At 35.3% G+C, this 62557-nt stretch overlaps 10 protein-coding genes and 1 long non-coding RNA gene across 23 annotated transcripts; 4 read left to right on the forward strand and 7 right to left on the reverse strand.

The window, feature by feature from the left end:
- The first annotated feature begins 4822 nt into the window (after nt 1–4822).
- Nucleotides 4823–5579, forward strand: LOC133691516 (uncharacterized). The gene has a single exon (XM_062112055.1). It carries the CDS (start codon nt 5023–5025, stop codon nt 5410–5412), a length of 390 nt encoding a protein of 129 aa, XP_061968039.1. The 5' UTR covers nt 4823–5022; the 3' UTR covers nt 5413–5579.
- Nucleotides 5580–8108: 2529 nt separating this feature from the next.
- On the reverse strand, nt 8109–11848 carry LOC133691482 (pentatricopeptide repeat-containing protein At4g01570-like). 2 transcript variants are annotated; one of them, XM_062112004.1, is made up of 3 exons: nt 8897–11848; nt 8681–8800; nt 8109–8600 (listed from the first exon to the last, which is right to left on the reverse strand). In XM_062112004.1, exon 1 carries the CDS (start codon nt 11696–11698, stop codon nt 9236–9238), a length of 2463 nt encoding a protein of 820 aa, XP_061967988.1. In that variant the 5' UTR covers nt 11699–11848; the 3' UTR covers nt 8109–8600; nt 8681–8800; nt 8897–9235. The 2 variants fall into 2 exon arrangements, with proteins under 2 accessions (XP_061967988.1, XP_061967987.1); XM_062112003.1 differs by having other exon boundaries at nt 8109–8800.
- A 1233-nt stretch (nt 11849–13081) lies between these two features.
- Nucleotides 13082–17251, reverse strand: LOC133692737 (probable inactive purple acid phosphatase 29). 2 transcript variants are annotated; one of them, XR_009841986.1, is made up of 5 exons: nt 16703–17251; nt 16047–16441; nt 15399–15849; nt 14500–14687; nt 13082–13378 (listed from the first exon to the last, which is right to left on the reverse strand). XR_009841986.1 is itself a non-coding variant. In XM_062113869.1 (4 exons), the coding sequence occupies exons 1-4, from the start codon at nt 16995–16997 to the stop codon at nt 13341–13343; spliced, it is 1179 nt and encodes a 392-aa protein (XP_061969853.1). In that variant the 5' UTR covers nt 16998–17243; the 3' UTR covers nt 13082–13340. The 2 variants fall into 2 exon arrangements, 1 of the variants encoding a protein (XP_061969853.1); XM_062113869.1 differs by lacking the exon at nt 14500–14687 and having other exon boundaries at nt 16703–17243.
- A 917-nt stretch (nt 17252–18168) lies between these two features.
- On the reverse strand, nt 18169–22076 carry LOC133691382 (pentatricopeptide repeat-containing protein At4g01570-like). 2 transcript variants are annotated; one of them, XM_062111860.1, is made up of 3 exons: nt 19110–22076; nt 18894–19013; nt 18169–18812 (listed from the first exon to the last, which is right to left on the reverse strand). In XM_062111860.1, exon 1 carries the CDS (start codon nt 21916–21918, stop codon nt 19456–19458), a length of 2463 nt encoding a protein of 820 aa, XP_061967844.1. In that variant the 5' UTR covers nt 21919–22076; the 3' UTR covers nt 18169–18812; nt 18894–19013; nt 19110–19455. The 2 variants fall into 2 exon arrangements, with proteins under 2 accessions (XP_061967844.1, XP_061967843.1); XM_062111859.1 differs by having other exon boundaries at nt 18169–19013.
- A 1728-nt stretch (nt 22077–23804) lies between these two features.
- LOC133692990 (probable inactive purple acid phosphatase 29) lies at nt 23805–26709 on the reverse strand. 3 transcript variants are annotated; one of them, XM_062114178.1, is made up of 4 exons: nt 26286–26707; nt 25674–26068; nt 25026–25476; nt 23805–23997 (listed from the first exon to the last, which is right to left on the reverse strand). In XM_062114178.1, the coding sequence occupies exons 1-4, from the start codon at nt 26578–26580 to the stop codon at nt 23963–23965; spliced, it is 1176 nt and encodes a 391-aa protein (XP_061970162.1). In that variant the 5' UTR covers nt 26581–26707; the 3' UTR covers nt 23805–23962. The 3 variants fall into 3 exon arrangements, with proteins under 3 accessions (XP_061970162.1, XP_061970161.1, XP_061970160.1); XM_062114177.1 differs by having other exon boundaries at nt 23805–24000; nt 26286–26705; XM_062114176.1 differs by lacking the exon at nt 23805–23997 and adding an exon at nt 24344–24475 and having other exon boundaries at nt 26286–26709.
- A 3113-nt stretch (nt 26710–29822) lies between these two features.
- On the forward strand, nt 29823–31471 carry LOC133692010 (uncharacterized). Its single transcript, XR_009841782.1, has 2 exons — nt 29823–30333; nt 30472–31471. It is a non-coding gene; the product is annotated as an uncharacterized LOC133692010 (long non-coding RNA).
- Nucleotides 31472–34390: 2919 nt separating this feature from the next.
- On the reverse strand, nt 34391–39688 carry LOC133692726 (translocase of chloroplast 33, chloroplastic-like). 3 transcript variants are annotated; one of them, XR_009841985.1, is made up of 9 exons: nt 39493–39688; nt 39233–39364; nt 39019–39126; nt 38793–38917; nt 38380–38644; nt 35774–35842; nt 35528–35689; nt 35305–35426; nt 34391–35023 (listed from the first exon to the last, which is right to left on the reverse strand). XR_009841985.1 is itself a non-coding variant. In XM_062113858.1 (8 exons), the coding sequence occupies exons 2-8, from the start codon at nt 39326–39328 to the stop codon at nt 35358–35360; spliced, it is 894 nt and encodes a 297-aa protein (XP_061969842.1). In that variant the 5' UTR covers nt 39329–39334; nt 39493–39688; the 3' UTR covers nt 35141–35357. The 3 variants fall into 3 exon arrangements, 2 of the variants coding, with proteins under 2 accessions (XP_061969842.1, XP_061969841.1); XM_062113858.1 differs by lacking the exon at nt 34391–35023 and having other exon boundaries at nt 35141–35426; nt 39233–39334; XM_062113857.1 differs by lacking the exon at nt 34391–35023 and having other exon boundaries at nt 35141–35426.
- Nucleotides 39689–40440: 752 nt separating this feature from the next.
- Nucleotides 40441–46306, forward strand: LOC133692501 (uncharacterized). 2 transcript variants are annotated; one of them, XM_062113500.1, is made up of 4 exons: nt 40441–40778; nt 41792–42351; nt 44495–45406; nt 45688–46306. In XM_062113500.1, the coding sequence occupies exons 1-4, from the start codon at nt 40611–40613 to the stop codon at nt 45971–45973; spliced, it is 1926 nt and encodes a 641-aa protein (XP_061969484.1). In that variant the 5' UTR covers nt 40441–40610; the 3' UTR covers nt 45974–46306. The 2 variants fall into 2 exon arrangements, with proteins under 2 accessions (XP_061969484.1, XP_061969485.1); XM_062113501.1 differs by having other exon boundaries at nt 40442–40778; nt 41798–42351.
- Nucleotides 46307–48131: 1825 nt separating this feature from the next.
- LOC133692590 (uncharacterized) lies at nt 48132–50736 on the reverse strand. Of its 2 annotated transcripts, none has more exons than XM_062113657.1 (9): nt 50281–50736; nt 50165–50218; nt 49977–50060; nt 49670–49795; nt 49322–49389; nt 49093–49162; nt 48899–48964; nt 48746–48823; nt 48132–48632 (listed from the first exon to the last, which is right to left on the reverse strand). In XM_062113657.1, exons 1-9 carry the CDS (start codon nt 50566–50568, stop codon nt 48591–48593), a joined length of 876 nt encoding a protein of 291 aa, XP_061969641.1. In that variant the 5' UTR covers nt 50569–50736; the 3' UTR covers nt 48132–48590. The 2 variants fall into 2 exon arrangements, with proteins under 2 accessions (XP_061969641.1, XP_061969640.1); XM_062113656.1 differs by having other exon boundaries at nt 50156–50218.
- Nucleotides 50737–50761: 25 nt separating this feature from the next.
- Nucleotides 50762–54113, forward strand: LOC133692591 (probable plastid-lipid-associated protein 10, chloroplastic). Its single transcript, XM_062113658.1, has 8 exons — nt 50762–51024; nt 51133–51246; nt 51397–51531; nt 51976–52071; nt 52716–52796; nt 52998–53084; nt 53450–53514; nt 53611–54113. The coding sequence occupies exons 1-8, from the start codon at nt 50863–50865 to the stop codon at nt 53726–53728; spliced, it is 858 nt and encodes a 285-aa protein (XP_061969642.1). The 5' UTR covers nt 50762–50862; the 3' UTR covers nt 53729–54113.
- Nucleotides 54114–54804: 691 nt separating this feature from the next.
- On the reverse strand, nt 54805–61851 carry LOC133690825 (uncharacterized). 4 transcript variants are annotated; one of them, XM_062111091.1, is made up of 14 exons: nt 61221–61847; nt 60802–61116; nt 60394–60573; nt 60158–60293; nt 59530–59864; nt 58662–58791; nt 58289–58417; nt 58122–58166; nt 57058–57134; nt 56656–56752; nt 56458–56547; nt 56098–56151; nt 55176–55241; nt 54805–55098 (listed from the first exon to the last, which is right to left on the reverse strand). In XM_062111091.1, the coding sequence occupies exons 1-14, from the start codon at nt 61601–61603 to the stop codon at nt 54943–54945; spliced, it is 2193 nt and encodes a 730-aa protein (XP_061967075.1). In that variant the 5' UTR covers nt 61604–61847; the 3' UTR covers nt 54805–54942. The 4 variants fall into 4 exon arrangements, 3 of the variants coding, with proteins under 3 accessions (XP_061967075.1, XP_061967076.1, XP_061967077.1); XM_062111092.1 differs by lacking the exon at nt 58122–58166 and having other exon boundaries at nt 61221–61848; XM_062111093.1 differs by lacking the exon at nt 54805–55098 and having other exon boundaries at nt 55181–55256; nt 61221–61851.
- Between the last annotated feature and the right edge of the window lie 706 nt (nt 61852–62557).

A 62557-nucleotide genomic window follows, 5' to 3' on the forward strand; every position in this document is an offset into this window, starting at 1 on the left:
TCAATTGCTCCTTAAATAGGTCTTGATCACTCAAAAGCAAACTTTGAGGACCAAACCGGAAAAAAACAACATTTTGCACAATAATAATTATACATTGTACAATAAAAATCCCAAACGTTTTAGTATATAAGTAATAGTTTATCCCTTAGAAACCCTTTGACCCAACAAGCCCATTACTCGCTCATCTCAAAATTATATAACTACAATCCATAAAACAAGTAAGTAACTATTAAAAATAACAGTCACTTGGGCTTACCGCTAGCAGTCACCTTATAATAAATTTGCTCAAAGAAAGGGTCTCCTGCTGGGTATATCTTCTAATAAATTTGTATCAAACTCCATAACCGTCGCGTGCATGGTGGTAAAAGAGTAACACGCCGCCTACTTAGTGCATCAGCCACGTTACTGGCATTGTCAGATTTAGGCAACTTAGTTAACTTCTATTAATCATTGATGTGCTTCAAGATATCATGATTAGTTGATTTTAATGCTTTAATTAATTGCTAAACAATGACACCAAGCTCAAGACAGTTTCTAGTAAAAAAACATATAATGGGGCGGCGCCCTCTTGGCTGAGGACACCTCCAATCCCATACCCTAGGCATCACAATTACATTTACCCTCGAATAATTTATCAAAATCAAGAAAGGCAAGGATTAAATCAGCTTTAATCATCTTCTACTTCGCCAGCTGAAACTGACTGCAACTTTCTCCATCTACCAGAAAGTTTTTTTCTTTTTGAAGCACTCAGTGAAGTATGCGATAAAAAAAATTGAGATGGCGATTGAAATCACCTAGAAAAAGAGGTCAAGTCATGAAAACCCCTCACATTATAAATATTCTTTGGAGTGGGCCACTCCACAATAGCTACCACCTTGCTTGATGAATCTACACCATCAACGTATATCAGAAAAGCAGCCACTATATATATTAGCCAGGCTTCCTTGACTGTGCAGTGTGCATTCCACTTCACCACGGACGTAGCTATATATGTGCTTCCTGCTTTTTTTCTTCCTCTAATTATTCCCCATCCAATATCTCCATGTCTATTATTCATCCACCCAGAATCATATCCTACTGATCTTCCCTCTTAGCAATAAATTAACAGTGAAGGCAATCCCAACAAACAATAATGGATAATCATGTTTACGGAAAGGTTCATGGTTTCGATCAATATTAAGATGTTATATTTAACGGTCTGTGGAAATATGATTACTAGCTAGAATTAATATCCAACAACCTGTATCTGGTGCATTGTGATGATATTGTTGAGTGCAATATCGTCTGCCTTATTGTGATATAGCAGGTTGTATCTTGAGTTAATATATACGTTTGATAATTACACCACAACTACATCTTTGAATCCTGTAATGAACTTCATTGAAATGCAACGAGCATCTTATAATTGGATCTTAAAAACTAGCTAGATAAATTATGCTGCAGCACGACAAAAACAATTAGAATCTGCAGTACTGTATCGATCGATCCCAGACTCATGGAGTTTTTGGATTGTTTCTTAGTCACTGATGTGGGGCGTCTTTTTACGTTTATGATTCAAAACGAAAAGCATCATTGGAGGCTTGGTAATGGAGATCATAACGGAAATTCTGTCACCCTACCCAAACATCTAGTTGAACCACAGTAGTATATATTCAGTCTCTTTTTACCATTTCCAGTCTGGAATAATTAGGAGTATGTCAAAAGCTTCCCTAGAGTGTATTGCGAATGATGCAGGCGGCGACGGTAGGAATGGTGTTGAAATTGAAAAGGTATCAAAAGATTATAATGCCTTTGAGAAGCCACGTCAGTCATGATTCAAGCAACTCTGTCGTGCAAAGATGAAACACAGAAAAGTTCTTACACACAAAGAGCTGTGTTTATATGATTTTGAAGGTTAGTCCTTTTTGTTTTCGAAAATCATAGGTTAGCCCCTTAATTAAAGTTGATTGGAATATATTTTTTTGATATTTCTAAATAACCCTCTTTAAATCCATCTTTAATTTTGTACATAGTAGTTGATATAGTGGAATTTGATTAGAAATGAAGGACGACGTCGTTGTATGAGAGAAATAAAATTGTTACAAAAACACCAATAAAAATATATAAAATTGTTACAAAAAACACCAATAAAAATATATCTATATATACAGGGACTCAGCATTATTCCTTTCGAGCAGCCACGGTAGAAACGCAGTAAGGCTCTCCAGCTATTGTTCAACATGAACAAAATACAAGTATATATACTGCACAAAATTTAAATCATGCATAAAAGATTGGACTATCTTCTCTACCATGTATCCTAAAACATATATTAAAAATATACTTAAAACAAAACCAATAAAATATACTTATTTGTTGATAAATTTAACATGTAACCAATCTAAAGCTTATTGTTGTAATCGTCAACAATCAATATTGTGTTCTTAAGACTTTATTAATTTTTACTTGGTGCATAGAAACTAATTAACCTTAATAATCAATAATTTTTTTTATTTAGATGAATTTTTTAAATAAAATCTAACAAACAAAAAAAATAAATTTAAAAATCTTTTTACAAAGACTGAACTTATACTCTAGATCAAGAGCTAACGAAGAGCAAAATAGGAACTTGAGAATTAATGAAGGAGCTAACTAGAAATTTAGGTGAAAAAGAATGTAAAAAATTCTATAGACCCAAAACACTCTTCTTTACCTTTTTTTTTATAGATGATTTTAACTAAAAAACCGATATAATTCCTTCACTGTCAAGTTTAGGTTTTTGGATTTAAACTAGATGTAGAATTTGAACTTGAAAATTAGACAAAACAATAAGACTTTTTCTTTTAAAAGTTTAGGTATTCTTTGAATCTAAAATAAATAAAATATCAAAAAAATTTGTTTTTTTTGTTAAATAAAGTTTTTTTTAGAGTGTTCACCAAAACATATCAATTAATAGTTATTTAAGATTAGTTTCTTATTTATCTATAATTTATTTAAATTATATTAACATTTATGTTAAAAAGCTTATATTAAAAATTAACTTATAACAAAATTTTAATCTAAAAAAATAAATGAATCTCACTTTTAAATATCTAACCTCAAATATACACATTTACCATTTCTTAAACAAATTTTCCATCATCAACCTCAAAAGAGTTTTGATCTTATTAGAATAGTTACAAGACGCCGCAACTGTCTCGTTGAAGATGACTTCGTCAAAAGACCACATTGCCCTTCTTAGTTACACTACTCGCGTGTAGCTAAGGACTCCATCTTTTTCATGGCATCGCTTGCCCTATAAAAGTATACGTCCATCTCCCCACCATCCAACACCCCACTTCCAGCACTGCTCTCTAAGATAGTTGCATCCTTATGTGTAATGGTCTTTTTTCTTTTTCTTTTTCGATCTTTGCTCGTCAATGGTTCAGCCTCAAGGTTATGGAATGCGCGCAGGTGTGAACACCCTAACCTAGAAAGAATTTCTTGAGATACTAAATATTTGTTTGAGATTCTGATAGCGATTATGATATATTTAGAAATTTATTAAAATAAAATATTTTTTAATTTTTTTTAATTATTTTTGATATCAACATATCAAAACAATCAGAAAACATAAAAAATTTAACAAATAAAATTGAAAACCGCGTTACCAAACACGCTCTAAATACATCCTTTCTAGTTTTTTTTTTGGTATCCCGGGGTGTCCGGGCTAGCTTACGTGCACCACAACTAATCCCCGGACTCACTGAACACCCTGCAAGCCATGTAGGCAGGTAAGACACCGCAGGGGTGACAGACATGCATGCTGAGGCTCGAACTCAGGTGATAGAGGTAAAGAAACCTTGCCTCTGCCACTAGGCTATAAGCCTCGATGTACATTCCCGGATCCATTAAACACCCTACAAGCCAAATAAACAGGTAAGACATCCTTTCTAGTCTTGTTTGTGGGACTGATGGTGTCACCTACACTTATAATTGCAATGACGCTTTCTGTAATGGTGTGGATGTTGTCAAGGAAGGGGAGTGTTATGCCTAAACACTCTGAGTCCATAAAATATTAATGTCTGCCCCATCATCCCCCATCTTCCTTCTAGTTCATAACTAGAAAATAAATATATATTCATAAAATATTTTGTCAATGTAAACACTTTATTTTGTTGGTATAAAATTTATTGATGGATTTATTAATAAAAACTTATTGTTAACAAGTATCTCGTTAATAATATTATATTTGCTAGTAATTTTATTAATTATTTTTATACTATGGATGGACCAACAAATTATTACTGTTGGTAACAAAAATAAGCGTGGACCATTCGTCTAGACAAGTCTAGACGACCAATTTTTTTAACCATCATTTTTTTTGTATAAAGAAAATTATTATTCTACTTGCGGTGAAGCGCGTATAAGTCTAGGATATTTTTAAGAAATTGTTTGGCAACGCGGTGCAAACCGTGTTTTTAAAAAATTTAATTTTTTTGGCTAAAATTTAATATGGTTTGTATGTTTTGGATCGTTTTGATGTGTTTATATCAAAAATAATTTTTAAAAAATAAAAAAAATATCATTAACATGCATTTCAACATAAAAAATTATTTGAAAAGAAACACTACCACACTATGAAACATTCTCTAAACACCATCCATGCCTAGCGACCTTAACCTCCGTTATTGCTTTCGTACGTGTGAAGATTTGGAGGCAAATATTAATAAATGTGAATAAGAAGACTAGACCTTAAGTACACTCAACCTGGATCCTCTACGGCCCACGAATCGGAGTGAGATGGGCCTGAGCTTCAATACAATTTACCCACTACGCTTGCGTATTTGCTTTCTCCCATTGCTTTACACCTTGGCCTTGTGCTGTTTCACCAATCGAATCGCGTCGCCCGATCCCCTCCCTTCCACGACGAATTTTCTCTGCATTCAAAATTCAATTATCGAAAACAAGAACCGTTTTCCCCTTGCCTCCGTCTCAATATTTTCCCAATTTTAGAGTTAGGTTAGATCCACTGATCCTAAACCCTAAACAAAAATTTAATCCATGTCGAAACTCTCAGCAATTTTCACATGCATCACAATTTTCTTATTGAGTAGTCTCTGCTTCCCGATCGCCCTATCGGAAACTGGCGCTGGAATATTGATTCAAGAAGTCACAAGAGAGGATGGTAAGGTTGATGCATGCGCAGGATTAAAAGCACCCGCTTCATGTCCGGTCAATTGTTTCCGTGCGGACCCCGTGTGTGGCGTCGATGGCGTTACTTATTGGTGTGGGTGCGCTGACGCTTTGTGCAGTGGCACTCGTGTTGATAAATTAGGGGCTTGTGAGGCTGGGAGTGGAGGGAGCTCTTCTCTTCCTGGTCAGGCACTTCTTTTGATTCATATTGTCTGGCTTATCTTGCTTGGGTTTTCTCTCTTGTTTGGGTTTTTTTAATCTGACAGATTTACAATTTGACTTTGATTCTATGATTATTTTCCCTGTATATATTATCTGTGTTGTTGTGCTGGGGTTGAGATGATTAGGGTTTGTGCGAGATTTTGTGTGCGTGTAAAAATATTCCTTTGAGTTAATATCATTATTGTTCCATTCTTTTTTACCGATATTAATTTCTATGGTTCTATGTGGCTTGGTCATCTTGGTGCATGTGGGCATCGTATTCGAGGAACAGAAACCTCTGGTTTTTTTTTTTTAACATAAGTTTCATTGTAATTTACGTTTTGGATGGTCTCTTTTGTTCTTTCCAGAGAGGTTGTCTTCTGTTAGTATGTAAGAACCTATTTTATTTGCTGTGCTCGTTGATCTTTACAAGGAACAATATCATTTAGAGTTCAGTTGGTATGTACACGAATATCGAAAATTAGGCTCATATAGAGAAACATGTAAGGTCCTTGCGGAGGTATTTCAGTGGGGGAGGGATGGCACCACTCTCTCCACATTTTAAATGGAAAAGGATAGTCTAGAATTGTCTTTGATGCATTAGAATTTCTTCAAAGGTGTTTTCAGAAATTTGTGTAATGTGCCCACGTTCATTTCAAATTTACATTTATCTGATTTATCGACTATCATGCTAGCTCTCTTTTTGTATAGAAAGATCGACTTACAATAAAAATTGCTAGCTACTCCAATTCCAAATACTACTGCTAGTTTATGGGTGTTTTTTTTTTTAAAAAAAAAATCTTTGATCATTCTCACAGTATTAACTGGAGCTACATCTCGATGGTCTCTGCATTTACTGTTTCATGCGTTGAAAAGGATCAGAAAATTTGAAGAGCAAACTTCAATATGAAGTAGCTTCACTATAAATCTTAAGCTCACGGATTTTTGCACAACACCATTTTTTATTGTGTGCCCCGTTTTTTAGTTTTCCACACCATTCCCTTCTTTCCATTGCAATTATTTCGGAGTAGGTATATTCATAAAATAGTTGGCTTCTAAGAAGTGTTTCAGAATAAACGACAATAGAACCAGACCAAGCATTGCCAGTTACACGCACACACTACATAAGGATATCCTAGTTTTTGTCAAACAAACATCAGGGTGCAAGATGTTCCATTTAAATATGTAGAAATCAGACAAAAAAACGACATCACTAAAATTTACAAGTTAGCACAATTGATAATTGCTTCTCCGAAGCATAGTTATTAAACTTAACAGAAGCATAGTTATTAAACTTAACATGGGTTTGACCCTGCCAAGTGGTAAAGTTCCAAGTTGATGATCCAAGTTATTCTGAAAAAATAAAATAAAAATTATGTTTGAAGTTTTAATATTTCACATGAATTTTTTTTTAAAATAATATATGTGGATGTAAGCTATAAAAAAGTGTGAGGAATGAAGTATAGTATAATTATTCAATATCAAAAAGTTATGACAATTCATGTGGATTTCTACTATAAAAAAAATATAGTATAGTTATCTCATATTGAAATGAAAAGTTAAATAATTCATATGAATATAGGATATATATAGTTATCTTGTACCGAAAAGTTAAGAAACAACTCATGTTGATTTTAAAAAGTTAAGAAACATTTTATATGGATAGAGGTTATATATATAGGTTATATATAGTTATTTTATATTGTAAAGTTAAGAGAATTTATGTGGACGTAAGCTATTAAAAAAAAATATGAGACATGAAATGTAATAATATAATATAATTATCCAACATAGAAAAGTTAAGAAATAATTCATGTGAATATAAGTTATATATAGTTATCTCATATAAAAAAATGAAGAACCAATTTAATATATGTATGCATAAAAAAAATGTGAGGCTATGTATTTATAAATTAGTTTTTTTATTTTATTTTTAGGGTTTATTAAAAATATAAAAAAATTGGATTTCACTTGAGTTATGTTGGGTCACTAGGGTTTTGAGTTAATTCAGTGGGTCGTCTAAATAATTCATGTGAATGTAAGCTATATATAGTTATCTCACATCCAAAAATTAAGAACTAATCTAGTGTATGTATGCTATAAAAAAATATGAGGCTATATATTTATAAATTAGTTTTTTATTTTTAGGGTTTAATAAAAAAATATATAAAAAAAGTTGGATTTCACTCAAGTTATGTTGGGTTACTGGGATTTTGAGTTAATTCAGTGAGTCATTCAAGATCAACTGGGCCAATTACATCATCAAGTTTTTATGATTTGAAACCTAACTAACACTAACTAAGACTACAGGTTATTTATATCCTGGATTAACCCAGTTTCATAACTATGCTCCAAAGCACGCCTAAGCATTTTGGTTTTTTCCTTCTCATTTATTCCAGACCTATTTTTATTTGTGGTGAGAAGTATAAAAGCATGCCTATCAGTCTTAACCTTCGCAACTTAGGAAATGCAAGTTGCCCTTTGCACTTTTAAGAAATACTGTTAGCCTGTGATTAGGCCATCTTGTGCCACAGATAGTCAGTCATGTTTCCCAATAGCCACACAACATCCCAAAGGTTGATATTGCCACAGTACCAATGCTTTCATGGTGCGAGCAGTCTTCACATCCACTTCTGAAAGGATGGATAAGCAAAGTATATTTCATAGTCACCTCTAATTAATCATCATCAATAATTTACCAGCAAGTTTTCCATGCCTCCCAAAGGACATTGTCGATTATAGTAACACCCCACTTGCAAGAAGAATATCAAAACTTCATTACAAACTATCAGAAGCTTGAGGAAACAATTTGACAAAAAAAAGTTGAATGTGTAAAACAGATCTTGGGTGTACAACAATCTGTTGTTACCATCACATCGGTCTTATCAATTGTGATTTGAGGGGGCAATTCAAAAAACTCCCAATTCTTTCACTCTCCAGCATAAACAATAGTAAACTCATATCTACCAAATGAAGCATGCAAAAATGTCAGTTCTGCTATTTTGATCCCAAACAAAACGACAACAAGGATCAGCGACAGTTAATTACAGAGAAACATATTGCCCTCTGGTGCCCAGGACATTAAAGGGATAAATCAAGATCAATACGATCCAATATTGCTCAATGCTTGGTACATTACCCGCTGGCTTCACCATTCAGAGTCGGAGATTTAGGATGTATGCTGCCGGTCCATGCTTCATAGACTCTTACCTGATGATTTTTTCGATGACGATATGCAGAGACCACTGAAAGAAGAGAGAGAGCAATAAGTTCCGGGGATCTCCGATCTATTAAGGCTAACTCAACGGATAATCGCGAGTAGTACTCTTATCTAGTAAATCTCTTGAAGGATTGGTCAATTTTCCATATGTGTAGGTGTCTGGTATTGGCTCTTCTAGTTTTATTGCTACTTGGATCTTGCTACCGTGCATGGTGGGCAGTCTCTCTGAAAGTTGGCACAAATTAAGAGATCAAGTCACTAAAGTAACCGAGAAACAAGGGGCAATGAAAACCCATGACCCAACTAAATATTTTTAAGTACCTCTGTCTCTTCAGCATTGTAGAGCGACTTGTTCGGTGCATTACATGCTTAATTGGAAGATTTGTCAGTGCGATTTTCGTTGTACAGATGGCTATTAATTCCAATCTGGCGTTCCAGTCTGTTCCATTCTGCATGCTGCTGGTCAATAACAGCAACAGAGTGGCGAGACATTGACTTGAACAACTAGTTTATGGCTCTAGATGGAGCCTGATTCAACCCAGGTATGACACAAATGCTCACTTCAAGATTATATGGAAGGGGTTCTTGAGAGAATTATTCACTTGCCAGCACAACTAATTCTTGTGATCCTTGAACAATTCTCGTGAGGAAAAATTTGTTTCAAGGAGAATCATCTTTTTGGCGCATAATTGATGCCTTTTGGTACCTTAGTTTTTCAATCTCTTTTGCTAGAAAGTCCAAAGTCGTGTCTGTGACATGGTTTGGCAAGCAGCCGGCGTCCAACATCATTTTTAAGAATTTATATGCGTCTTTCAACCGACCTGTCTTGCTATGAACTTCAATCATAATATTATAAGTGACCACATCAGGATTTAATCCACTAATCTTCATCTGTTCAAAAAGATTGTTAGCTTCATCAATCCTACCAGCCTTTCCCAGTGCATCAATCAGGGTGTTATACATAACAATGTCAAGGTAACCACCTTGCTTCATTAGCTTATCTAGAACGGAGCTGGCTAGATCTGCTCTCCCCATTTTCCCCAACCCTTGAATCACCAAATTGTATGTTGCGATGTCTGGTGGGCAAACCTTTTCACCCATTTCATTAAAAACATCCCATGCCCTATTGAAATAACCCTTCTTCACAAAAGCACTCATGATAGAATTGTAAGTGTAACTCACAGGGTCCACGCCCATATCAGTGAATATCTCAAACAACTTGCAGGCTAAGCTCAGCTTTCCCTTGGCCAAAAATATAGACAAGAACGTATTCACCATATCAATATCAAAAGAGCCTGCCCCTTTAGCTTGAACTCTCTGGCCCCTAGCCAGCGAAAATAGCTGAGAAGAAAGGTCAGTGGATTTCGCTTGATTGGCCAAATGATCCATGTATGGAGATGATGACCACTGATCAGTGTCAGCAGACGAACTCTTCTCATCCTCAGTCGCACCATCATCTGACCTTGACTTAGGGGAACTTATTGAACTCATAATTTCCTGGAGGCCACCAGTAGATGGAAACATGGGAGTATAATCCTCTCTACTTCTTGGTGGATTTTTCAATGAAGCCTCCATATCTGCCCTCCATTTGAGAACATTTGGTAATAGATTAACATCCCTTATGTGCTTCATCAACCTCTCTGTGCAATCCCACCTACCTTGTTTATGAAATGCAATCAAGAGCGATGTTATAGTGATTAGGTCAACAACAAAGCCTCTTTCCTCCATTTCTTCCACCAAGTGCAGTGCTTCCTCAAGATGACCTTTCCTACAAAGTAGCAACACAACAATGCTGTAGGTAACAGCATCCACAAATTGACCCTTCTTCTTCAAACCACAAAATAAATTGTAACCAGCTTCAGCCCTGCCATTCTTGCACAACCCATCAATCAGAATACTGTACGTCCAACATGAGGCCCTTACTCCATCCTGAACCATCTTCTCGAACAACTGGCATGCTTCCATAACTTTCCTTGCCTTGAACATCCCATCTAAAAGAGAATTGTACACTACGGTATCTGGAAGGAACCCATTGTACTGCATTTCACTAAAAATCTTTGTTGCATCTTCCATTTGATAAGATTTACAGCACCCTTGTATAAGTATTCGATAAGTAAAGGCATCGGGCTCATGACCAGACACCTTTAATTCCTCATACACAATCACTGCGTCCTTCACCTTCCCAGCCAAGCATAGAACATGAATCAGGCTATTATAGGTGCACAAATCAGGATCCAATGACCCAGAAGCCAAACTCTTTTCCTTCATCTCTTTAAAAAGCCTCAAAGAAGTAGTCAGATCACCCCAGCAACCAAATGCATGAATGCAGATGTTATAACCCCATGTATTCAACTCGAACCCCCCTTTTCCCCTCAATTTAGCAAAAACAGTTTTGAATTCTACTTTCATTTCTCCATTTCGAAGCGCAACCAGCAAAGCGTTGCATGCTACGGAGCCCGGAAGTGAAACACCAACAGCATTCTCTTCATTACCATTAGAAGCTTCTAGAAGCTTAAACATTATAGACAATGCTAAACCCACCTGGTTTTTCTTAGCAAGTGCAACGATAATAGAATCATACATATGGGGGTTCGGGTTAGATCCTAATTCCTCCATGTGATCAAGAATGTCAAGTGCAGAGTCAAACTTCCCAGATCGAATAAATGCATCAAGCAACAACTTAAAAGTCTCAGACCCAACAACAACACCATCATTCTTCATTGAATTCAGCAAATCAGGAACTTCTTCAAGGTACCCAGAACGGCACAAAGTGGAAAACATTTGAGAGTATGTGCTCACCGAGTGTTTGTAAATATGCCGGACAGAACACCATTTGAAAAATTCCATTTTCTTAGAGCTGTCAAGAGAGTTCCTCCGTAGGATTTGGAGAACCAGAGATTCTGATAGAGGAATTGAATCTGGGTCCAGACTACGAGTGCCGGACTCGGAGAGGGTCTTGGTTAGATAAGCCACCAGGAGTATGTTTCCCATTTGGTACGATGACGATGAAGATGTTGATAGAGGGGTTCTTGCGTGGTGTAATGTGTTTGGTTTCGGGGTTTCCTTTGGGAATCCAAAACATGAATGTCTTAGTTGTCTGGTTGTTGTTCTGCATCTTGACATTGCTGCCACCTGATTCTTGTTTGAAAGGATTAAAAGGCTGTGAAGTTGAATTGATTCCCAAGTAATAAATTTTATTTGATTTCATTTCATTAAAGAATTCTAATGTTTGGAATGAAATCTTTAGTGATAGAACTAGCCTCGGTGCCTGGTTTTACCGCGAGGCTGCATTATTTAAAAACAAAAAAAAAAATATTCAGGCATTTAAATGGGATAAAATAATGATATAAAAAATTAGTTACGATATTTTGTTAAACACGCTGTACAAATTATATAATTGAAATAACTTAATAAAAATAGAAGGCATTATAATTTTTTAAAAAAATATGTTAATTTTTTAAATATGTGAGTCAATTCATTAGAATTGTCACACTCAATCTAAAATAGTCATAAAATTTAATTTTTAATTAATTAAATATAAAATAATAAAATAAATCATACACAAAATTTAAAAAATAGTAATATAAAATATATTATTCAAAATTATTATTACTATTATTAATAATAAGTAATATAATAATTATTATTATTATCATCATCCTTGTTAACATTATTGTTATTAGTAATAATAGCAGCAATTTTATTGATATTACTATTTTATCATCATCATTATTCTTCTTGTCCTTCCTATTATTATCATTAGCCTACTGGCTACTACTACTATTATTAGCCCTATTTTCGACTTCGCCCCTTTGCGCCATTATTCATGTGAAAACATGAGCTTCATGGCCTGTGGATAGCACTGCGCTTTCCAAAGATTTCAGGAAGTCTTTTGATCATCCCAGCACAGTTCCTTGTCTCATTTTCTTTGTAGAATCAAGAGATAATCGAGCTTCACCCTCATATGATACAGTTGCAGGTTTCACTAAGGTGGCTTCTCAACCGAAGGCATTAGTCCTTCGACACCTTCTCCGCAACAATTTTCACAGAATTCACAGTATTTTCTGCGGCATTTTTAATACATTCCATATGATTTATGACTGAATATCAATAAAAAGGACTGAATGTTGGACATCTAGTTTCGAAACATACTGTGGTTCAACCAGAGTTTGAGTAGGATGACATTTGACAGAGTTTCGGTCATCCCCACTGCAATTCCTTCAATGTCGTTTTCAATCCATCGGTGTAGGAAAAATTCAACAGTAGTTAAGAGATAATTCAAAAGGTCAATGACTTCGATTCCCAGATTCAGCAAGCATGCATAATTTTGTTTTTAAAGATCAAATATAAGACACGACATTTCTTGGTGTTGGATCTATCTTTTTCTTGTAATTGTAATCGTTCATTATAAGAAACACTCTAGTCACCATTAATTTTTTTTTATATATATCATTGAATTCATCATTCATCTTGTATACAAATATTATTGTAATTAGAGATTGAATATGCCTTCAAAGTCCCTTTTTTTATTGTAATTTATGCCAACTCATTTAATAATTTTTTTTTTGAAATGTTGTGTTTTACATTAGCAACAACTTTAAATTTCGTGTTTTATAGATACATTACCAAATTATACTATTTTTAGATACATTACCAAATTATACTATTTCGAGGACACGTATATCAAAATCGATGAATAAGGTTACAAATATGTGAAACATTTCCGCTTCTTACTTCCTCGGTGTCAAGCCATCTCATGTGCTCGTTACTCAGGGCTGCCAACCTGTTTCTTTCTACGGACTCCTGTTCAAAGGAAATGAAAAGGAGTAAACAAACAAGGGATGGCATGAAACAGAAAACAGGAATGCATCGCCTCCTGACCAACAAAACATTTGCGAATTAATTCCAATGTGTCCTTTTAATTCCTATAGGTGCAAGAATAAGTATTAATGATATGGTTATCCTATCAAGCATCTAGAATTATCCATAGACTAGTATAAATGTAAGTGTTGAGAATATTGTAATCCACGTCCATAAAGACTTATTCTCATTTAAGAGTAATATAATAGAATCTATGGAGCCCAACGAGAGAATTAGAACTTTGTATCAAAAGAAACACAGAAGAGGCCAAGAAAGGCTAGGTGAAGGTTGACAGGTTCTTATATAAGAGATGAGGTGGTACAAGAGAGACCCCATATGAAGAAAAGAAGAGAGAGCTCTAACTAAAAGAGATGGAAAATGGACAAGGAGCCGTGATAGAAGGCAGCAATCTGATGAAGAGTTGGCCAAATACGAAGGTCACTTGAAAAACCAAATCTTGAAAGAGAGATGTTTGACTAATGAAATGTGGCAATAATGACAAGAGGAGACAAATGACTAAGAGTAGCCATGTTAAGACAAATACAATTGCTAAAGCAAAGAGAATGAAGAGATGCTCGCGATGAAGATGTAAGAAAAAGGAAATTATGGCAGCAAAGTAGTCTTCTAACCAACTATAATGAGACAGTAGCTACAACAAGGCAATGATTGTGTGCCAAGGGAAATGGTAACAAGAATAAGAAAGTTTGCATGCATCGGCAACACATTTTTTAATTTCAAGGATTGTGAGATTTTTAAAATTAAGGGGGTGTTGGAATTAATTTTGAAGTCTACATCAAGTGTCCTTTTACTTCTTCAACGAGCACATATAAGTACTAATGATACTGTTATCCTATTAAGTATCTAGAATTATCCACACACTAGTATAAATATATGTGTTGAGTGTATTGTAATACAAGTCCAAGTCCATAGGGACTTCCTCTCATTTGAGAGTAATGTAATATAAGTTAGAGTTCCCTTCCTACCTTCTCTCCTAATTTTCTCTAACAACAGTTACTGACATCAGAGAAACACATGGCAAGAGATGTAAAGAGGAGAACACGTGCCTCACTTTGGTATGAAATGAGATAGAGCAGGGGAAACCGTGTTCCTGGGATATATCTTTTCATAATCAAGTGAACGGGGCAGAGAGAAAATCAAGCATGATTTTTTGCAGCATAAAGCAAAAGTGAACAACCTAGCACTGCACGCATTTCCAATGTCTTATGTGCTTTGTTGCTTAAATACGAAGCATCTGTAACAAAAGAATGACAACAAAAATAATTTGGTCTTAACTCTTAGTGTTAGTAGACAATGGTTCTGACAATTGAATAAGTCATTCTATCCAATAGGTACATTTTCTCTATCATATTTCTATGAAGAATCATCAGGATTTTAAGCTTCTTATTAACAGGGAATGGATTAGGTAATGTGCACAAGTAATAGCAGCCTAAACTTTCAATGAGCTTCGTGCATCCATCCATATGCTAAATTTTCTATATTTATGGGTTGTAGATTACAGTCCTTGATATTTAACTACACAGCCTTTCATATGCTAAATTGTCTAAAGTCATGGGCAAGAAGATCATGGTTGTGACAATTAACTACACAATGCCATACAGTAATTCAAGGATGAGAAAAATGAAACTTAATATCAATTGGAAATGGCAAGTGAACAAAGAACATTTTGATAAAAAGATGAACGCAAATTAGTATCAGCCAGCAGTACAGGTCATTGATCTTAAGTAATTTAAATGGTTTCAATTCTTTGCCAGAACACATGCAAGAAAGCACAAGGCACCGATATGCCAATATACAAAGAAGAAATCTTCAATTTTGCAGGTCCTACCAGTTCTTGGTGACATGCTCCGCATGGATGTGCTTAAGAGATACTATCCATTGTATGCCTAGTAAAGTTTAAAACATGTACAGATGACTAATTAAGGGTTGTTCAGCAAGCACTTACCTGCATGACTCTTGCTCCAAAGGACCTGACCATCTAAAGTGGTAAGGTGTTCATCATCAAGGCGCTTCCATGTTTTGATAGACTTGACAGCTCCCCAACCTCCTTGCTCTGTCTTTTCCAAAGATGCCAACACCACCCTCGCCCTCCTTGACCAACCTGCCTTCCCATAGGCATGGTATCCAAAACCCCCAGCATAACAAAGTTGTATACCAGTAAGCTCACCACAGAAGTCATTGAGATGATCATGTCCGGTGAAAACACCTTTCACATCCCCAGCTTCTACCATGGTTGTGAAGAAGCCCGAGTTCACTGAAGCAGAGCTAATGCCTTCTTGTCTCACTCCTGTGAAGTTTGATGAATCAAAACTTGCAAACTCAGGCAATGGGATGTGAAAGTACACCAGCCCAGGTGCAGGTCCTTTCTGAGCCTCTGGCTGTCTCGTGTATGCTCTCTGAATGGAAAGGGAAAAATGGGAATTCAACAGCTAATAATTAAGCTAATGCACCTTTTAGAAGTTAAGACTATGCATAATGTAGATTCTACTTGTATGCAGACAAACTAGTGATTCTTTTTACTGATAAATGATGGAAGTAAATCATACAGTGACCTACTAATTACTTCAACCGTATAAAAGAGTGGTGTTATTACCCGAAGCTTCGCAGAGGTGCGTTGGAACCAAAACTGCTGCGAGGGTTTTATCCAACCATAGCCAGGGATTGCCGGGACTGTGGAGTAGTCTCCGCTATCAAGGAAATAAAGATTAAGAGCTGATTTATTTTCAAATAGTGAACCTTTAACCCCGCCAATCTCCAGGTTATAGTTCCCAAAACCATCAATGATGTGTACCTCCGCAGGATTGACTTGAGAGAGAGTATTCTTAAGGCCAACAATATGTTTCATTACCCCTTCCCTTGACAAAGTGGATTCTTGGTCATGGTTCCCCAAAATAGCAGCCCACGGGATGTTTGATGCAATTGCAGGCTGAAATGCAGCACTCAGTGATTTTGCAGCATCCGTGGCATCAAAGCCAAAGATGTTATCCCCTATTTCCCAAAGTGCCAATAATACTTCCATTAGCTCAGATTGTGAAAGGAGCATACTTGTTAGAGCTTACCCACTACATGCCATATATACTGTTACCAAATTAGGAAACATGCTTCGGTAAACAAATTAACAACTGGGTTTTGTTGTTTATATCCAAATTTCAGAATAACAATCATATATAGACCAACAAAAAAATATCAGAACCAAGAACATAACTAGGAATTAGAAAAGGAAAGGGTAAATAAGAGTATAAGGGGTACCAGTGAAAACAATAAAATCGGGCTTCTCTGCTTGAATCATGCGCTCAACAAAGGCAGTGGTGTTGAGGTCAGAGCAAGTAGGCATCTGATTTGGGAACACATCGAGGCAAGACGTGGTCTTGCCATCCGCAAAGTGCATATCTGCCACTTGCAGTATCTTGAACTCTCCATTTTTTCTAAATCGCAGCTCTTTTTTCACACCCAACACAGATTTTGGAACGAAGAAGCAGAGAGAAAAAACCACAACCCCCAAAAAGTGGGAGGGTGAAATTCTTGGTGTGTTCTTCTTCGCCATCGTTGTTACCTACTTAAAATCAGCAAACCCGATGCCTTCAGCATTGTCTTACAGCTAGATATAGGGAGAGTGAGTCTAGTCCTAGTTTGGCATGTAGCCTAGAGCTAAAGTGTGCAAGTCAAAATCACATTCAAGACAAAGAAAGCTTCACATACTGATCATCTTCTTAATAAAATCAGATTAAATATTTAATAGTGCCCAAATGGATATTCCTTTCCTTGTTGCGTGGTCATTGAAGGGTGTCTTTTTTTCTATAAAAATATTTGTGTTAGAATCAAACAGGATTTTTGGGCAACGCGAGGTGGAGGACAGGGACTGTTTTATGTTCTAGCTCTTTTACTCAAATATTATTTTATTTAGATCTTAATTTTGTGAACTCTACGATCAACTCAAAAAAAGTATTTGATTGAAACATTAAAAACATGATGAATAAAAAAAAATTTCATGTATTTTATTAAAATAAAATAAAACGTAGAGTATAAGTAGTGATTTAGAGCCTTTTTTTTTGTATTTCAAAAGTAATTTAATAAAAATTAAAAAAATTAATATTTTTTAACATTTTAATATTTTAATATATTTTTAAATAAAAAATATTTTAAAAAATAATTGCTATATCCTTTAAAGTTAAATGATGTGTTATCAAATAATAGAAAAATTAATGAAAGATACACTGAAACACTTATTTGGAAATTTTAAAAAAATCGATGTATTTAAATAAAAAATATTAAATTTCATATTCTAAATTAAAAATAAGAGGAAAAGATAATGTACTAATATTGTAATTAGCCCTTTATTTATTTACGACGAATTAATCTTTTTATGTTTGTCTACAGCAATGTGATGCTCTTTTTTAACTTTAAATGAATGTTTAGAAATTCTGTAATTTTTATTTTTGGATTTCACTTCAAAATTTAATATGTTAATATTAAAAATAAAAAAATAAAAAAAATATTATTTTAATATATTTTTAAATAAAAAATATTTTTAAAAAATAATTTAAACTACAATATAAAATACATGTTAAATCCTCTTTAAAAACAGTAAATTGCTTCAATATCTAATAATTTTTTTAAAATATTAGTTTCAACGAGAAAAATATCATTTGTTTAAAATTTAAATTTTATTTAAAATTAATTTTTATATTATTTTAATGTACTAATATAAGAATAAATTTTAAAAAATAAAAATAAAATTACTTTAATATATTTATAAATAAAAACACAATCACCGAAACATTCCAAAACAGGATACTAGTTGTCGTCGCCGAAACGGATCTTGACATGTGATTTGGTTGCACATGTAACGAGGCTCATGGACCAAACACAAAAATAATATTAACCGGCAAAGTCCAACAGGAAGAAAAACATCAAGCTATCATTGTTAACACAGCCATTATTGATACAACAGCTTTGATGTGGAGATTGAAAATAAAAAATCCGCTGCGTTGACAATGTCACAGGACCTTGAACCCTCTGGCTTCTTTTTCTTTTTCATTCTGAGATATTCACGGACCTGTAATTAGATCCAAGTTCTCTAACTGGGTCCAACGCAGGCCATCTACCCACAACCACCGTGAAGGAGCAGGCTACTTTCGGCCGGATAAGCCTCAAAGTACAAGGCCATCTACATTAACAACACTACCGAGCTGCTAGCATTGGCGAGCCTTCAACTCTTTCCTGATGATTTAGGATGTATGCTTGGTACATTACCTACTGGCTTCACCATTCAGAGTCGGAGATTTAGGATGTATGCTGCCGGTCCATGCTTCATATGCTCTTTCCTGATGATTTTTTCGAGTACGTTATGCAGAGACCACTGAAAGAAGAGTAGAGAGCAATAAGTTCCAGGGATCTCCGATCTATTAAGGCTAACTCAACGGATAATCGCGAGTAGTACTCTTATCTAGTAAATCTCTTGAAGGATTGGTCAATTTTCCATATGTGTAGGTGTCTGGTATTGGCTCTTCTAGTTTTATTGCTACTTGGATCTTGCTACCGTGCATGGTGGGCAGTCTCTCTGGAAGTTGGCACAAAATAAGAGATCAAGTCACTCAAGTAACCGAGAAACAAGAGGCAATGAAAACCCATGACCCAACTAAACATTTTTAAGTACCTCTGTCTCTTCAGCATTGTAGAGCGACTTGTTCGGTGCATTACATGCTTAACTGGAAGATTTGTCAGTGCGATTTTCGTTGTAGAGATGGCTATTAATTCCAATCTGGCGTTCCAGTCTGTTCCATTCTGCATTCTACATTCTGCTGGTCAATAACAGCAACAGAGTGGCGAGACATTGACTTGAACAACTAGTTTATGGCTCTAGATGGAGCCTGATTCAACCCAGGTATGGCACAAATGCTCGCTTCAAGATTATCTGGAAGGAGTTCTTGAGAGAATTATTCACTTGCCAGCACAACTAATTCTTGTGATCCTTGAACAATTCTCGTGAGGAAAAATTTGTTTCAAGGAGAATCATCTTTTTGGCGAATAATTGATGCCTTTTGGTACCTTAGTTTTTCAATCTCTTTTGCTAGAAAGTCCAAAGTCGTGTCTGTGACATGGTTTGGCAAGCAGCCGGCGTCCAACATCATTTTTAAGAATTTATATGCGTCTTTCAACCGTCCTGTCTTGCTATGAACTTCAATCATAATATTATAAGTGACCACATCAGGATTTAATCCACTAATCTTCATCTGTTCGAAAAGATTGTTAGCTTCATCAATCCTACCAGCCTTTCCCAGTGCATCAATCAGGGTGTTATACATAACAATGTCAAGGTAACCACCTTGCTTCATTAGCTTATCTAGAACGGAGCTGGCTAGATCTGCTCTCCCCATTTTCCCCAACCCTTGAATCACCAAATTGTATGTTGCAATGTCTGGTGGGCAAACCTTTTCACCCATTTCATTAAAAACATCCCATGCCCTATTGAAATAACCCTTCTTCACAAAAGAACTCATGATAGAATTGTAAGTGTAACTCACAGGGTCCACGCCCATATCAGTGAATATCTCAAACAACTTGCAGGCTAAGCTCAGCTTTCCCTTGGCCAAAAATATAGACAAGAACGTATTCACCATATCAATATCAAAAGAGCCTGCCCCTTTAGCTTGAACTCTCTGGCCCCTAGCCAGCGAAAATAGCTGAGAAGAAAGGTCAGTGGATTTCGCTTGATTGGCCAAATGATCCATGTATGGAGATGATGACCACTGATCAGTGTCAGCAGACGAACTCTTCTCATCCTCAGTCGCACCATCATCTGACCTTGACTTAGGGGAACTTATTGAACTCATAATTTCCTGGAGGCCACCAGTAGATGGAAACATGGGAGTATAATCCTCTCTACTTCTTGGTGGATTTTTCAATGAAGCCTCCATATCAGCCCTCCATTTGAGAACATTTGGTAATAGATTAACATCCCTTATGTGCTTCATCAACCTCTCTGTGCAATCCCACCTACCTTGTTTATGAAATGCAATCAAGAGCGATGTTATAGTGATTAGGTCAACAACAAAGCCTCTTTCCTCCATTTCTTCCACCAAGTGCAGTGCCTCCTCAAGATGACCTTTCCTACAAAGTAGCAACACAACAATGCTGTAGGTAACAGCATCCACAAATTGACCCTTCTTCTTCAAACCACAAAATAAATTGTAACCAGCTTCAGCCCTGCCATTCTTGCACAACCCATCAATCAGAATACTGTACGTCCAACATGAGGCCCTTACTCCATCCTGAACCATCTTCTCGAACAACTGGCATGCTTCCATAACTTTCCTTGCCTTGAACATCCCATCTAAAAGAGAATTGTACACTACGGTATCTGGAAGGAACCCATTGTACTGCATTTCACTAAAAATCTTTGTTGCATCTTCCATTTGATAAGATTTACAGCACCCTTGTATAAGTATTCGATAAGTAAAGGCATCGGGCTCATGACCAGACACCTTTAATTCCTCATACACAATCACTGCGTCCTTCACCTTCCCAGCCAAGCATAGAACATGAATCAGGCTATTATAGGTGCACAAATCAGGATCCAATGACCCAGAAGCCAAACTCTTTTCCTTCATCTCTTTAAAAAGCCTCAAAGAAGTAGTCAGATCACCCCAGCAACCAAATGCATGAATGCAGATGTTATAACCCCATGTATTCAACTCGAACCCCCCTTTTCCCCTCAATTTAGCAAAAACAGTTTTGAATTCTACTTTCATTTCTCCATTTCGAAGCGCAACCAGCAAAGCGTTGCATGCTACGGAGCCCGGAAGTGAAACACCAACAGCATTCTCTTCATTACCATTAGAAGCTTCTAGAAGCTTAAACATTATAGACAATGCTAAACCCACCTGGTTTTTCTTAGCAAGTGCAACGATAATAGAATCATACATATGGGGGTTCGGGTTAGATCCTAATTCCTCCATGTGATCAAGAATGTCAAGTGCAGAGTCAAACTTCCCAGATCGAATAAATGCATCAAGCAACAACTTAAAAGTCTCAGACCCAACAACAACACCATCATTCTTCATTGAATTCAGCAAATCAGGAACTTCTTCAAGGTACCCAGAACGGCACAAAGTGGAAAACATTTGAGAGTATGTGCTCACCGAGTGTTTGTAAATATGCCGGACAGAACACCATTTGAAAAATTCCATTTTCTTAGAGCTGTCAAGAGAGTTCCTCCGTAGGATTTGGAGAACCAGAGATTCTGATAGAGGAATTGAATCTGGGTCCAGACTACGAGTGCCGGACTCGGAGAGGGTCTTGGTTAGATAAGCCACCAGGAGTATGTTTCCCATTTGGTACGATGACGATGAAGATGTTGATAGAGGGGTTCTTGCGTGGTGTAATGTGTTTGGTTTCGGGGTTTCCTTTGGGAATCCAAAACATGAATGTCTTAGTTGTCTGGTTGTTGTTCTGCATCTTGACATTGCTGCCACCTGATTCTTGTTTGAAAGGATTAAAAGGCTGTGAAGTTGAATTGATTCCCAAGTAATAAATTTTATTTGATTTCATTTCATTAAAGAATTCTAATGTTTGGAATGAAATCTTTAGTGATAGAACTAGCCTCGGTGCCTGGTTTTACCGCGAGGCTGCATTATTTAAAAACAAAAAAAAAAATATTCAGGCATTTAAATGGGATAAAATAATGATATAAAAAATTAGTTACGATAAGATTGTAACAAGGCTGAGTAAAGTTAAGTTAACAAGAGATATTTTGTTAAACACGCTGTACAAATTATATAATTGAAATAACTTAATAAAAATAAAAAAAATTATAATTTTTTAAAAAAAATATGTTAATTTTTTTTAAATATGCGAGTCAATTAGAGTTGTCACATTCAATCTAAAAAAAGGCATAAAATTTAATTTTTAATTAATTAAATATAAAATAATAAAATAAACTATACACAAAATTTTTAAAAAATAACAACATCAAAAATAATCATTAAAAGTATTATTAATAATAATATAATTAATATCATCATTATCATCATCGTTGTTGTTGCTAACATTATCATTATTAATAATAATAATAACAATTTTATTGATATCATTATTATTTTTATAATTATTATCATTATTATTGTTATTATTACTATTATTATTATCACTACTACTACTATTATTAGTATTTTTATCATTATTATTCTTCTTCTCCTCATTATTATTATGGTTATAATATTTGTAATAATGGTATTAATAATAATAATAATAATATTAATATTGATAATGATGATAATAATAATATTAATGATACTAATTTATTTTTTTAGCCATGATTTCAAACAGATAATTCTGTAAAAAAATTAAAATATGTGAACTCAATTCTTTTGATTAGATTTCTTTCCAACCGTGAGATTCAGGTGAAATTGAAGAATTGAAATCAATTCCGACACAAAACTTGATTTTCCGAACAGCCTAAAAGTTTGTTCATGTTCGCATTCTCAAAAAACATTCTCTCTCAAGATTTCAAAAAACATTCTCCGCCCTGTTATTATTATTATTTTATAGAAATGAATGTTCATGACATGAACTTCATGCCCCGTGGAGTTGGAGAGCACTGTATTTTCTCAAAATTTCATAAAGTTATAACTTTATTCTATATGAATATCACTGAAAAGGACTGAATGCTGGACATTTAGTTGAATGAAGCATACTGTGGTTCAACCAGAGTTTGAGTGGGATGACATTTGACAGAGTTTCGGTCATCCCCACTGCAATTCCTTCAATTTCGTTTTCAATCCATCGGTGTAGGAAAAATTCATCAGTAATTAAGAAATGATTCGAAAGGTCAATGACTTCCACATAATTTTGGTTTTAAAGATCAAATATAAGACACGACATTTTTCTTGATGTTTGATCTATTTTTTTCTAGTAATTGTAATAGCTTGTTATAAGATACACTCTAGTTATCATTAATAATTTTGTTTATATTAATTTTTTTTATATCAATTCATCATTCATCTTGTGTACCAATATTATTGTAATTAGAGATTTATTTTTGCATTTTAAAAATATTTTTATATATTTCTAAGTAAAAAATACTTTAACAAACAACCATATCCACACTTCTAAACAGACTCCATGCTTTCAAAGTTCTTTTTTTTTTTAATTGTAATTTATGCCAACTCATTTAATAAGTTTTTTTTAAAATGTTGTGCTTTACATATACATTACCAAATTATACTATTTCGTCAATATTTTTTTTAAGCTGTATTATTTTGCTTTTTTTTTTTTTTAAGTGTTAATAAACAAAAAAACCCAACATTTTATGATCAAATTTTAGAATTTTTTTTAGAAGAATTACAGAACCTTCCCAGAACATGATTATCCATTATTGTCTGTTGTGATTACCTTCACTGTTTACATTTACTTCGAGGACACGTATATCAAAATCGATGAATAAGGTTACAAATATGTGAAACATTTCCGCTTCTTACTTCCTCGGTGTTAAGCCATCTCATGTGCTCGTTACTCGGGGCTGCCAACCTGTTTCTTTCTACGGACTGCTGTTCAAAGGAAATGAAGAAGAGTAAGCAAACAGGGGATGGCATGAAACAGAAAACAGGAATGCATCGCCTCCTGACCAACAAAACATTTGCGAATTAATTCCAATGTTTCTTTTTAATTCTTGTAGGTGCAAGCATAGGTATTAATGATATGGCTATCCCTATCATTCGAGAGTGATATAATATAAGTTAGAGTTCCCTTCCTACCTTCTCTCCTAATTTTCTCTAACAACAGTTACTGACATCAGAGAAACACAAGGCAAGAGATGTAAAGAGAGAACATGTGCCTCACTTTGGTATGAAATGAGATAGAGCAGGGGAAACCGTGTTCCTGGGATATATCTTTTCATAATCAAGTGAACGGGGCAGAGAGAAAATCAAGCATGATTTTTTGCAGCATAAAGCAAAAGTGAACAACCTAGCACTGCACGCATTTCCAATGTCTTATGTGCTTTGTTGCTTACATACGAAGCATCTGTAACAAAAGAATGACACCAAAAATAACTTGGTCTTGACTCATAGTGTTAGTAGACAATGGTTCTGACAATTGAATAAGTCATTCTATCCAATTGGTACATTTTCTCTATCATATTTCTATGAAGAATCATCAGGATTTTAAGCTTCTTAGTAACAGGAAATGGATTGGGTAATGTGCACAAGTAACTACACCATGCAATACAGTAATTCAAGGACGAGATAAATAAAACTTAATATCGATTGGAAATGGCAAGTGAACAAAGAACATTTTGATAAAAATATGAACACAAATTAGTATCAGCCAGCAGTACAGGTCATTGATCTTAAGTAATTTAATTGGTTTCAATTCTTTACCAGAACACATGCAAGAAAGCAAAAGGCACCGATATGCCAACATACAAAGAAGAAAGCTTCAATTTTGCAGGTCCTACTAGTTCTTGGTGACATGTTCTGCGTGGATGTCCTTAAGAGATACTATCCATTGTATGCCTCGTAAAGTTTAAAACATGTACAAATGACTAATTAAGGGTTGTTCAGCAAGCACTTACCTGCATGGCTCTTGCTCCAAAGGACCTGACCATCTACAGTGGTAAGGTGTTCATCATCAAGGCGCTTCCATGTTTTGATAGACTTGACAGCTCCCCAACCACCTTCTTCTGTCTTTTCCAAAGATGCCATCACCACCCTCGCTCTCCTTGACCACCCTGCCTTCCCATAGGCATGGTATCCAAAACCCCCAGCATAACAAAGTTGTATACCAGTAAGCTCACCACAGAAGTCATTGAGATGATCATGTCCGGTGAAAACGCCTTTCACATCCCCAGCTTCTACCATGGTTGTGAAGAAGCCCGAGTTCACAGAAGCAGAGCTAATGCCTTCTTGTCTCCCTCCTGTGAAGTTTGAGGAATCAAAACTTGCAAATTCAGGCAATGGGATGTGAAAGTACACCAGCCCAGGTGCAGGTCCTTTCTGAGCCTCTGGCTGTCTCATGTATGCTCTCTGAATTGAAAGGGAAAAATGGGAATACAACAGCTAATAATTAAGCTAATGCACCTTTTAGAAGTTAAAACTATGCATAATGTAGATTCTACTTGTGTGTAGACAAACTAGTGATTCTTTTTACTGATAAATGATGGAAGTAAATCATACAGTGACCTACTAATTACTTCAACCGTATAAAAGAGTGGTGTTATTACCCGAAGCTTCGCAGAGGTGCGTTGGAACCAAAGCTGCTGAGAGGGTTTAATCCAACCATAGCCATGGATTGCCGGAACTGTGGAGTAGTCTCCGCTATCAAGGAAATAAAGATTAAGAGCTGATTTATTTTCAAATCGTGAACCTTTAACCCCGCCAATCTCCAGGTTATAGTTCCCAAAACCATCAATGATGTGTACCTCCGCAGGATTGACTTGAGAGAGAGTATTCTTAAGGCCAACAATATGTTTCATAACCCCTTCCCTTGACAAAGTGGATTGTTGGTCATGATTCCCCAAAACAGCAGCCCACGGGATGTTTGATGCAATTGCAGGCTGAAATGCAGCACTTAGTGATTTTGCAGCATCCGTGGCATCAGCGCCATAAATGTTATCCCCTGTTTCCCAAAGTGCCAATAATACTTCCATTAGCTCAGATTGTGAAAGGAGCATACTTGTTAGAGCTTACCCACTACATGCCATATATACTGTTACTTTATATCCAAATTTCAGAATAACAATCATATATAGACCAAAAAAGAAGAAGAAAAAACAGAACCAAGAACATAACTGGGAATTAGAAAAGGAAAGGGTAAATAAGAGTATAGGGGGTACCAGTGAAAACAATAAAATCGGGCTTCTCAGCTTGAATCATGCGCTCAACAAAGGCAGTGGTGTTGAGGTCAGAGCAAGTAGGCATCTGATTTGGGAACACATTAAGGCAAGACGTGGTCTTGCCATCCGCATAGTGCATATCTGCCACTTGCAGTATCTTGAACTCTCCATTTTTTCTAAATCGCAGCTCTTTTTTCACACCCAACACAGATTTTGGAACGAAGAAGCAGAGGGAAAAAACCACAACCCCCAAAAAGTGGGAGGCTGAAACACTTGGTGTGTTCTTCTTCGCCATTGTTGTTGTCTACTTAAAATCAGCAAACCCGATGCCTTCAGCATTGTCTCACAGCTAGATATAGGGAGAGGAGTCCAGTCCTAGTTTGGCATGTAGCCTAGAGCTAAAGTGTGCAAGTCAAAGAAAGCATTCACATACTAATCATCGTCTTAATAAAATCAGATTAAATATTTAAACGTGCCCAAAAGGATATTCCTTTCCCTGGATGGCGTGCGTGGTCATTGAGGGGTGTCTGTTTTTTCAAAAAAAAAAAAAAAAAAATGGGTTGGAATCAAACAGGATTTATGGGCAACGGAGATGGAGGACGGACTGATTTATGTTCTCGGCTCTTTTACTCGAATATTATGTTTTTTTGGATCTTGATTTTGTGAACTCTACGATTAATTCAAAAAAAGTATTTGATTGAAACATGATGAATAAAAAAAAAAGTTCATGTATTTTATTAATATAAAATAAAAATTAGAATATTAATAGTGATTTAGAATTTATTTATTTATTTTTGCGTTTCAAAAAAATCAAATTTTTTATATTTTTTTCTTTGCTTTAAATTAATTATTTTAGAATTTAAATTATTTTTATGTTTTAATATTAAAAATAAATTTAAAAAATAAAAAATTATTTTAATATATTTTTAAATAAAAAATATTTTAAAAAATAATTATTATCACATTATTAAATATTCTTTTTAAAATTAAATGATGTGTTATCAAATAATATAAAAATTGATGAAAGAGAGGCGGAAACACTTATTTGGAAATTATGAAAAAAATTAATGTATTTAAATAAAAAATATTAAATTTCATACACTAGATTAAAAAAACAGAGGAAAACATAATGAATTAATATTGTAATTAGCCCTTTATTTATTTACGACAACTGATTGATCTTTTTATGTTCGTACGACAACGTGATGCTCTTTTTAAACTTTAAATGAATGTTTAGAAATTCAGTAATTATTTTTTTTAGATTTTACTTTAAAATTATTAAATTAATATTTTTTATTATTTTTTGATAATTTTGATATATTAATGTTAAAAATTAAAAAAATTATTTTAATATATTTTCAAACAAAAATAATTTTTAAAAATATTTTAAACCATAATACCATATATACATTAAATCCTCTTTAAAAACAACAAATTGCTTCATGTAATGATTTTTTTAAAACATTAGTTTCAATATGAATTCAGGATGTGTGGTAGTGCAGATAAAATATTATTTGTTTAAAATTTAAATTTTATTTAAAATCAATTTTAATATTTTTATATCGTTTTAATATATTAATATAAAAAATAAATTTTAAAAAATAAAAATTAAATTATTTAATATATTTTTAAATTAAAAAAAACTTTAAAACACAATTGTATAACATTCCAAAACAGAATAATACTTATCAATGTTGTGAATTCTGTTTCATTTTATTTAAAATGGCCGAAACGTTTCATACTAATTCAAAAAATAGAATAATTTTCATTTCATTTCATTTCAAATCTCGGTCTGTTCCGGATTTTTTAGCTAAATTTTGGCCAGAATGTTCCAGTTTCATTTTACATTTTTCGTTCCAGTCTTGAAAAATCATTAAATCAAATTGAACCCGGTTAATTTAATTAATTAAATCACCCAAGTATAAAAGGCTTTTTTTCATTACTATTTTCAATAACAATGATATTAATTTTTAAAAATTAGATTTATCACTAATATATATGGTTTATATTCATGTTGTTTTTTTCATGTTTATACTTTGTAGGAATTTGAGCAAAATAAGGGATATTTTAGATCCCATTAGCCTTGATAACATTGACCTAGTTTTATATTTAAAATATTTGTGTTAAAACATTTTACTTTCATAATATTTTGATTTTTTGTTTAAGTTGAATTACTTTAAGTTACAGATCTATTTAATCTTGACTATTATAAATATTTTAAAATTTTAAATTATATTTGTTTGATATTGTGTTTGTATTGCATAATTGATAATTGATTTATCTTGAATTTGAATTATATTTGTTAAATTTTATATATATGAATAATACAACCCTGAAATGACACACCGAATCACTTTGAAACTAAAATATTTCATTCCAATTGAAAAAATAAAACACTTATCGAAACAGAATTAACAATCTTGATACTTATCGCCGCCGAAACGAAATAATGACATGTGATTTGGTTGCACATGTAACGAGGCTCATGGACCAAACATAAAAATAATATTAATGTGTTTGGTATTGTGGTAACTTTTGTGGTTGTGGTTTCAAAAAAATTGTCTTATAAAATATACTTTTGGTTAAGGTTGGTTTAGTATTTATATATGTTTGGTTAGAATTATGGTTTAAATTGAGGTTATAAAATAATTAATATATATATATATTGATGATTTTTAATTTAAATATTGTAGATTTAACTACTGATATTACATTGTAAAATAAATAATACTTATATTAAATATTTTTTATTTTTACATTAAAAATATCTACAATTTCATCACGAAATCCACCCGACAAGGACTACAGTTTCCTTAGTTTCTTAAACACGCAACAACATCAGGTAAAATACCACCAGGAATAAAATTGGAATTGCGATCAAATTCTGCAAATATTATGTCATGAAACAATCTTCTTCTAATTTTTTTGAATAATACACAATTAAAAATAAAAATAAAAATTTAATTTTTTTAACTGGATCAGACCCGTTTCAATGCATTTAGTTAGTTTTAGAATTCAATTATAGTGTTTGATTTAAATTCAATTCATAAATAGATTGAATTAATATGTTTTAAAAAATATAAAATTCAATTCATTTTATTTTTTCAAAGGTATTGAAAAAAAAGGCTAGATAGATTTTTAATTTTTTTAATTTTTATGTTATTTCTAGAGATTAAATTTATTTTTTATTAAAATCTTTGAACTAAACTTTATTTCAAAGGGTAAAAAACATGCCGTGTAACTTTTTCTATTTTCTAGTGTTAGTTTGTGCCAAAGGGCAGAAAACACTTCCTTCCTTGAGTTTTGAGTCAAAGGGTAGAAAATACTTTTTGAGTCTAACTGCAAAAGGGTAGAAAACAACCGCGTGTTTTGACGTCCAGTCTCCAGACTTGACCATACAATAAAAAAACTGCAGGTTGGCGGAAAGCAGCTTCCGCCAAGCTGCGGTTTATTCTAAATTTTGTGTGGGTCCATGCCAACAGTGAAACGCGTTTTTTCATAATCAAACATTCAGTACACTACTGCGTAAACAAACGGGCAAAGACTTAGATCATGGATTCATTTCAAAGTCCACAGAGAAGAAAAACATCAAGCTATCATTATTAATACAACCATTATTGATACAACAGCTTTGATGTGGAGATTAAAAATAAAAAAATCCGCTGCGTTGACAATGTCAAAGGACCTTGAAATCTGTGGATTCCTTTTCTTTTTCTTTTTCATTAATAGATAATCTTAGATCCAAGTTGTTCTCTAACTGGGTCCAACGCTGGCCATCTACCCACAACCACCGTGAGGGAGCAGGCTACTTTCAGCCGGATAAGCCTCAAAGTATAAGGCCATCTATATTAACGACACTACCGGGCTGTTGCTAGCATTGGCGAGCCTTCAACTCACACGACCAGCCCTCCATATTCCAAAAGAGTTGAGGGACTCGGATGCTTTACTGAGATGGCAACTGATAGACAGAACTGACCGGGAAAGAGCAAGAGACCAAGATTTATTTGATGTCTTCTCCACTGGGAATTCAATAAGATTTCCATATCTCGTATGTAGAAAAGACATCTGTTTCAACCTTCTAGTTTTCTTTTTAAGTTGATCGAGCAAACACGATATGTTTCTAAACAAATGGGTCTTCTCGGATTTGAAACATCAGTATTGCCTGAGTCACTTGCATTCATTTCAGGTGATAACCAATCCAGAGCAGAAGAGTGCCCAGCAGCATTCCCTTGCTCTTGATGGAAGGATGGCTGCCATTTCTATTAACATGATCCTGGCAGTTTCGCAACAGCCAACAGGGATATGATTTTTGAAGGACTCGCCATTCTGTGAAGCAACATCTGTTTTTTAAACTAGGTGATCAAAAAGAAAGAATCTATTGTTAGAAACCCATATAAGAAAAGAAAAAGAGACGGGTCCCTAGTTTCAAGCTTGTGCTAGTTGTCCATTACACATCCTTGCATTACGGCATTATAAGAAATGTGAGCTTCATCCATAACCATTAGGGATTTTGTTCCCGTTGTTCTCTGATTTTACAGATTAGTTTTAGTTTTTTCGATGAGGTCAATATGTGGTAGGTTCACGGGTTTAAAATGAGGGACGAAACTGCTGATAGGGATTGACACAGCTCATGCACTCCATTAGCTTCTCACAAGTCATTAAAAATCGGGTCACGCTCCGTTCAAGAATATGTTAAAATAACGTAGTGATAGTCACGCAAAGTAATGACTATAGGAGTACAAGTTGAGCAACAGCACCTTGCTTAAGAGATAGGAAAGCTACTTCCCACGAGTAATGACATGTTAGAACAATTTAGCAAAAGGAATCATGAAACCTTTAGAAGAAAATGACAATACTTTAACATTTAGTACTTGAAAGACAATATATAAGCTAAGGGATTGCCTATGCAGCATGTGAATTGGATCAGAGCATGTGCGGCTAGTCCTTTCTCCATTTCTATTAATGGCAATTTGTGTAGGTATTTGCTGGCTCTAAATGGCTTCGGCAAGGAGATCCTCTTTCCCCTTACCTGTTTGTAGTAGCAATGGAAGTGCTTTCTTGCTTGCTGAATAATGCTGCTATTAATGAGTATTGTTCCCTATCATCCAAAGTGTAGTAAGATTAAACTTACACGTTTGTGCTTTGTGGATGTTCTTATGATTTTCACAAAGGGAGATGTTGCATCCTTAGAGGCTATTACAACTATACTACAACTGTTTTTCCAGCTATCTGGTTTGCAGTGTAATTCTTCAAAAAGTGAATTCTTTTGTTGTGGAGTGGATGCTTCAGTTAGTAGTATGCAAAGGATTACTGAATTTAAAGCTGGGAGGTTTCCTGTAAGATATTTTTAGAGGTGCCATTAATTGCCAAAAAAAACTGACTTATGCTGATTGCAAACCACTTATAGATAGAATCTGTTAAAATACAGCTTTGGGTAACAAAAAGGCTTTCTTTTGCCGGGAGATTGCAGCTGTTATCTTCAGTGATCTTAAACATAAAGGAATTATTGGTGTACAATCCTCTTGCTTCCTGCTAGTGTTATTAAGATTTTGGAGCAGAAATGTAATGCATTTCTTTGGAAGGGTAAGGCGGATAATGCTTTAGGTGCTAAGGTGGCTTGGTGTAAGGTGACGTTGCCTAAACAAGGAGGATTGGGCTGGAAGAAAATTAGAGAATGCAATATTTTTTCTATTCTTAGATGTATCTTGAGTCTTTACCTCAAAGCTGGATCTTTGTGGGTTGGTGGATTCTGTCTTATAGACTGAAGGGTAATCGTCTTTGGAGCCTGAAATGTACTGCTGATTGTGCACGGTACTGGAAAAAGCTCCTAAAGTTGAGAGGGTTAGTCTGGGATCAAATCCACTATATTGCAGGTAATGGCAGAACAATTCACTTATGGTGGGATCACTGGCACTCTTCTGGTGTTCTTATAAAGGTTATGGATCTAGACTGCTCTACAAATTTGGTATTCCTTCTAAAGCAAGATTGGAAACTGTAATAAAGAATAGAGAGTGGATTTGGCTTCGAGCTAGATCAGATGATCTGGTGTCCTTTACATATTCCTCCTAGACACAGTTTCATTCCATGGCTTGCTGTATTAAATAGATTGTCCACAAAGGCACGTCAAGAACATATTTCTGAGGGTTATTCTGCATAAATGTGAATATAACAGAACTATTGGTAGTTGGAATGCTGAATTTCAGTGGGCTAGAGAGCAACTGCAGAAGAAATCTTTACAATCTACTCTGTCTAGACTGGCATAGTGTTTTTTTTGTATATGGTATATGCAAGCAAAGAGATCACAAGGTCCATGGCTTTAGTGGAATGGCTCCTGATGAGTTGGTCAAATGGATTCAATGATCTATACTCCATGAAAGCACAGGGTCACGTTATACGTTTAATCCAAATAAAAAACTGTTAGATTATGGACTGGAATGTGTAAAAGATTGGATAATTAGAATATATATTTGCAAAAAGGGTCTGGTATCCTCTTATAATTAAAGTTGGATTAGGTAGGAGATGAGAGCCCTGTAAAGTTCGTAAAGTTGTATTCAAGTTTAAGCAAGAAGAAGATGAAATTGTCTTCTTCAAGAAGAATAAATAATTTATTTTGGGGTTCTAGACTATTTATACAATAATATGATGAACAATGTGCATATCACCTATAGTTTTGGATTACGTGAAAACAAAGACACAGAGGAACAACATAACATTGCAAAAGCTATCATAGTTCCAGGTTTTACAGTATGTCCTGTGAAAATAAAAAATTGAATGGATGCGAGCTCTATACTCGGGAGAGTTTTGAGAACCATCATAGTTTAGGGTTAATATCTGTTAAGGCCTGATTTTAAGTGTTGGGACATAAATCGTGTGTAGAGGATATAAATCCTGGGCCTAACAAAAACTTGCCTAGGTTAACACAGTAGGTCTAAATTTATAGCTAATTGTTTCAAAATGTTCCAAAAGGAGAATAAGGAGAGGTGTTGGCATGGTGTTTTTGAGACTGTTTTTCCTGTTAAGAAACCAGATATGATCCTCTTGTATGCATGGTGGTAGCTGTGGCTTCCTACATTAAATCAAGCATTGGTGGCTGTTAATCATGATTATGCCCTACTTTCTGTTAATTTCCTTCTGCTAATTGGATGCATTAGATGATAAATATTTAGTCGTTGGCTGGTAAGTCTAGCATCCAGCTTTGCCCTAAATTTTCAACATAAAAATGATGCAAACTTTAAATGGTAAACTTGGTTCTTGTTTTTCATTGTTTTAGAAAATTATACATCTTCTTCAAATATAATAAACAATAATCATTTCTAAAATAAAATAATATTTGTCAAAACAAATGTAATAATATTTGCTAAAAAATTGGCAAGGTTTTATTATATTGATCACAAAGCACAACTTTTCAACAATTAGTGTGTTTTTTTTCTTTTTTAAATTTAAATTTATTAATTTATATTTTTGTGTGCCTTTATACATGGTATTTTCATTAATTTTTTTATAAAAAATTATTAAGTTGATCATATACATTATATCCTTGCTGATTTGTTGAATTTAAATCAACTATTTCATGTTTTTGTGTGCTCTTCATTTATGACATTTTCATGTTATTTTTTTTTTGTAATATTCTATCATATTGATGACATTGAAAATAAAATAATTCATATAAACTTATCACATTCATTGAGTAATATATATATATATATATATATATATATATATATATATATGAGAGGAAAAGATTGCCAATTTGTTGTTTACTATTAAAATGCCCATTCATCCGACAAAGATTGACCACAAGATTGACTTGTTCCCATGTAAAAAAAAAGGGCAAAAAAAAGATCTTTTTGGGAGATCTGATTCCGTGGATCAAGCAATGGTGCAGATGGTCCGCTACATGACCTCCAAACCAGATTGTGCATTGCCTTCTTGGCCATTCAAGTGTGGCATTGCCCATGTAAGGTATCGTCACGGTAAAATTCCAGCTAATCCAACCACTGAACCACAAAAACTGACCACAATACAACCGTACATGTCGCCCTCTTCCAGCGCACTAGACTCACCGATTGCCGAAGGGCATCAAGCACGCCAAAAATGCAACATGATAAAGCAAGTTCATCTGATACATAATATATATAATTATGAGATGTTTACTATGTTTGTGGTATCTTCAATGACGTTTACAGGCTATGTTGGTATGCTTTAATGGTGGCACCCAGAGTATAAAAACCTTCGCTGCTCTGGTCCCCCACTTCGGGTGTGTTTGTTTACAAGGTGCATCTCGGGCGGTGCATCTCATTAACAAACACTCTCTTCCAATCCTTTGGTTCTGCCTCCCTACCTCCCGAAATCTCCGCAGAAAGATTGCAAACAGCTTTCAAATGTTGGCTGCCACGCCAGGAGTGAAGTGACCATAATCACAAACTCACAACCAATGGATGCTCGAAACATTTTTAATGAAACTTAAAGCACACCGCAGAGACCTCATTTTGAAGAGGTAGAAATATTTTCCTTAGCATGGCGTAGGTCGGAGAAATCAACTTCTTCTAGCATGTATAGGTTGCTAGAGAATAGCATCTTGGAGATTATGTGCTAACACATTTGTGCTCATAACACTACTGATTCAAAATGAGCAAATGGATAAAGATAGATATCTATTTGCGGCGCAACAACATCAGGCACTTCTACTTCCACAGAAAGGGCACCGAAATACCACTCTGATAGGTAATATATATCATCTACACATGTAAAGGATAGAATGAAACTTTGAAAGACCCAACTTAATGGAAAAGATTATGAACGAAAGCCAAATAAAAAGCAAGGAAAAAAAAACATTAAACAGGAAAAGCATATGGTTAGTTGAAGAACAAGAGCCTCCTTTACTCATATTCTGTCCCTAAGAACAACTCAAAACACCAACACACAGGTACAAATGGCACAGGTATTCAAAAACGGTGAAGATGCAAGAACATAAAAAGGAAATGAATACAAAAAGGTAGGGAAAGGAGGAAGAAGAGACCATTAAAGAGCCACATAACAACTTGCAATTGATTTGAATGCAACCAAACAGTACTAAAGATACTTGCCGCCTTTTGCAATATCTTTTTTTATTTCTCGTTGAATCCATTTCACAAGAAGCCACTGCAACATGAAAAAAAAAAATTAACATGAATGAAATTGATTATATGAACTGGTTCTACCACAAAAGAATACAGGAGTTAGATCACATGATAAGTTTTTACCTGAATCCCTAAAATAAGAGGAATAAATATCTTTCCCCTGTCATTGGACTCAGACCCACTAACCAACTTCTCATCAACTACAAGAGCTTTCTTTCCATTTGTCGCAACCAAAATGATCTCTTTTACGAGGCTCGGAATCCAAGCATCCCCGTTGGGGAGAATCTGCAACTCAAAATTAAGCAATTCACAATAAACCACTTGAACAAATGAATAAATTGTCACAAACTCAGAGAATAATGAGTGAACCTTTTCATCATTCTCATTTTTGTTGCATCTCCCACTGTTCTCAACCAAACCAACTGGAATAGCAGAATCCTAGAAGCATCAAAAGCAAGTGAATGATTGATTATGTAAACAATCACACTAAAATAGAATCCCTAAAAATAAATAAACAAATTCTCATATTCTATTTTCACATGTTCCATAGAGATTGATCTTCAAATACAATTACAAGCTATCAATTATCTCATGAACTGGAAAATTAATTTATTTCCCATTAATGCCTCCTCAAAACTATAACAAAGATAATTCTCAGAAAGGAAAATAAAAATGAAGATGGATCTGCATTTTTATCAATGAAGTTGATTTCCAAACGCAATTACAGGACATTAAATGTCCCATGAAGAATGCAGTTCACTCATGAACCACAAAACTAGTTTCATTTTGGTAACACCCTCTTCAACTCCAAATTAATAAGTGCTTAGACACTGGAATGAGTATATCTCAATCCCATGCATCCAACACTGTAATATACAACTTTTGAAGTAAAAAAGTTCTCTCAATCAATTCACAGAATTCTGAAAATAGAGATCATACAACAACACAATATTTCAAGCATTAGTTATAGCTTGAGTAGCACCACCTTTTCAAAGACGTTGTAAATAACCCTCATTTATAGACTTCAGATCCAGGATGAAGAAATTATTTGGAAAGGGAGAGTTTACCTTTTCCACAGATAATGACATGCTTTCAAGCCATCAATTGGCATGAATAAAGGTGAGAAGTTACTCCAGCTTATCTAATTTTCTAATCAGATTTGCTTATTTTTCTTCTCTTGGAGTAAAATCATATATTTTAATCACTTCTTTCCCAATACAAATCTAGAAGCAAACATAAAGTACTAGAAATGGTGCCCTAAAATCTTGCCAAAACTCCACCATAACTCATGAAATGCCATTTTTCATACTTGAGAATATTTGACAATCCAAAAGATAAAACATTGCAAAGCAATAAACAAATAAATAAAAATAAAAAATAAATTCTCCCTTGGGATATCCTTGATAATACTTTAAAAGGATGCAGAGGAACTCCACAGAAAATTTGGATGAAATTAAAGAAGACAAAGCAGGAAAAAAAGAAAAAGAAAGAGAGTCCAGAATCACTTTGTGCATTAAAGGAAACAAGTAGAAATTTCATGGTGTCCCTTGGTTTGTGAGATACAAGAAACTGGGACAATTGCTAAGTGTTTTCCAACTGACTTCCACAGTGATAATGCAGACAAAGGGGAAATGGGCTTGGTTAACCGCATCACATAAGCCACCATCACGCAACTCTTCTTCCCACCACTCTTGAACTTGATATTCATGAGGTTCTCAATTTCCTTAGGAACCTCATCTCTTCCTTTGCTTTGAAGCACCAGAAAAAATCAATTCTGAACTCTCCATAATTTCCTCAAGCTCCTAAATCAAATCACCTTGTATAATGAGAATACTAGATACTCTTGGTGTAGTACTCCCTCGTTCACATGAAAGATGGACCCCCTATGATACTACCCACGGATCCTTTTTTTATGGGCAATATAACAGTCTCTTAAAAAATGTCCATCTGACGATTCCCCAACCTACCAAAAAGCTAACTTACTTCAAGTAAATTGGTGGCAACAGAAAACACCATGTCCTGACCCTCACAGGCACTAAGGTTATTATTGATTAGGATAAAAATATCATCTACTTTGGTTTAACACCAACAATCAAGAACACTAAATTTAACACATTTGACAGCCTCCCTTCACTAATTCCCCACTCGGTCCTCTACAAAATGTACCGGCTTCAACTACCATGATAGTCCTCAGCATCCAGGATGAACAAGGATGTCATGGTTGAAGGAAATGGATTTGAAATAATTTTCCAAGCAATTCATGTGTTGGATATTAAAGAGAAGTGAAAATGGAAGAGGATATCTGAAAACATGCTCAATGAATTGAAGCTTATTTTACCATTTTGTTTACTTCCTTGAATAACAAAGTTCATTTTTTAAAGTATGTGAACCATAGCTGAAGATCTGTACGGTGCTACAAGCAGTAAATAATTGACAATGCAGAAAAAAATGAATGATTTGACCAAAGCAAAACAACAAACCTCCATTTTTAGCATTCCTTTTCATTTGTCAGCCAAATGTGTACATTTGAACAGGAGAAAGTTGCAAAAACCCATGGTAAGTTTTTAACATAGTGGATAGAAAAATGAAGATATGCTTCCCCATTAATTTCTAAAAAAAGCAAGTCACAGTGTCTCTTGAACCAGCGCATCATGAACCTTAAGTTTCTGAAGAAGTTATAAGATCTATAGCATTAAAAAAAGAGGTCTACAGCACTATTCATTAGCATAAAAATGTGTATCTGAGAGAGGGGAGCTATTTATTTTAGAGGGAATAACGTCTATGAAAAAAAACCCAAATCACCCTGCTATTTGCAACAGATTATCAACATGCATGTGCAGCAAATTATGCAATTATCATTTGATCAGAATATTGTTGCACATTCAGAATACCAATTAGAAGCTATTGCCAGTAAAATTAAAGAAAAAAACCTAGAAGAAGGGAGAAAAACAACAAGTTAAGAAGAAACAATTTACCTCAAAGTCTCGTTTCCTAATCCGTGCTCCCATACGAATGGTCTTCAACACAGCCTCTGATCTTCGAGCACAAAAGACATCATAACTTAGATCGTCTGGTGGGCAGAGTTGAGCATGAGTGAGGACAAGCAAACTTTTACTCCATATTTCTTTTCCAAAACTGTCAGATATAGCACCAATTATCTGCTTGTCCAAGTCATCCACTCTATATGCATCCAGGCGATCAACATAGAGCAAAACATGTATAGTCTTATTCAAAAGAAACCTACATAAGCAGACAAACCAGAACCTAAAGTCAAATTAATGTACGGTCACCACATCTTTAATACAGGAATTCCAGGATAAAGAACCACATAAATAATGATTTCATAGGAATCCGAGTGAACCACATATGAGGTTCTAGTAGTACCAACCGTTTAATCATGTCCAGAGCTTGGTAACTGACATAACCACCTTCCACAAGGCCCGGAGTGTCAATGATGTTTAACGTGAATCCAGCCCGGTTGCGTGAAACCATAACAGGTCTGAACCCCTCTGACTGTAATGCAAGCACTGTTATTATCAACCATATATAAATATATGGAGAATACAAAGACCACAAGCTGCCCTTAGCCCTAAAATTCACAGGAAATTGGTTACCTGGAAAGAGCTAACATTGACCGCTCGCTCTCCAAAAAGAGAATTAACAGTGGAAGATTTCCCAACTCCTCCTTTGCCCATAACAAGTATGGTCAGTTTATCAACACCCTGCAATTACAAAATAGTCCAAGAAAATAAATAATTACGAAAACAGAAACGACGAAATGGAACAAATATTTTGAATTGAAACAGCAGAAAGATAGAAAGTCTGAACCTCTTCCTTTAACTTGGCAAACAATTCTACAAGTTTGGATTGAGTAGCAGTAGGGAATTGCTGAAACCCTATCCATTCACGAAGTACAGACCCCATTGATGCCTAAATTGACCCCAAGGAAAGAAAAGGAAGCTGAAATTATTGTCAACGTTAGTAGAAAAAAGGAAACAAAATTGTGGAATAAACCCTCAATCCTAAACCCCAGAGATTATTTCTAAGATAAAAAATAATAAAGGGGAGAGAGAGAGTAAGAATATCACCTCTTGAATATGTCGCCTAACTGCGGAAGAGAAACAGAGAAAGAGAAAGAGAGGGGATTGGGCTTTGCTTTGCTTTGCTTTTGTACAGTGCAGTGTAATGGATTACCTTATCAAGCCGAATCCTACACATTTTGTTTTTTTTCCCTTTCTTTTGGTTTGGTTTTGGGAGTATCTTCTTGGCTTTATGTTTGACTCAAGGCAGATGATCCAAATGCTGCCCTTGGTTCTGTACATGGAGCGACTGCTTGCTATTATACCACCGGTTTTTTTTATTTTTAATATATTAAAATAATATTTTTTATTTTTAATATTAAAATATCAAAATAATATCAAAATAAAAAAAATAATTTAAAATAAAAAATAAAAACTTTTCAAATTTTTTAAAAACATCTTTAAAATGTCAAAATAAATAGGTTTATATTCAAATTCTCTCTTTAAAAAAATTATTTAAGAAAAAACGATTAATCAAATATTTGGTAGTTTATTTTTTTTAAAAAAGAAATGTGTTTGTAAAATGATAAAAATATATTTTTCTATTTATTTATGACAAAAATTAACAGCAAGCCAATGAACTTTACATACACTGAATCATACTTATTTTATTTATACTTATCAACACTAAATTTATGGTAATTATCTTCTTTTTTTCGTTATATCAGCTTCAAAATAATTATATTGTTTTGTCTGTGTTTCTCAGCCTTTTTTTTAGTTAAATTAAAATATTATTATTTATAAAAAAACCAATATAATAATTAGTTAAATCAAATTCAGGGGGGGGGGGGGGGGGGCATAAATAAGAGTAATTATTTTCATTTTATGTTTACAAATTCTAGAATACACGGGCTTGATGCCACAAGTCAACTATTCAGTGAAATAAAAAAGGATTCCAGGTCCACGAAAGGCCCAAACAGAAAAAAGAGAAGATGCTTTGACGGGCTAAAGCCTAAAATTTATAAAAAATTTAGGCAAGGGCCCGGATGTTCTTAATCAAGGAAAACCGTCGTCTCCACCGCCATTATCAAGCTTCGAGGAGGACAGAAATCCCAATCCCTATTGTCTGAAAACCGGGAATCCAATCAAATTCTCTGATATTTTACAGACGCAGAAAAGAAGACAGAATGTCAGCTAGGTTACTGAAGAAATTCCTGAAAGAACAAGAACTACAGCAGCAACAGCATCATGTGGAGGATGAAGAAGAAGAAGAAGAAGAAGCTGAATCTCCTGATTCGGAAAATCGCCCTGCAATAAACCCATTTGACCTTCTCAATGATGATGACGTTGATCAGGTTTTATTCCTCAGTCCTCGCTCTTACTGTACAGCAATTAACTGATCAAAACCAGAAAGTTACCTATACTTCAAGACGAATATTGCTGCTGCTTTTTTGTTTATTTCCTTCATTTTTTTTAGGTTGCTTACGATGTCTTATATAAAGGGTATTCAGTGTTTGGAAGGTGCCACAATATATAATATTCTCTTTTAAGTTTATATGTGAGCTTCCAATACCTACATATGATGTATTGTTGTGTAAAAATTGTCCCTTTGTAAAATTATAATCAGTCTGACAGTCTCTTATGAACTTGAGTCGTTTTGAGATTTTAAAACATACAGTAGTAACGCAACACCAAGAGGCACTGCGTTTCTATGAACCCATAAACCATGTGGCTAGCTGAAAAACTGAGACTAAAAAAACATGCCCATGCTTTTTTTATTACAGCATGTGCAATACAGTTGACCAGTTCGTTTGCAATAGCTTTAGTTTGCATGGCATTCTTAGCGTTCAAATCAGTTTTTCATGGAAGCCTCTACGGTCAGTTCAGTTTTCATAGCATTCTTTACATTTGGTTCCCATTCAGCTGCCCAGAATTATGTATTTTTGTCTGCTTATGAAGGATCATTACTTGGTCTTTCTAAGCATTCTGTTCAGTTTTCTTAGGATCCGTTACATTCTTTTCCAACCATCTTTTTATCTGATATTTTACACTACTTATCTTATGCTTTGCTCAATGGTCGAATTGCTCTGGAGTGTGAAAACTTAGTGAGATAACAAGGAAATTGGTGCGTGCATGTGAAATTTTGAAGAACATTTGATATTGCAGAAGAAGATCCGTTAACAGTGTATTTTCAAGTTTACCTGGCAGATTTGTTTATGTAATTGTTGTTCATCATCTTACATTGTTCTCAAGTATGATTCCTTAAAAGATCTAATTGCTTAAATCAAAAGGAGTGCTAATGGTTGTGAAAGGAAAGTGTGGAATATCTACTTTCCATTTATTGTCAGTTGCTAATGTTTGGTTTCAGCTGCAGGACGATGAGCCAGAAATTGCAGATGAAATGGTAGTGGGTAAAGATCACAAACAGGAACTGTCTGTGATGAAAAGCATGACGGGTGCCATTTCAACTTCCAATCAGAAATCAAAGAAGAAGAAGAAGAAAAAGAAATGCAAGGCTGGTTTGACTTCAATTACAAATAAAGTTGAAGAACCTTTGGATGATACATTAGATGCTTTATCCTTGGATGCTAATTATTCAAGACATAAGCTGGGCCCCACCAAAACCAAACCAGAAACATCAAAACATTGTGCAGGATTTGTTAAACAATGTGCACCTCCCGCCTTGCAATTGGATCCCAAATGTTTGAATCCTGAGAATGAGTTACGGAGAATTTTTGGTTCTAAGGTGGTGAAATCATTTGAGAAAAGTAATCAAGACAGCAGTTCTAGACAGGTTCGTGGCGGCAGACGTGGAGCCCATCATACTAGAAAGACAATTCTAGTCTCTCCATCAGAACATTGGCCTCGTTGGGATGGATCTTTATCCATGGAGTTTTTGGAAACTAAGGACGGATACCATCATTTTAGGTAATGAATATCCTTGCTTTCTAGATATTGTCGGCATTAATTCTCCATTTTTCTGCTTTATGTCCCAGGTTATGCATCTGTTATGAAATTAAAACATCACTGGTAGTTTCTTCATTGACTCGTATTGAATGTAAATTCCTTATTCTTGTTTGCCTTTTGGGGCTCTTGCTTGTGAATTGTAGCATTCACATGGGGATTTTTCATTTTAGTCATGGGTTTAAATTGGTTATCAAGATACATAATTTTTGGTGTCTTTCAAGGATTTTTTTTCTATGGGAGTGAGGAGGGGGCATGGTGGGGGATGAAGTGATGGTCTTATGGCTTTAACCTACCTTATGAGACTTTGAAATGTTTATGATAACTAGGACACTTTAACGGACTGTCTAGTTGCAAGCAGCCCTATGGAAAGGAACCTCCCTCATCCTGATGGGAGCCAAGGTAGCTTGGTCCTCAATCTGCTACCCCCTGAAGGAAGGAGGCCTTGGTCTTAAAAGTCTCAAAACATGGAATAGAGCTGCCACCATGAAACACATATGGTGTATTCTAACAGACAAGCATTCAATATGGGCAACATGGGTTCACACCACCTTACTTCGAGGGAGATCCTTCTGGCAACTTAACATCCCCTCCAACCCCTCTTGGTCTTGGAGGAAGGTTCTTCAAAGTAGGGGCTGGTGCAGATGAAAATTTACGACATGCATTGGCAATGGGAATACCACCCATCTTTGGTTTGATTACTGGCTTCCAGATGGGAAAAGGATAAATGACATGCTCCCCCTCAGAACTCTCACTTACAAGGTTACTCTGAAATGCAAAGGTCTCGGGGATCATCAAAGAGGATGGCTGGAACTTTTCAAGCAGTATCCAAGCCTTTCAAGCAATTTGGAACTCTATTCCTTTTCAGCCAGGACCCACATGGAAGATCGCCACGTCTGGAAAGGGAATCCCTCAGAACAATTCACCATAGATTCAGCTTGGGAGTTGCTTCGAGAGACCAGACCTGCAAATACCATTCACCATTTGCTATGGTTCAAAGGTCATATTCCTCGTCAATCCTTCATCCTTTGGCTTGCTTCTCAGGGGCGCCTTCGCACTATAGATAGGCTACACACCGTGGGGAGCATAACAAACACAGCATGCATTCTATGTGGAATAGACATTGAAAACCATGACCACTAATGTTCTTATTCCAGCACAGTTTGGGGAGCCGTGACCAGCAAGTCTGAAGTGCAATGGCCTAACATCCCTTGGCATCAGCTTCTCTAGTGGGCCTCCTCCAATTCTAAACTCGTCATGAAATCACCCATCTGCTAGCTCGCCTTGTCCTGTCCGCCTCAGTGTATTTCACATGGTACAAACGAAACAACCGAATCTTCTGCCAACATTTCCAGCCACCTCAATCCCTAAGTGAGGACATTATCCAACTAATCCGAACTCACCTGATAAGCTATGATCACAAATGTACCATCCCAGCTTCTATCCAAGATTCATGAGACCTGCAAGAGCCATAGCTTCCTGCTACTTCTTCCCCCTGTAATTGAATCTAAAGAGTTGGCTTTTGGTTTCAAGTCAGCTAGCCTCTTAGTTTAGCTCCCTTTGTCTTTCGGTTTTTTATTTCCTTTTCCTTTTTTGAATTCGTTTTCCCTTTTTTCTTTTATCCCGGGAGGTTAACCCCTCTTTATTTGGACCTCTTCTTCTTTTAATGCATTAATCTTTTCCAAAAAGTCTTTTTGTCTTTTGCAGACTGGCTGCAGAAGCAGCGTTATCATTTGTATTTGTGAACTTATTCTGAAATCTGTGTAAAGCATTTTTATTCTGCACAAGATGTGTTTGTATTGTACATGGGCTGCTAAATATGGTTCTTTTCTATTATATCTATCAGTTACTTGAATTGCAATCCTTTCTTGTGTTTTTTTGAGGAATTATTGCGTCTCTGCCTATCAGTGAAACTACAATGGTTTAATTCTCAAGTAAAAAAAGCTAATATATCTCATTCAAACTCATTTCCAAATAGGATTTTCCTTCTTCATTTCTTCTTTCTCTTCTCACCTATCTTCTATATATCATTAGTTGGTGAAGCTCTTTTGTTGTGAGCTTTGATTCTTCATGCATGTCCTGATTCTGTGTTGTTTTATTTATGCAGGTATGTTCACTCTTCTTACTATGATCAAGCACAGAGTGCATTTGAAGCTGCCAAAGCTATTCAAGATCTCAATGGCATAGCAAGCATTCTATTATATCACCCCTATCACCTAGATTCACTTATAACAATGGCAGACTATTTCAAATTTGTGGGTGAGCATCAAATGTCAGCTGATGCTATTGCAAAGAGTTTATATGCCTTGGAATGTGCATGGCACCCCACGTTCACCCCCTTGCAGGCAAATTGCCAGTTGAAGATCAACCATGAAACAAACAAGCCAATGTTTACAACACTTTTCACTCACATGAAAAACTTGGACAGGCGTGGTTGTCATCGTTCTGCCCTTGAGGTTTGCAAACTTTTACTTTCATTGGATTTAGATGATCCAATGGGGGCCATGTTCTGTGTTGATTACTTTGCTTTGAGGGCAGAAGTGTATGCGTGGTTGGAATGGTTTTCTGAAGACTATAAAAGTGATAACTCCTTATGGTTGTTCCCAAACTTCTCATATTCTCTTGCCATTTGTCGGTTTTATCTTGAGCGTGAGGAACCATCAAAAGATGATGATACTAGTGCTACAAAGTCTAGTTCAGCTGATTTGATGAAGCAGGCTTTGATGCTCCACCCGTCAGGCCTTAAGAAGTTAGTAGCCAAGGTACCTTTGAAAGACCAGGCATGGACAAATATACTAAAGCATGCCTTTTTTCAATCAGAGAAAACAGGGTCTGCATCCTTGGATCATCTGATTAATATATATGTAGAGAGAAGTTATATCATATGGAGGCTTCCAGACCTGCAAAAATTGCTTCGGAACAGTGCTTTACAAGTGATTGAAACTCTAGAACATAGTAGCAGTGATGCCAAGGATTGGGCTTGTGTGAGAAAAGAGGCCTTTTCATCTGAGAACAATGAGTAAGTGTTTTGAATTATGGACTTGTTCCTATTTTTCGCTCTAACCACCTATTAGTAGCTGTTAATGATTGTTGTTGATTGTTGTTTTGTCCCAAGAAATGATGCTATTTATTGTTATTATAATTCGCGCCCCACAGATGACTGAATCAAGTTTATGCTCGTGTGCTGATTTGAGGGTCTGCAGAATTATTATTGGAACTGGACTGAGATAGATCCCTTGCATCCAATGATTGCTGTACTTGATGTTGTTGCAGAACTTGATATAGTTTGTTTAATTATAGGTATGGCCATTTGCTGGTTTCAGACTTCTCTGATACAGTTCCAACACTTCCACCTGAGAACCTGCAAAACTTCATGGTTGATCCAAGGATGAGAGAGGCAGAGCAAAATGGGGGACAAATTGCCAACCCACTTGACGGTGGCCCTGCTCCACGCGATGTTGCTAATCGAAATGCATTGGCAGTCTTGTTTGAATCTATGTTGCCATGGGTTAATTATGGGGGTGGAGGGGATGAAGGAGGCAATGAGGAGAACCAAGTTGATGGACATGAACAAGGCGACGATTGAATTAGCAATGTTCTCCCTTTAAAAGGGAGAAAATAAATGGCATCATACGTCTGAAATGCAGATATTTTTTTGGCATGGGTCAGCAAATGAATTCCTGCTGTTAGATGTGAGTATAAGAGCAAACCATTCTCAAAACATGACCGAGTGTCGACGCACCGCAATTCCTTTTGTACAGCAGAATTAACACTCTCTTCCGTTGAGAACAGGTATCATGCTTGCACAAATTATCCTTGTGGGAAATTGTAGCCCTCGTGTACTTTTAAGTGTTTGGCCTTGGGTGTTCTTACTGATATGATATTGATAATAAATTGTTGTGCTATTCCATTTGTAAAATTATTTAAACTAAGATTATTATTATTAAATATATGACTTGAATATTTTTTTTTAATCAAACATTTTCTATAATAAATTTGATGAATTGCTTAAGAAAAAGTTCTCTCTAGAAATTATACAAATATTGTAAAAAAAAAACATATGAAAAAAACAATAATAAAACATTATATAGTTTTTTTTAGTAATTAAAACTATTAAATAGAGCCATGCAGTTGAGATGTAATATACTTGAAATGAAATAATCAAGGTTAATTAATTTTAAAATATTTAAGATTATTTATTATATAATTAAATATTATTTTATGTATAAAACAAGTTTGATAGTTTTAAAATATTTGAATTTAGTTTGATATATATATATAGACTTGAAAAAAAAATTAAAACATTTATAAGTTATTTTTCAGTTTGTTTTTCATGGCATAGTCAAATACTAGAAATTCTTTTCCAACTTATTTTTCATGACACTGTTAAATATATATATAAAAAAATATATACTTTCCATAGAAATTACTTTCAAAACAAATATTACTTTACAACAAACAAATAAGGCCTTAGTCATCAAACTTTTTTTTTCTTACATCTTTTTGGAAACTATAAAGCGCGAGGCTTTTTTATTATAGCCACTTTATTATTCATCCTCTCATATTTTACTGTAAATTTTAATAGTGAGATTTTTAAACAATTTTAATTTGGTTTTTAAACTTTTATTTTGCACAATTGAACCTTTTTAGCCCAAACTGGAGCCTAATTGCATGTTTTTGGGGGGGCTAAGAGTTGAATTGAAAGAAAGAGGGGTTAAGTAAAAAACACGGGTAATATAGATGGCACCTCTGCAATTTATTTGAAAAGTTCATTTTAATCCCTTCATCTTTTTAAGCTATTCGATAATTGATCTCTATAATTTTTAGATATTATATTTTTGATACCATACTTTATTTTTTTAGTCCTTTTTTCAGTGAGAAGAGAGAGGAGGTTACTAGATTCTAGCTTAGAGAGAAACAATTGATGTTGGAGATGATTATGACAACTAAAACGGTTAATTTTTGTGTCAAATTGTTTCATATAATAAAAGATTAATTTTTTTTTTACCTTAAAAACACCTTAAAAATAGATTTGAGCTCTGAAAGATTTTTGGTTTCGGATTAATTATGAGTTTTTGGGTGTTTTTTTTGTGCTTTTGGTGGCCATGAACTAGTTAAACAAGGTTCCAAGAGTGTTTTTTAAGTGTTTTGGGTTAAAAGTGGGTTAAAAATAAATTTTTAAGTTAAAAAAACAAGAGCTTGTTTTTACAACCACCACAATGACCTTATTCTAGGCAATTATATACATGTTTATTTTTTTGGTAAAGAATAGGACAAACAACTTATCGTCTATCCCATCAACTTCAAGGAAACAAAACAAAAAAGGCACCCGTGCCAGGGACCATAAAGATATTTATTGTGTGTTTTTATTTGAAAATAGGTTGAAATTACATTTTTTTAATAAAAAAAACCTTGGTCTGATTTTTTGATTACATGTCCGGTGGTCAGAAACCAGGAAGGTAGATAACATGACATTTGCTAACATGTCTGATAGATTATTTTGATATACTAATGTTAAAATAATTTTTTAAAAATAAAAAATATTTTTTTAATATATTTTTAGATAAAAAACACTTTAAAAAACAACTGTTACTACAATTTTAACTCTCAAGTAATTTTCTAAATGGAGCATAGAGCTTTTCAACGAAACATCACTTCAGTGCATGGAAGGAAAAATCAGCTAATAGAGAAGGAAGCTCACAAAGACTTTACACACTGACTAAAAGCAGAGTAAGCAATTTACGTTTTGACGAGCAGCTAAAGGCTGGATATTCACTATAAAGCAAAGTGTCATACAGCATGCAATCATGCCATATAATTTTTCCTCGTTGCGTTGATAACATTTTTATTACAGTTAAAAAGAAAATCAATGTGTCCAACAATTTCTGTTATCATCTAATTGCAATAACAGTTGATTTTTTCTGCAACAGGAGCAAGAATTTTCAAGGAGCATGTGCAAATACCATGTTAAGTGCAGATTTGCATTTCAAATTTGTCAGTCATAATGGAATCACATTCCCAGGCCTGCTCATCATCATACCGACTTAGAACTCAATGCTCAACCAATACGCTAGTTAATTGTCAATGAAATAACCTCATTTTTGCCTTCTCGTGGCGCTGTTCAATCTGTCACAGCTTTTGTATCTCATTCGCTCATGAAATGAATCATTGAATCAAAAAATCACTGTCAGCCTGTGAAAATGTCATCTCTTCCGGCAGATTGTCATGCCATCCCCGATAGGTACCTATCATCCCAAACGCTTGGACTTTAGAGTTGTAAAAGTGACTGGTGAAAGCTGATCAGTATATTGGTTTTTTTTCCAGAATTAAAAAACAAACACACATTCCATTTACGTACCATACTGATGCTGACACGTGGATCCTCCATTATATTTTTATTGAAACTTCTGATGCTAACCGTCTTAGCATCATTTACCTGCTAAAAAAAATGCTATTAGAAGTAAATTTAATTCAAAGGGATAGATTCTATAACTTATATACAATAATTCACCAGCGGGTCAGCAACTTTTCCATGCCAAAGAACATTGTCAATGACAATGACACCATCAACCCTAACCTGCAATAAGACCAAGAATTCTTACAAACTGCTGCACAAACTTTATGGAGAGATTTTGCAAGAAAATGTCAGCTTATATGTGGAAATGGATAGAGGAAATTCTGCTTTCATCATCAAGTGGGTCTTACCAGTTGTAATAGCAATTCAAAATACTCCTGATTCATTCTCTTCTCAGCATCAACAAATGCAAAATCATAGCTGCAGAAAGATTCTACATAAAAATGTTAATCACATTATCTTGAGAGCCCCCTGGTATTGGAAAAACTACCAAGACGAATTTATTGAAATAGAAAATGTTGCCTCCTGGTCCACATGAAAGGAAAGGAGCATGATAAAAGCACTGGCTTATGACATTACCTGCAGGATTCACCATTCAGAATCAATGATTTTAGGATTTCCGCTGCCATTCCATGCTTCACATCAACCTAAGTTCAAATGGAACTGTTGGACTTATCGAGTAATAGATGGTAGTGCTAAGACTAGAAAATATGTGGTGAAGCGGTGATAGAGCTAATAGCAGAAAGAACGGACCAGGTGATCTAACTCAACAAATACAGCAAACTGCACTCATCAAAAAGAGAACCAGTCTTTTGAGTTTTCAAATGACATCTCTACTATATCACAGCATGCCTCACTGAACCAAATTATTCAAATAATTTTACAGCTCTGTAAGAGAGAAATGATGGCATCAAATATAATTCCTACCTTGTGGGAAACACCAGCTAGCTCATAATACTTTTTTGCAACCTCTAGAGACTTAGCATCTCTTTCACAGGCAACTAAGCAAGCAGAATCTGGCAGTACTAAAGCAACAGCCAACGACGAATATCCCTGAACAGAAACAATCATATAACAATTATTACTGCAATTCCAACATACAGAATATCAGTAAATTGACATTACATCAGACATCACCATGCTCCAAACAATTATAGAACGATTGCTGCAATGTTGATTGAAGCAGGAAGGGCAAAATCCAAATAAACTTAGAAAGAGAAATGTAACAACATACGGTGTAAACACCAAGTTCAATACAGCGTTTCGCACCAAGAATCTGGACAAGCATGGCAAGCAGTTGCGCCTGGTCAGGAGATACCTGCGGAAGAGAATAGGAAATTAAAAAAGAAAAAAATCGATTTCAAGCCATATACAAAAATGATATTGCCAATTTCAATATAACTGATTCGGTACCATGCCTACCTGCATCTGGCTACCTCGCATGGAAGCAGTCTCTTCTCGAAGTTGCCTTAAAATCTGAGTAAAATCAAATATTAAAAATGAGCACAAAGTAATAATAGAAATTAACTAATTAATACCTCAGGCTCTCTAACGTTGGAGAGGATGTAGTCATAAAGGCGAGGAGTTAGACTTATGTTCTGTTTGTTGCCGTACTTTTCGTCATTTGCAACTACAAACGCGGAGTCGTTGGGATTGGGGTAGGAGCAGGAGTAGGAGCAACAATTTCTGGCTAGACGAATCGGTTTCCAAGCCCTAAATCCATTTCCAGAAATTGCTACTGTTCTTCTCCCTACGATAATAGTGGCAGCACTGGTGTATTGATATGATACCAAAGAGCACCCATAAAGCACCGAGTTGCTCGCCATTTCGATTTCAAGTCCGGTGAGGGAGAGAGTGAGAGACTCCAGGCGGGCTCGGGTCGGGTCTTCGGCCCCCGCCCCTCCTCTTTTTTAACCCAGAACACAGTACAACTTACTCTGTCGTTTAAACTGACATCAGACGGCATGTCATGTGTACATGCATGATTGTCGTTTAAAGCCAACTGCTCAATTTAATTTCCACCACCATCAAGAGCAAAAGCAAAAGGTAAGGAATTGAAAGACGGGGGAGATAACATAACAGGATATTGCAAGCTTCCAGGCCTATAATCTTGTGAAGAAATGAACATGGCTTTTGCTACTTCATCGTATCCTGCAACTGGAAAGAGACCCATTTTCAAAATTATTAACCCTTTTACTTGTAACGCTGCCACTAGAAGAAATTTCACCGTTCGAAGAAACTTTTCATGTTCAGCAACTGTAGCTACTGATATCACTGCTCGGGTGGCCACCTTCTCTTCTTTCTTCTCTTTCTTATCTCGTCCTGAATCATGATGATGATGATGTTTGGTACTGTACAACGTACATTTTCTGATTCTGAATTCTTTTTAGGTATCTGAATTTGAGATTGAGAACAAAAAAAATGATTTGTTGAGATTGGTCCAAGACACGCAACGAGGGCTTGTTACCACTCCTGATCAACGCTCTTCTATTGAGGAGGCTCTAGTCTGTCTCTCTCGCTTTTTTCTTTTTCTTTTTTTATTTCTTTCTGTTGGGATATTTTTAACTTGCCCTCTCTCTGCTTGTACTGAAAAGAAAAGGTTTTGGTGATTATAAAAATAAATGTATTTATTGTTTCTAATATCACTGTGGCAGGTGAGCTTGGAAGGATACAACATGGGTGAGTCAGTTGACCTGGTGCGGCTGGATGGCACATGGCGCCTACAGTACACCTCTGCCCCTGATGTTCTTGTTCTCTTTGAATCTGCTGCAAGGTTTCCCTTCTTTCAGGTGGTAAAAATGAAAGCTTCTAGTTATAAAACTTTCCTATTGATAGCAACACACAGTTTCTGCTCAAGTTTATCATCTTTTTTATCCCATTTATTATTTTTCTATAAAATAATTGTGTTCATTCCTTTCTAATCATGAAATTGTGGTGGAAGAAACTTGGTGGTAGTATTTGTTGACAAATGTAGAACAAGATACTTTCTTGAACCCTTTCTACTTGTGGCATTTTATCTTTTGATTTGGCTTTCATGTATCTAGTTGCCCCAATTTATGTAGTTTGGCTATTTGTACATGAATCCTATTTCTTAAACATCAATCTTCGACTCCTTGATGGGTTAGTTTTTTTTTGCTTTCTCTCTTCAGCTTTTGTTGTACTTTTTATTTGGGTTACCAAGTAATGTTTATTTCTTCTATCATCGTTATTATTTTATCTATGAATGTGGGTAGGTTGGGCAGATCTACCAGAAATTTGAATGTAGAGATCAGTCTGATGGTGGTGTCATTCGCAATGTTGTTCAATGGAGTATCCCAACATTGTTAGAGGTGAGCTTCTGCATTTCCTTCCTTTGCTGCATTTGTCTTGAATGTTTCTCAACTAGGTCTACAGCTACTGACATTTTAAACAAGCAAATTGGTCAAGCGCTGTATCCCTGACAATGCCTGTCTACTTCTGAATTAGCTTCTTTATGCTTCAACTCTGGATCTGAAATTGCTATCCCAACCAGCATAATATTTGTTAATAGATTCATGGATTTGCTGTCTAGTACTTAAATTTGTGAATCAATTGTTTCTTTATTGTTCTTGGCTTCCTTTAATGAGAATCTGCTTGTTTTCTTGAGAGAAAAAAATGATAAATTTCTCCTCACTAAAAAATTTGAGGAATTGAGGATCTCTTTGTAACGTGTGGGTGCATGCCATATGAGTGAAAAAATGACTGAAATGTCAGAAGGGGGAGTAGAATCCATGAAGAATGGAATAGGAACTAAGAGCATTAGTTGAATGGGGATTTTTCTCCGAAAGATTAAAAAATAAAAACACTGAGAGATGCTAAAAGAACTAAAACTACTTGTGACCAAAAAGTCATTTCTCTGTCGAAGATGATAGACTGTACTTTTTAAGAATGCTTGCCAGATTCTTCGAAGAACATATTTTCTTCTAATTCATTTTGTGATTTGAATGCTCTGCAGGAACAAGAAGGTGCTACTCTCCTTGTTTCCGCAAAATTTAATGTTGTTTCTGCACGCAACATCTATCTTCAGTTTGAAGAGGTCAGCTTCTAAAAATATCTTGGCGTATTTTTTATCTGTTGTCTTTCTGATGTTAATGAATTAATTAGCTCCTAGATTGGGAAGAGTAACTTTAAGACAACTCGACTCTTCCTTTCCCCGTGATCACTATACTAGTTTAGAATTCTCTATATTAAATCTTGATTCTCATTTATTGTTTGAAACTGCCATTATTTCTGGCAGATAAGCATTCAAAATATTAGAATCAGTGAAGAGTTGCAAGCTTTAATAGCTCCGGCACTGCTACCTCGTTCATTTCTTAGTCTACAGGTGAATGAACCTTGATCTTTAATTTCAGATTGTGCTGTTTAATTTTTAGCATTGCATACCACCTGATAAGTCTGATGCCGAGGTCCCAAAATCATATTGCTACCATCAGCTAGATGATGAAGCTTAATTTTCTTTGAATATTCAACCATCAAACATATCTTCTCATCAAGCTTATATTACAGAAAAGTTTTATGCACGATGTGTGCCTTTTTCACTGTCACATACATCTCTACCATGCTTCTACTCTATGGATGCTTGCCTTGGGTTATCTGGTTCTAAACCAACACGTGTAATTTAGTGATTTGTAACAGAAGATCATGGTATTTTGTCTTAACAAGAGCCATCGTTTGAATCCATCTGAACAGATCCTACAGTTTATCCGTACTTTCAAAGCTCATGTTCCTGTAAGAAACCCAGGAGACCCAGGGAGGTACAATTTGTTATATATATATATATATATATATATATGTTCCATTGAAGTTTTCCAATTTGCACTCGTGAATTGTGAAACATGCTTGAATTTCAGGCGATCAGTGGGAGGCCTATATTACCTCTCCTATCTGGATCGCAATATGCTTTTGGGGCGTGCTGTAGGAGGTGGTGGAGTTTTTGTCTTTACCAGAGCTCAGCCTATTGACTTGTGAGGGACAACCCTTGCTTGTCTTATTTACTACCCGGCGTACACAAAACTACACATCAAAAACTTGATTTGGAAGTGGCAAGATGGGGAATGAATGGCACGGGAGATCAGAGCCACAAAGCAAGAGACTGATAGTCCAATGGCTGCAAGGATTTAGAAACAACGGATCCCCCAGACCATTATTTTATCCTGCTCTTCCCCGCAGGCAAGAAAGTTACCTACCGTAGCTAGCTCAGTATACTGCTCTTCTAGTACATGTATCCATATTTCATATATTTACTTGTTCATTTTGGTTTAAATTTTCACCGCAATAACATTTGAATATATCACTGCCGAGATTTGAAAACTGCTCGGAGGGATACAAATCCACACAGAAGTTTGTGTTTGAAGGTGTGGCCTTCCATGTTTTTGTTCATACAATGCTTGTCCCAGCGGCTGCAAATGTATGAGGAAATGGAGGAATTATACTTGAAATATCTATGATAACCACGTTAGCATTTCCCATCTTCCCCAAGTTTTGTGTGGAGGAGACCTAGAGTAACAGCAGTAATGCTTGAAATTTTTTTTGATATAATTTAATTATATGGGTAAAAAATTAAATTAAAGATTATTTTATTTTATTAAGGTTTTGTTTTTAACAAAAACCGCAGCCTTAGTCAATGCTTCACGGTAGTCTGTGCAATCAGTTGAACTTGTGGAGAGCTTAAAAGAAAATGCCTATCGATCAATTAAATCTGGTAGTGAAAAGAATTTAACAAGATGCAAGGGCCGGCCAAGGAACAGAGGCACCAAATCCCCTCCCCCCTCCCCTCTCCAGATGAGGAGTTGCAAAATTGTTTAAAGCAGGTGCCAAGACCGCTTCTCTTTGGTAAAACAAAGAAATGACTGTGGTCAACAAGCATTACCACACATTGGATTAAGTTTAAACCAAACTAATTTGATATAAGCTTCAAGTAGAACAAACAAAACCTAATTATCGAAATGCAGGTACTAATCCGTTCTCTTTTCATGTTAGGCCTTCTCTTTGATTGCTTTTCTTTGAAAGAAATTTATTGAAAAAACATTTTGAAAATCGCAAGAGAAGAAGAAAAGGCCCTGTAACTGCCTATAAACTACCTGTTGAAGTGTACAATGGCTTTAACGGATAATCTCCAACAATTATCCAGGTGTAGTAAGTACTCTAATCAAAATGAAACCTTGTATTTGACTTCACTATAACTAACAAAGCAAACTATTCCAGCGTTCTTTAAGAATCTCATGGGCCTTTTCACAAGGAACAGCCTGCAACCTGGTTCCTCTTCCATCAATGGGTGTTTCTATAACAAGGCCTAGCCTAATCAAAGTATTCATTGCTTCTTCAACTGGCATTTCAACCTGCATTCATTCCAACAAATTAAGCAATCAACACCGGTTATCAGCTTTGCTAAATAATACTAGACTCGTATGTTTACCTTTACTTTAAACACATCGTACAGAAATCTCTCACATTCATCTCCAACACTTCGGTGACAAGCGACCTGCAGTAATTAGAACTATGGTTTTTTCTCTAAACAATGGGAAAGTGTTCATGGAAATAAAAGAAATTCTATGCTCAAAGGCAAGAAATGCTCCTCCTGTTTTTTTTCTTAACGCAAGAACTGTGCTAAAAAAGGCTGCATGTGCTGTGATGATAGGCAAGGAATTGTATCTGCTATGAGAATTCCAGATAGAAATATTAAATGCCAATTCCTAGATGAGCCTAAACAAGACGCTGGCCTGTATTCAATATCTCCGTGTATCAGTTGACATCAGAAGATAACAAATCTAACTATAGACCACGAGCCTTAGTTGCAGAGGAAGGTTACAGCATGAAGAGGAGAATAAATTTTCCAAAATATACTCTCAATGTACTTCCTCAAGGCTAAAACCAATAATATCAAAAAGCACAGCACAGATTTTAGATCATATAAAATTCTCAAAATGCTATAAAAGACTAGGTTTCTTGATTCATTATTGCGGAAATCTCTAGTCAATAAATCAGCAAACACTGAATCCATGTGTGCTTTTCCAGGAATGGCAATTGACTTGCCCTTTATTAGTGCAGATGATCTCATTATGCTACACTGACCCTGACTTTTGTTCTTGTACGAAATATTTCATGGTAAATAAAGTTGGTTTATGCATCCATGTGTACCGTCCTCACTCGTCCAATTATAAATGGGATTAGATAGAAACACCATCAAGCAGCTCAGAATACTCCAACACCAAATCCTATACCCCCTAGAGTACTAATTCTACTTCTACCACACAATGATCAAATGCAAAAGCTGACAGGATTAAAATGTATGCATAAATTCAACCTAGAAAACTTAAGAAGGGATAGGATGGGCAGACCTGTCCATTTGTTTCTTTAAGCAGGATCGCATATGCCAATATGGCTTCCTTATACTGAATTGAATAGTTTTCAGAGAAATGAAAAATTAAATAAGAAAACTAGGAAAATACAAATCACATTGTATTATAGAATATTATGCAAGCCAAGCTCATTGACCAAATGACAAGGGAACAAAAAGAACAGCAGTAATTCAAAGACTTCAAATAATTCTTCTATAGTTGAAATCAATTTGTGAATCGAATTCTCACATTCGTATACCACTAAAATAACAATAAACTAGAATATCAACTGCTCTAAGTGCTATTTTATGTCTGCATTTATGGAAAGCATAAAAAAGGAACATCGAAAGAGTTTCTCACTTGCTGCTGTTCAGAAGCATCGAGAAGAAAATGAACCGAGCCAAAGCCACTTGCCAGTGTTTTCTCATAAAGCGTTTTGTTAACCAGCAGCTGTAATAAAAGATTCCTTTAAGAAATTATAACTATCTCTCAGCATATATTATATGTACTTGTAAAATTTAGATGATAATAATCTTGGAAATTGCACAGAAAACTGACTTGATATCTATCCCATGTCTGTTTGTAACCCAAAGCCACACGAGTCACATATATTATCAGAGCAGTGATAGCAACTACATCAAGAAATATTGCCGATCTGCATTGCATAGGAAATTATATGCTATCAAGATTATATGAATCCAACTTCAAAAACAGTATTAAAAAACTTCAAGCACTGCCACTTATTAGAAAGGGAGGGGGTGGGGGAGGTTGGTTTATAGAATTATGACATGCGGCAGACACTACGGAAATGGATAATTGAATCCATGTTCCTTTTCATCAACCCACACTATGAACTCGCACATCACAAAACATAATTGCACCTTTAGATCCACATTTAACTTTTGCGCCAAATGCTACCATTTCAAAAAACAATCATATGACCACCAAAAACACACATACGGGGAAGATAAGATCTCAAATTTGTAGTTTATGAAGTATGCCAAAAGTCCCAATATCGTAGCTGCATCCAAGCGTACCTACAGATCCACAATAGTTGGTCAAGAAGCTATTATTTGAAAGGATGGCTTCATGGAGTAAAATCCATAAGCACATCTAGAATATGTTAGTCATTGGGCTCAACCAATAAATTACATCCAGTCAATAGACAAAGGCCCATCAACCGCCTCACATAATTTTACATGGTGTTTTCAGCATCCACATCAACATACACTTCTCTTTCTGGTAGAGACGGGACACATCAAGTACATTTCAGAATAACCTTTTATCTCTAAATGTGAATGAAGTAATGCTTTTCTACAGCAAACCTGCTATTGCTAGGATAGCAGTCACCTCGCATGGAAATCCCAATGTTTAATGTAACTCATCCAGAAAGATAAGGGAAATGAGTTAGGGCCAAAATGTCAACTCTACTCTGCGTAAGCACAGTAGCACTTCAATCAGTTTCCACAGACCCATATCAGCTTATATAGTGAAAAATAATGTAGTAGCTGAAACTCAGCATCAGCAAGATGATAGTGTTAATCAAGGCTATTCAGCTTTCTTCAACCATTGAGAAGTCTATTTACTAAGTCAATTACGGTATTAACAAGATAATATGCTATGACTGAATGCTAAACAGAGTTCCTCTCATTTATGCACACACAACATTTAAGGGGAGAACTGTTATTAATTTAAGGTGGATTCAGACTTTCAGCAGGTTAAAAGGCTGTCACTCTCATTTACACTCACAAAATTTAGGAGAAAGAATTCAGCATATTCAACCATGCTAGTAAATCAACATCCACACCACCTTTCTGTAAAAAGAATAATTTATAAGGATAGGAAAACATAATCAATGGCAACAAGTACTATCAAATATCGGTCTGCTAGAGTAACACAAGCATGATACCAGATAATACTAAAAAAACACAGGCTGCTGCTTTGAAAAGCTTCAGTAGATAGTATTCAAATTTTTGTTTTAGAAACTCTATAATATGTAAACGAGGGATTAAACCTGCACATACCGTGTCAATGATACGGAAAGACAGCTTTTTGTGTGGAAAAACGACCTACAAATTGTTTAATTACAATGTGAAAATAATATGCAAACAGTTTAATCATCAGTAACTCAAGAAACTAGAACAAAATGTGAGAAAGCATCAACAGATATTGCAGTGTCAGAGGTACTTACCGGTAAATCAGGAATGGGAATTCTTTCATAGATCTTTAGCTCCAATGCTGGAACCTCAGCTTTATCTTTAGGATTGCTATCACTTGTTTCCGTGGTATAAAGCAAAATTAATTCTTGAAATGCAGGTTCCTAATCAGGAACATGCAAAGGTTGAAGAATAATAAAAATCTGAATTTCATTAAGGATATCGTAGAAACATATTTACCAGCAATACTTCATTTCTATTTACAATGTTCTTGCTCTTACACTTGGGCAAGAGATGATATAGCTTAAAAATCTTTATATTTTTGGTAGATGCTAAGGTTTAAACATCTATCCTTACGAAATAGTACATAACAAAAGCAATCGATAAGAAGGGGAAACAAGTGATTACCTGGAGGGCTGACTGAGAAAGTAGTATGGAAAAGGAAGTCTTTAGCATTTTCCAAATATTGTTTCTGCAGTATTTTCTTGTAGCAGGTCTCCATATATCACTAAGTGATATCCTTGATAAGAAAATCGGCCTGAGTGAAAAAATCTTCAATTACATGGTCATTCAGGTGATAATGCCAATCATAAACTACATCCTCCTAAAATAGATAGTCAAATCCTCGTGGAACGTACAAAAGATAGTACAAAAGATACCATGGACGTCACATAAAATGGCATTTATTTTCCAAATTGGCTTTAATGATTCAACAACCTCAAGAAAATTTCTAATCATGAGGCACCAGCCTGAATTCATCTACAGCTGTTCGATGACTGCAGTCAAATACTTTCTAATGGCCTTTCTTGTTTAATGATGATAGAATCTTGTGAAGCATAGAAATTCAAATTATATTTTGATTATTGTTCTGTTTGTCCAAATTACTTAGCAATATAAAGCCTACATCTAGTAGCTTACCCCTATCAGAACCCAGAAATCAGTTATATTCACATTCTATCAATGGATAGCTGTTTTTGCGAGACGAGCCCATGGTGTTAAACAGGCAAGATTCATGCACAGTCAAGTTACAGTCAAACACTTAAACCAAAAGGATAACTAAATTTGTGACAAGTAGTAATGAAGCTAGTTTGGTACTAAAGCATCATACTTTTCCTCATACGTTAATAGCATTGCGCACTCACTCATGCCAAATACTCTTAGCCAACTTCAGACAATTTTTTCCACACAGCAGAACGAAAATGGGAAAAAACGTAAGCTCATACACAATAGAAGATGGCTACTGTAAGAAGAGAGAGCAAATTCAAATTCTACAAACCTTAAACGAGGTTCAGAAGCATTACTATAACTGTCAAGTTCAAATGGCTTTTCCGGCAAAGGAGGTAGAAATCCAATCCATGTGAGTAACTTCCTGAAGAGCCTTCCACGGGGTCCAACAGGTGACAGAAAACCTTCATACCGACTTACTGCCCTCTGTGCTGCTAGCCAAATTGGAAGTTCAGTATCTGATAGTTGGTCAATCTCCGGTGGATTATCAGAAGCTTGTTCATTACTAAAATACGATTGCTGAAAAAGTGACAGTTGCTCAAGCCAAGGTGTCATTTTCTTAATCCAATCTTGTACTTCATGGCTCTCAAAAGCATTTCTAATAGCCTGTCCCAAGGAACACTTAGTGAGCTGAATTATGGCAACAAAATAACAAAGTAGAAACCACTTAATGGAGATAACTCTTGCAGAACTGCAACTGCATTTACACAATCTTTGACTGACTTCCTTCAAAGATTAACTGCCCAACAAGTTTGGAAATCAAGATTTTTGGTTTTGCCCCTCAATATCAGAGAAAATAAAAGGAATATTTGACCAATTTTATCAATTATTCGTCGATTCACACATCATGCAGTTGGTTTTTAAAATACTATCAGAGAATTCATGGGAAAGGCAACGACCTCTTTTATCCATATGCCAACTTTCCCCACTGGTTTTGATATAAGGAAGAAAATACCCTGCAGAAGCCTGGACTGAACGTAATCCAACTTTTCAACAATAAGCAGACCTTTCTGCCTCTCAGTTGCATAGCCCCTCCTGCAAGGAATATCACCTTAAAAGTAAGCAGATTGCAAATATTTTGTATACCGGAATACTGACTGCTGCAGCTCTCTAACTGAAACTAATATACAAAAACCTGAAGATTATTGCATTGGATTCAGATGCTTTCTTCCAGTCCACGTATACTGGCAAAGTAAGGAGGTAATCTGAGTTCAAGGCAGATGTCAGCATCAAATCCCCAGCTGATAGTTCTTGAAACTGAGCATTATTAAGAAGTTGCATAAAAGAACGCTGGAAGCGGGTGGCAACAGCAAGTCTACAAGCAATTTTGCAAAAGGAATTACACACACAGACACAAGACAGGATAAAGGATGAAATAGCAACATAAATGTTAAAACCAATAAATTAACTGAAAATCCTAAACGTATACATCATGGGACTCTAATCCTTAAATCTATGGAGACTGAAGAAAATCTTTTCTTCAAATCATGTTAATTCTGACCGCTTTAAAAAATGTTTTAATTATGAATAGTCTGCAACAGACCTGCACTCTCCATTAGAACATCTCTTGTCGTTTGTTACTGGAGAGCTTAAAAAGTTTCTCAAGTCTAGACCATAATCAAAATGCAATGGTCTATCAACTTCAGTCTCCTCTTCTAATTTCCCCACGCTCCCGTTTCCATTGATCTTATTGCTAACTGAGCCAGGATTTTCCCTGTCAGCCTCCTCTCTTCCATCTGAACTACCTGATTTCTCATCACTTGTCGCTTCATCATCAATGGAATGAGTAAGTGAGTAATCTGTCCTCATTTCCTCTAAAATACTTTTGTGTTCTGCGTGTAGAATAGAGTCCAAACACCTGCAATTAATCCATCATAAAATTGAAGATTAGTTGAGAAATAATAATAATAATAATTAAGAAAGAAAAAAAAACAATCAATTGAGGCAGAGTAATTCACTCACGAAGAAAGAAGAAGGAACTGATTAGCATCATCATCTTGAGAGTCGAATAACTTCAATAAAACAGCATCCAAAAGCTCTGCCTTGGAAACGGGTATGTATTTCTCCCTGCTCACTTGTATTTTAGAAATCCCTCTCTCTTCTTCTTGGTCTCTTGGAACAGGATCATCTTCATCATTCTGTGTTTGTAATCTAAAGATCTCTCTCGATTCTTCTAAAGGCTCCTGAATTGATAATTCCTGAAGTCTCAAAGAAGAGCAGCAGCAAGGATATCTGGAGGGAACAGTAACCTTCTTAAACACCGAATGGCGAGAGCGAGGTGGCGCCAACGAACGTGGAGATGACAGAGCGGTGGTGCCACCGGTGAAATTAGGAAGAGATAACATGGATAGCCAACCTCCGCTATCGTTGCTTTCGGTGGCTTTGATTTTTACATGACAAGTGAAATGGAGTAGCAGTACTTTACTAAAAGGTACAAGAAGAAGAAGAAGGGAAATGGCGGTTGGTTGGTTGGTTGGTTGGTTGTGAGAGAAGGGAAAATTTAACGGTTGGAATTATGTGGCGCACACGCGTGGGTGCTTTCCTAACCAAACCTCTTTGCCCGCAATCCATTCCTGGCTGGATAAGGTGATTCGGGCTTGCTGTCGTTTATTGATCACAACCAGAATCTGTGTGTAAAACGTTAATCCTCGTGGATCTTACTCTCTAAGCCCACCATTAGTAAGGAAATGGAACCCTAATTATCAAACAAACAAAATCTGATTTTTTTTTCTTAATTTGTTTTGAACCCTTTTGTACTTAATAATAATAATAATAATAATCCTTTTGTCAAAACATCTTGGAAAATTTATCTATGAACTAGCAAATTTACCGAGGTTCAGGCCCTTTGCTTGGTTTGTGAAACACCACGCAAGGCAAGATAAGAGATCACCCCTTGCCAACTCGGTTGTTTTGTGACCTTCAACACTGCAAACTTGCAGTCAGAGAACAAAGAAAATTTAAAAGCCCTACTTTTAATGTTGTCAACCTATTTGAAGCATCTATTTGCAGTTGATGACAGCAGAAATCAGGTGAAATCATGAAAATCACTTCAAGGATAGCTGTTCTGCAATACTGTGGGAGTATTAGAAAATATGGTAAGAGGTTATTTTTTAATATATTTTTTATTTAAATACTAAAATAATATTTTTTTTATTTTTTTTAAATTTATTTTTAACAATAACAATTTAAAAACACTGAAAACAAATAATTTTAAAAAAAAAATCAAATTTTGACGCAGACCGAAACTCAATCTTAAACACCACCTTGTCTCTAACGGACCAATGCATTCATGTATCAAA

This window comes from Populus nigra, chromosome 4, assembly GCF_951802175.1.
Source record: "Populus nigra chromosome 4, ddPopNigr1.1, whole genome shotgun sequence".
Lineage (NCBI taxonomy): Eukaryota > Viridiplantae > Streptophyta > Magnoliopsida > Malpighiales > Salicaceae > Populus > Populus nigra.

Coding starts and splice junctions, on each gene's coding strand:
- LOC133692501 (XM_062113500.1), top strand. CDS start 40,611: ATGTCAGCTAGGTTACTGAAGAAATTCCTGAAAGAACAAGAACTACAG. Junction 40,779..41,791: donor ATGATGATGACGTTGATCAG/GTTTTATTCCTC, acceptor GTTTGGTTTCAG/CTGCAGGACGATGAGCCAGA. Junction 42,352..44,494: donor GACGGATACCATCATTTTAG/GTAATGAATATC, acceptor TTATTTATGCAG/GTATGTTCACTCTTCTTACT.
- LOC133692990 (XM_062114176.1), bottom strand. CDS start 26,580: ATGGCGAAGAAGAACACACCAAGTGTTTCAGCCTCCCACTTTTTGGGG. Junction 25,477..25,673: donor GCACCTCTGCGAAGCTTCGG/GTAATAACACCA, acceptor CTTTCAATTCAG/AGAGCATACATGAGACAGCC. Junction 24,476..25,025: donor TTGGAGCAAGAGCCATGCAG/GTAAGTGCTTGC, acceptor CTTTTGTTACAG/ATGCTTCGTATGTAAGCAAC.
- LOC133691482 (XM_062112004.1), bottom strand. CDS start 11,698: ATGTCAAGATGCAGAACAACAACCAGACAACTAAGACATTCATGTTTT.
- LOC133690825 (XM_062111091.1), bottom strand. CDS start 61,603: ATGTTATCTCTTCCTAATTTCACCGGTGGCACCACCGCTCTGTCATCT. Junction 56,152..56,457: donor ATGCTTCTGAACAGCAGCAA/GTGAGAAACTCT, acceptor TATTCAATTCAG/TATAAGGAAGCCATATTGGC. Junction 55,242..56,097: donor TTAAAGAAACAAATGGACAG/GTCTGCCCATCC, acceptor TAATTACTGCAG/GTCGCTTGTCACCGAAGTGT.
- LOC133692590 (XM_062113656.1), bottom strand. CDS start 50,568: ATGGCGAGCAACTCGGTGCTTTATGGGTGCTCTTTGGTATCATATCAA. Junction 50,061..50,155: donor GCCAGATGCAGGTAGGCATG/GTACCGAATCAG, acceptor TCTCTTCCGCAG/GTATCTCCTGACCAGGCGCA. Junction 49,796..49,976: donor TTGAACTTGGTGTTTACACC/GTATGTTGTTAC, acceptor GTTTCTGTTCAG/GGATATTCGTCGTTGGCTGT.
- LOC133692591 (XM_062113658.1), top strand. CDS start 50,863: ATGAACATGGCTTTTGCTACTTCATCGTATCCTGCAACTGGAAAGAGA. Junction 51,025..51,132: donor CTACTGATATCACTGCTCGG/GTGGCCACCTTC, acceptor AATTCTTTTTAG/GTATCTGAATTTGAGATTGA. Junction 53,085..53,449: donor GTTCATTTCTTAGTCTACAG/GTGAATGAACCT, acceptor CCATCTGAACAG/ATCCTACAGTTTATCCGTAC.
- LOC133691516 (XM_062112055.1), top strand. CDS start 5,023: ATGTCGAAACTCTCAGCAATTTTCACATGCATCACAATTTTCTTATTG.
- LOC133691382 (XM_062111860.1), bottom strand. CDS start 21,918: ATGTCAAGATGCAGAACAACAACCAGACAACTAAGACATTCATGTTTT.
- LOC133692726 (XM_062113858.1), bottom strand. CDS start 39,328: ATGGGGTCTGTACTTCGTGAATGGATAGGGTTTCAGCAATTCCCTACT. Junction 35,843..38,379: donor TTAGGAAACGAGACTTTGAG/GTAAATTGTTTC, acceptor TGATGCTTCTAG/GATTCTGCTATTCCAGTTGG. Junction 35,427..35,527: donor CTCTTATTTTAGGGATTCAG/GTAAAAACTTAT, acceptor TTCATGTTGCAG/TGGCTTCTTGTGAAATGGAT.
- LOC133692737 (XM_062113869.1), bottom strand. CDS start 16,997: ATGGCGAAGAAGAACACACCAAGAATTTCACCCTCCCACTTTTTGGGG. Junction 16,442..16,702: donor CGATTTTATTGTTTTCACTG/GTACCCCTTATA, acceptor TTTGGGAAATAG/GGGATAACATCTTTGGCTTT. Junction 15,850..16,046: donor GCACCTCTGCGAAGCTTCGG/GTAATAACACCA, acceptor CTTTCCATTCAG/AGAGCATACACGAGACAGCC.